Source organism: Camelus dromedarius, chromosome 9, assembly GCF_036321535.1.
Source record: "Camelus dromedarius isolate mCamDro1 chromosome 9, mCamDro1.pat, whole genome shotgun sequence".
NCBI classification, from domain to species: Eukaryota; Metazoa; Chordata; class Mammalia; order Artiodactyla; family Camelidae; genus Camelus; species Camelus dromedarius.
This window is the reverse complement of record NC_087444.1, coordinates 15,930,896-15,990,863: the sequence shown is the minus strand read 5'-3', so window position 1 is coordinate 15,990,863 and position 59,968 is coordinate 15,930,896. Positions and strand designations below refer to the sequence as shown.

The 59,968-nt window shown below is 40.3% G+C and overlaps 3 protein-coding genes across 4 annotated transcripts; all 3 read right to left on the bottom strand.

The window, feature by feature from the left end:
• Positions 1-6,968: 6,968 nt before the first annotated feature.
• On the bottom strand, positions 6,969-12,609 carry LOC105100470 (ciliary microtubule-associated protein 3). The gene is made up of 6 exons (XM_031457798.2): positions 12,506-12,609; positions 12,135-12,277; positions 11,415-11,513; positions 10,510-10,640; positions 9,003-9,120; positions 6,969-7,961 (listed from the first exon to the last, which is right to left on the bottom strand). Exons 1-6 carry the CDS (start codon positions 12,522-12,524, stop codon positions 7,893-7,895), a joined length of 579 nt encoding a protein of 192 aa, XP_031313658.1. The 5' UTR covers positions 12,525-12,609; the 3' UTR covers positions 6,969-7,892.
• Positions 12,610-27,353: 14,744 nt separating this feature from the next.
• Positions 27,354-32,386, bottom strand: LOC105100467 (ciliary microtubule-associated protein 3). 2 transcript variants are annotated; one of them, XM_010993479.3, is made up of 6 exons: positions 32,340-32,386; positions 31,953-32,095; positions 31,254-31,352; positions 30,407-30,537; positions 28,868-28,985; positions 27,354-27,814 (listed from the first exon to the last, which is right to left on the bottom strand). In XM_010993479.3, the coding sequence occupies exons 1-6, from the start codon at positions 32,356-32,358 to the stop codon at positions 27,746-27,748; spliced, it is 579 nt and encodes a 192-aa protein (XP_010991781.1). In that variant the 5' UTR covers positions 32,359-32,386; the 3' UTR covers positions 27,354-27,745. The 2 variants fall into 2 exon arrangements, with proteins under 2 accessions (XP_010991781.1, XP_064344880.1); XM_064488810.1 differs by having other exon boundaries at positions 31,254-31,349.
• Positions 32,387-40,103: 7,717 nt separating this feature from the next.
• CHIA (chitinase acidic) lies at positions 40,104-50,737 on the bottom strand. Its single transcript, XM_010993478.3, has 11 exons — positions 50,529-50,737; positions 49,320-49,349; positions 48,555-48,756; positions 47,311-47,367; positions 46,261-46,426; positions 43,813-43,937; positions 43,511-43,634; positions 43,041-43,226; positions 42,410-42,529; positions 42,183-42,324; positions 40,104-40,476 (listed from the first exon to the last, which is right to left on the bottom strand). Exons 1-11 carry the CDS (start codon positions 50,551-50,553, stop codon positions 40,205-40,207), a joined length of 1,449 nt encoding a protein of 482 aa, XP_010991780.2. The 5' UTR covers positions 50,554-50,737; the 3' UTR covers positions 40,104-40,204.
• Between the last annotated feature and the right edge of the window lie 9,231 nt (positions 50,738-59,968).

Genomic DNA, 59,968 nt, shown 5'->3' with positions numbered 1-59,968 from the left:
CCAGCCCTAACGAGCATGATGAGCTATGGAGGAGCAAAGGATTCCTTCTGAAGGCCTCTTGGAAAGGTAGTCAGATTATTTCTTGAAATCATGAACTGAACACCTGCTGGGGGCCATGATTTAAATGGATAGTGTGTGTGTGTGTAAGAGTAGGATATATACACAAAACCTAGTATATAAATACAAAACCCGAACATATGGTATAGTATATTTCCATGCTGGAAATCTTTGAGTGACTGCAGTAGTCAGAACTTGCTAAAGTCTGGGAGCATGTCCTAAAAGAGATTCTTGAGCAGAGTACTGAAGAGGTTTAAAAACTCCAGGTCAGATCATTGAAGGGATTGCTGGAATGGGACATGTGAAGCTCATTCCTTTTCTTACCCTATTCTCTGCAGAATCACCCTGAGGAACGGCAAGTTTATTTGCAATGGAGGAGCAGGGTGTACCAGAGAAATTCCTAAAGAACAGCCCAAAGGTTGATCCAGCTGCCAAGTATCATTTCAGTAATGATGCTGTTTCTTATGAGTCCTTCACCAGCTGCCTGGATGTGAGTGAAGAGGGAGGTGGTGTCTATGACCCTTGACTAACAACCATTCTTATATACTCATTTATGCATCTAATTAGCTCTGATTTTGGACTAGTTACAGAACCAAAGTCTCACCTTGTTATGGAAAGTATCTGAAATGTGTATGAGTTGGTGCCATCTAATAGTATAGTGATTCCTTTCCTTCCTCCTTTCCTCTCATCACTGGCTCATCCCTCCAAAGCCCTGTCTATACAGTCAACAGATTCATAGTGGGGATGTTCAAGTCAATCAAGAGATCCAAAGGAAGTCATAGTAGACAGCTGCAGGTGAAAGAGGGAAAACACATGCAAGTCCACCAGGCAAAATCTCCAGTGGCTCCAGTCACAACATCTCTCCCTTTTTTGGAAAAATGCATAGGTACCCAGTGCAAATATTTGAATGTCCTTGAGGCTACAATATCTACACAGGGCATCTTAACATACAGAGCTGGAAGCCACTGAAGGGATTTCTTGTTTCAATTCCCAAATTTTATAGATTGAGGAACTAGAGGCAGGTAAGTGACACGTTTGACCCAAATTCAGTATCTCTCAGTGAAGTTCTCTTCTTGCTTTCCATGCTGCCTCTCACTCTAGACTTCCTAGCTCCCTTTCTAGTATGTGATCACAAAGGAGAATGATGGTAGACATATCTAACACTGGACGTGAAGGGGAGACGAGCATGCATGAGTGTGTATGTGTCTGTGTGCATGTATGTATGTGTCTGAGTGAATGTACGTATATGTGTGGGTGAAATGGGAGTATGGATAGACACTGGGAAAAGAGAAAAAGTGACTCGTCTCCATCCTTGGGTGTTCTGGCATGGCATGGTAAATCCATGGAGGTATCACCTTATTGCAAAGTAGAAAACACATTTAGAAGAAGACATTGTCTTGCCAGACTAAGTCTCAAAAGTGGAGTAGTGAGAGCATCTGGCTCCAGATGGAAAGGAGAATTTGTGGGAGAAACCTCTTATTCTCCCAAGGAAATAATTTGGGCAAAATATGGCTTCCAGTGGGTCAACTTCTTCCCCATCCTTAGGACAAGGCTTGGCTGCTTAATGAGGGTGACAAAACTTTCTTTGCAGTCTTTCTACTTTGGGGAGATCAGCATTGGGGCACCACCCCAAAATTTCCTGGTCCTCTTTGACATGGGTTCCTCCAACCTGTGGGTACCCTCCACCTACTGCCAGACTGCTGTAAGTGTACCATCACCATCATCACCCCCTGGATGGGAGCAGAGGGAGGGCAGAGTCAGGATGAGCACAGGCTTACAGTGCCAAGTCCAGAGTTCTCGGTGCATAAACATGAGCTCATTCTCCCTAAGTTAGGAGCATCTGGAAATCTTGCTCTTGGTCTATGTTTCAGAAGTGCTGATAGTTCTGGGGAGAGGCAGCAGAAACAGACCGAGGCTTCCATTCCTTTCTGTATTGTTCCTTTCACTCAGCTTTCTCCTGTGAGCTGGAATTCCTGGCACTATTGAGAAGAGTCATCCCTCAGGGATGGAGGGTTGGATAGAATTTTTGTATCCAAGTGGACAGATTTTCTGAGGCTAACATAGTCTGTCTACATTACAAGGAATTTAAATTAAAGCCCTGTCCCAGCCTTGGTCTGATGATCTCAGGCCACTGAGGGTAAGTAGTCTCCAAGTACTTTAGAAAGTAATGAATGAAATTGATATTTCATTTTGTCTTTCTACAGCCAGTCACAATAGGTTCAACCTCAGCCAATCTTCAACCTTCAGAAACAACCAGCAAGACTATACACTGTCCTATGGGAGCGGCAGCCTGAGTGTGGTCCTGGGATATGACACTGACTGTGAGTGACGTTCTCATAGCATCTGAGGGTTTTAGTTTGCCTTCTGTTTTCTAAAGCCTTAAGCTGTCAGAAAAATCCATGATTACTAACTTGGTTCAACCTTTGCAGAGGCTAAGAATTGGAAAGGACATCAATGGCTGTTTAATTCAAACTTTCTCCTAAGATAGAAGTTGCTTCCACAGCAGTACTGACTTCAGAAAGCTCTTTAGGTAATGCTACGGTTTCTGTGTCTTCTGATTTTGCTCCCTGATCTTAACTCTGCCTCTTGGAACCATGTAGGGTAAATCTGCTCCCTCCTCCATACAATTTCACTTTGGATCTTTGATGACCTGACCTTTCACTAATCTTTTTTCAACATTTTTTTTTATTGAGTTATAGTCATTTTACAATGTTGTGTCAAATTCCAGTGTAGAGCACGATTTTTCAGTTATACACGAACATACATATATTCATTGTCACATTTTTTTTCACTGTAAGCTACCATAAAATCTTGTGTATATTTCCCTGTGCTATACAGTATAATCTTGTTTAATCTATTCTACATTTTGAAATCCTAGTCTGTCCCTTCCCACCCCCAACTTGGCAACCACAAGTTTGTATTCTATGTCTATGAGTCTGTTTCTATTTTGTATTTATGTGTTTTTTTTTGAATTCTGCTTATGAGCAATCTCATATGGCATTTTTCTTTCTCTGTCCGACTTACTTCACTTAGAATGACATTCTCCAGGAGCATCCATGTTGCTGCAAATGGCGTTATGTTGTCAGTTTTTATGGCTGAATAGTATTTCATTGTATAAATATACCACTTCTTCTTTATCCAGTCATCTATTGATGGACATTTAGGCTGCTTCCATGTCTTGGCTATTTTAAATAGTGCTGCTATGAACATTGGGGTGCAGGTGTCTTTTTGAAGTAGGGTTCCTTCTGGATATATGCACAGGAGTGGGATGACTGGTCATACGGTAAGTCTATTCCTAGTCTTTTGAGAAATCTCCATACTGTTTTCCACACTGGCTGCACCAAACTGCATTCCCACCAGCAGTGTAGGAGGGTTCCCTTTTCTCCACAGCCTCTCCAGCATTTGTCATTTGTGGACTTTTGAATGATGGCCATTCTGACTGGTGGGAGTTGATACCTCATTGTAGTTTTGATTTGCATTTGTCTGATAATTAGTGATATTGAGCATTTTTTCATATGCCTATTGATCATTTGTATGTCTTCATTGGAGAATTGCTTGTTTAGGTCTTCTGCCCATTTTTGGATGAGTTGTTTGTTTTTTTCTTATTAAGTCATATGAGCTGCTTATATATTCTGGAGATCAAGCCTTTGTTGGTTTCATTTGCAAAAATTTTCTCCCATTCCATAGGTTGTCGTTTTGTTTTACTTATGGTTTCCTTTGCTGTGTAGAAGCTTGTAAGTTTCATTAGGTCCCATTTGTTTATTCTTGCTTTTATTTCTATTGCTTGGGTAGACTGCCCTACTAATTTCTTATTTCTTTACCTCCAACTCCCACAGTTCTCTGTCGATCTTACACATGGATTGTTTAATGTAACACCAGTCACTGTTCTTTCCCTCCATAGAAGTGGAAACTGCAACTGCAGAAAAGAACTGCTTCTGCTTCCCCAGCACTGATCTCTTTTTTCGAAGGTACCCATGGCTGGGTGATGCTGTTGCCCTTTCTTCTTCTACTTTCGCTCCATGATTAAGCTCAGCATGAAAGAAGCCAACTTCCTCTCCTGGGAGAGGTACTAGATTCCAGGCTCTGGGCACCTAAGTCTGGGAAAGATTTGTTCACCTCAGTTGTTAAGCTCTTCTGTCTTCTCATCTCAGGTTCAGTACATCAGATCCCAAAGCTCATGAACCTGAATCTGTTACTTCTACACTCAATGCACTCAAAAATTTTCCATCACATGCAAATTAAAGACGAAATGCCTTTGGCCTGTACTCAAGACCATACAAAAGTGAGGCCTTATCTATCAAAGCAGCCTTTCCACTATTTTCTGATCTGAAGCGTAGACTCCATCAAGTGCTCACAACTTCTTATGACTTCCTTCCTCTTTTCTTTTGATGATACCACCTGAAGTGCCCCTCCTCTCCTTTGTGCTTATTTGAATTTTTGACAGACCTGGATTAATTTCTATCTCCTCCAAAAAGTTTTCCTGGGTGCCTAATCTACAGTGATTTCTCTTTTAATCCCCTAGTATTTACCTGTGCATCTATCCCAATTTTTATGTCCTGATCATTGCATAAGCACTGGAAAAACAGCCCAATGTGCAGGAGCAGAGAGAGAGGTAAGAGCTTGGCATGTCTGGGGACTGGCAGACAGTGGTCACATGGGACCGCAGCCCTTATTTGGGTTATGTTTATAAAACAGGTTCTAGACCTCTCTTTCCATTTAACTATTTCTCATGATGTCATCACTGGTCACATATCATTAATTTATTCATAAAAATTAATTAAAATCTCATGTTGTGTAAATAAAAGCTTCCCTTATTCCTGACGTCTTTTTTCCTTTCCTCTGTCTGCCCTCCCACTGCCCAAGAAGAGATAATTACAGCACTTTGTAGCTCTGATCGTGCTTACACAGTGCATTTTATTTTACCCATTTCGTACATGTGTGCCTCCCTAACTGGATTATGACCTCCTAGAGGGAAGAGACTACTATTTTTCTCTTTAAATCCCCAGATCTTAGATGTCTTGCAGATAACAAGTGCTTAGCAAATATCTGTTGCACTACCAAATTAATGTTAATACAAGGGAGATAAATGCCGTTACAGTGAAATCTGCCTGAGAGAGTCATTGCTGTTATGGACAAAGCTACTCATTTGTGATACTTATGGCACTGGAGATGTGAGTTTTTGAAACACATGCTATAGCAACCACATTTCCTTACCTTCTGCTCAGAGTTTGCCCTGATTCTCTCAAGGAAGGAGAGAAGACTTTCTTTCTAGCCCAGTGGGAGTCACAGAAGATAACACACTCCCTGGAGATACCCAGGAGGCCACATTAGTGGGGACATATGGATATTTACTTGACATCATGGGTCTCCACTGATATCATTTCTTGCTCTTAAATTGTAAGAAAATGGCTTTATTCCTTTGATAACTATGTAAGTTTAAAAAGCTAAAGCTCTTAATCTGTTCTTAGAAACAATAATTAGTATGTATATGTAAACTTAAAAAAAAAAAAAGAAAAAGAAAAAGAAAAAGCCTCCAGGATCTTGATGGCTCAAAATCTCTTGTTCCAGGCTCCTTGATTTCATCAGCGTGATGACCTATGACTTCCATGGTGGCTGGGACACATGTACAGGACACAGCAGTCCCCTGCACGCAAGATCCAAGGGTCAAGGTGACATGAGTTATCTCAGTTGTATAAGAAAGAAAAGACTCAAGTCATATGCAGAGGGGAGATGGGAAGGGATTGGGGAGAGCTTTGGTTGTTGGGAAAGGGGCTTTCTCTTTAGGGGACAAGTAGCTAGACTTTGTTAATCATACAGAACAGACGCTGGTGAGGAATAATGACTGTGTTGCCTTCTTCAGGAATACGCCATGAAGTACTGGAGAGACAATGGGGTCCCTTCGGGGAAGCTCATCATGGGGTTCCCCTCCTACGGGAGGACTTTCCGGCTCAGCACTTCTGACACTTGAGTCTGTGCCCCAGTCTCTGGGGCAGGGTCATCTGGTCTTTACACGAGTGAGGTTGGCTTCTGGGCTTACTATGAGGTAAGCAGTGTGGCCAGTTCAGGCTAAAATACACTGTGGAAACTCTTCCAGTCTCCAAGTCATCTTGCTACCCTTATACTCCTGAGATCCTATACCCTGGCTCTCACAGCTCTGACAGCTCTGAGCACAGCAGCCTGGGGAAAGGCAGGTTGATGGCTACGAAACATTTTTCACTTAAAAAAAGATCAATCTGAATTTCCTTTTTGGATTTTGAAGTGTATGGCATCAACTTTCCCACAGCCCAAAGCAATACTGAATTCTATTACTTTCATGTAAGTAGATGGAAAAAGATTTCAACAGACTAGCCTGAGGATGGCAAATAATTCGATCTCCTTTCTAACCTGAATTGATTGAATTTACTCAAATTCTAAGCTGAAAATACAAAGAATGATTAGCAGTATTTGCCAAAGACGTGTTTGTAGACAAATGATCTCAGCAAACATTGTCATGCTTACCATTTCTTAACTAACCTCTGGGTACAGAATTAGAATTTTACCTGTTTGTACCTGGGTTCGTAGAACTTTGTGTCTTCATTTTATGAAACAGAATCACTTTCAAGAGAAATACGTGAAAGTTATGTAGATATTCCACAATGTCCCCTTTTTCATCCCTCTCCCATTTCTTATATTTCTTCTATTAATTCCTTTCTCCTCTACTTCCTGACAATCTGTGACATGCTCAATGTTGCCTACTTCAGTCCCGCAATAGGTCTGCACATTCTTAAATGAAGACCAAAACGTCTCACATGCTTGTAAAAAAAAAACTGAGTGGGCTGGCTATGACAACATTAAGAGGTATGAATATGAGGTATAAACAGTGTAAAAAAAATTACAATTCTAGCTTTGAAGCCTAAGTTCATCAGGAGCCCATTTTACTAGATTTGTTGTTTCACGGTTTTACATATACAGAAAAGAGGGGTTTTACATATGCACAAAGGACCAGGCCAGTGTCTAGATAGGTACTTTGAGTGTGGCTGCTATGAATTCTGGCATGTACACACCTAGAGTAACTTGCCAGCCTTCAGAACATCATGCAAACTGTGTTGGGGGAGGAGATCCAATCCATAGCCTCCCTGGGGAGTCCTTCTCTACTTCAGTCCAGGCCCAAGGAGTCAGTAGATGAGTTTATTTTGACTCCTGCTGTATCCCCAGTGCTTCCCACTCTGCCTGACACATGATAGAAACTCAATATGTATGATGACTGACAGACTTAATAGATGATGTAATGGGAAAGAGGGGGTGTGATTCTGTAAGAGTTACATGAATCTGCGAAAGGCAATCAAATCAGGACCTTCCCACTCTGCACCAGGGAACTCAGACACTTGGAAGAGCTCCTAAAATATAAATGTTAACTCTGCCTTTAAGTATCCTCTGAACTTGCCTAGCAAGTTCATATACAAGCCCAAGCAAGCCATCCAAATCCTTGATACATATAGACCAAAAGTGTCCTATTACCAGGGCTATTGGTGGAATACATCAAACTGGTGTCTGGGAATCAGCGCAGGACGGCAAGGACCCACCAGTATGCCAGTAAAGTGGAGCTACCCCATTGAACACTCAGTAGGGACCCCCAGACCCATCTGCATGTGTATATGACAAAGCAGCACATGGAGAGAGAGCACTCTGAACCAGTCTTTATGCTGTCATATAGTGGTTATGAGCCCCTTGCACCTCCCTGGACCTCATGCTGGCAGACAAGGGGGTCAGAGCAATGAAGAAGGAGACGAGCAGCTCTGTCCTCAGTCCTGGAGACTCCATGGTCAAGAGGAACACGTGAAGGTGGTCACAGCTTTTCAGTTGTAATACAGGCTTAGGTAGGCCACACGGCTCCGATGCTTCCTAAAGTCTTTGTCTGTGGACAGCTGCAATGAAGGAATAAGGTCTAGGTCAGTGTTCTAATGAGAGCCCTTTGCCTCTGGTCTTCCTGGCTGTGCAAAATACAACTGCACCCTATAGCTGTTGGGGCCCAGCTGAGCCCCACCCCCACAGTAACCCAGCCTTAGTGACTCTCTCAATACTGGCGTGTGTATCTACTTCCTGTCATCTTACTCTGGTGCGTATCATGCTAGAAATTATTTTCTCCTTAGTAAATCTCCAAGTATGGCTGGTAAATTTCATGAAAACAAAGATTATATGTTTAATTCTTGACCGTTACCCATAGGCCCTAGCATAATAATATTAATACATCAGGCATTTAATAAATACTTGTAGAATTAATGCAGAGTTCTACCAGGGAAAAACAAGGCACTGCTGGAATTATGACAGCTGACATGGGTTGAACATTTGTGATGTTACGGGTACTGTGCTAAATGCTTTTCTACATTATCTCAATCTTTACAACCTTATGAAATTGAGTCTAATATTAACCCATTGTAAGACAAGCAACTTTTCTAAGATGGGCTTAGAAAAGTTAGAGGACTTGCACAAGATCACACAGCAAGCAAATATGGAGCTAGTGTTTAAACCCAGGCAGTCTGTCCCGCAATCCAGGTTCTTGCCAGAAGGAGCTACAGCCCCTTGACGATCTAATACTCAAGTGGTGTGATGGCTGAGGAGTCACAGGATCTGGATTCTAGCTGAGCAACATCCACAAGTCACTCAGTCCACCTCAGCCTCAGTTTCCTCCTCAGTCATAAGGGGATGATTATTTAGAATTACCACAGAAGATTATTTGAGGATTAACTAAGAAAATCTGACTTGTTCAGTCACACACACCTTTAAATATTGAGTGAAATTGTGTAACTCTCCAAAAAGATCCCCATATGCAGATATACACAAAATTGTGCATGTAATTTCAGGAGAACAAGGACTTCTTGAAGGTCATTCACAGATTGCTGGTTAAGAATCACTGATACACATGAAAGTATTAGGTAGAATGCCCTACACAAGTCCAATCTTACTACCTCAGCTTTCAGGGTTCTTTTCTGTAGACATGGAATCTGAGCCCAGTCTGGAGATCCAAATCTCATTGGCCAGGTGATTTTCTGGGGTTCCTTTGTTTCTGGGTTGTATGTGCCAGGGCTAGAAATAAAAATACAAAATATTATGTCAAAAGAGTTAGTGACCATATACGAACTTCATCAGTACCACATGTACACCTGAACTAGTCCTCACGCCTTTGGAAAAGGTAACAAACTGATTAGATTTTTAATGTCAGGCAAGCATAGGGTTCCTGTGCCTGTTAATGTACTTCTAAGCAGGTGTTAGAGTTCAAGATACCTAGCCTTGACATGCAGTGATGGTAAAAACTGACTCTAGTTTAAACTATTCCTGCAACCTCAGTATTCTTAGCTGAGAGACCAAAAGAGCCCAGAAATGGTGGTTGATAAAAGAGAGCTACCACAGTGATGCCTAAGTACTGCCATGATGTGAAATTTCTTGAAAATGTGATGATTTTATAATTGTCTTTGTTCATAACACCTTTTGTTATAGACTCTTTGCTGTGGTGGAAATAACATGTAGGGTGAACATTGGGATCAAGGTTCAACACTTCTACTTTCTTACTGAGACCGTGAGAATGTTACACTCACTCTCTGATCCTTGGATTTCTCACCAGTAAAAGAAAGACCTTGACCCCGTGCCCTGCAATTCCATACATTCTGATGGCTTTCTAAGGCACGTAGAATGTCTCCCATGGTCTATAAGTCCTACATACTCTAGCCCCGCCCCTCCTCCTCTGTTATCACTTCCTCTTTGCTCACTACATTCTCTAGCCATACTGAGAGATGGCTTCTTCTTCCTCACACCAAATTCCTTCCCAACATGCAGACTTTGCACATGCTGTTCCTCCTGCCTGGGTAGCTCTGGGCCCAGATCTTCACAAGCTCAGTCTTGTCATTGTGATTTCAGATCAAGTGTCATTTCCCCAGAAAGACCTATCTTGACAATCCTTGCTAAAGTAGATTTCAGTCCATCACTCCGTATCATATCATCATCCTGTTTGATTTTCTTCAGCCCATCACCAGGTCACCATACTTCCCGGTGTACCCATGACAGCCCCAGCTTATGTAAACCATCTTGGTATAATTATTAACAAGTCCCCTTTTCACTCTCAGAACTGACACAGTCTAACTAATAAGTACTCTCCTTATTACTATTGATATTTTCTTGTTTATTGGCTTCTCATCTCTCTGGACTCTCAGATGTAAGCTCCAAGAAATCAGGAGCCTTGTGTGATGGATTTAATGCAAAATTCCTGAAACCTACAAAACTGCCTGCTCATTTATAAATATTTATTGAATGACTCACTACAATTTACAATTTTATAATTCTAGAGACCTGGATGGCAAGAGTTTGAAACTTTAAAGATGAGTGATTTCTTATCTAGCAGGTATGGTTGGGATGTAACCCCTTCTTGCATCTCCCTTCCTATTGTTCTTCGCTGAAGTGCACCAGAAAAGGGACACGTACCCAGGATAACAAGGGTCCTTTGAGTATGTCCTAAATCGAGGTGACAAGGCATTAAATGGAGCAAAATTTCGTTTGTCTTTTTGTCCCCAAGGATTGACTGTCTGGTACATGCCTGGGTGAGGTGTTGTATCCTGTTTCCAAGAAAAAGGTCAATATGTTAGAGAATGACTTATATACATATAAAGCATTATAAGTAGAAAAAAAGAATCATCCTTTTCCTGTTCATGTATTAGCTATGTTTTAATCACCTCAAGCTATAGAAACAGGCAAACAGTAGGTAGCAAACCCAAAGAAGGATTCAGGTTCAGCTTTAGGTTCAGCTACCTAAAGATACCTAATGCTTAGGTTGTAGAAATAAACCAATGGTGGGTAGAGAGCCAAGGTGACTTGCTGCACCTACTACCCCCACCATCCCACCATCCCACCATCCCACCATCCCACTCAGAGATTCTTTTAAAGCCAGTATCCCTCTCCTTCAGCTTAAGTGTCAGGAAAATGTCCAACTAGAGATTAGGATCTTATACTGAGGACTTGAAATCCAATCTCACAAAAGGGTGAAGAAGTTGGAATTTGCTTTTTAACTGACAAGAGGATATGATGCGTATTAATAAAGCCTCCAGTACTTTAACATCAGCTGTCTCAGGACCGAAGCCCTTGCCTTGGTATCATTTCTTCTGAGAACTGTTTTTCACTCTTCCAGAACACTCTCTCTCACACACACACATATTTGCAATGCTGACACCTCAGCTTTTCAGATAGGGTTCTTAGTAGCTTTTTCTCAAATGCCTATTTTTCTTGAATTTCAGGGCATATTTTTTAGGTAACCTCCAGCTTTGCTCTCCAATGCAAACACAAGCAGCAACACAGATCACACTAAAATCTAAGCACATTCAGTCATTTCTAACCTTACTGATTGGCTTAAACCTCATGGCTGTTCTGGCTCCAAAAGCATATCCTTTTCTACTGGTTGGGATCTTAGAGAGGTTGTATGCCAAGCCATGCAGCTGCAGGGAGTACATAGAAAACAAAGAAAGCAAAAACGCACATAGAGAACATTATAGTTATTAAAACAGAGTGAACTTAAGAGTATTCCTGAACCTCTTCTGCAAAAATTGCTCTTTCTTTCTCAACTCCTCTGAACCAAGACCATACGATTACATAAGTAACACAGGTAACTCTATAAAGGAATGTGGCTGGATAGGTATAATAAATGCCATTTCTGTGCATTCCAGTGAATCCAGTCCTCTGAGCCCCACGGTGCTTAAGTCTGCTCTAATGCAACTGTCAGTCTGATTATATGATTTCATAAACTAACCTCCCAACACAGCCACAGTCCAAGTTTGGACTAAGGGGATACATTGATTTACAGGACTTTGGAGGTGGAAATGAGTGGGGGACTACACTGGAGAATTCATGAGGCCAAGGCTTGCATTTGGGGGGGGATGCAAAAGGGGAGGAATGGCCCCATATTTTCTGATATTGGCCCTGACAGCTGATTGCAGAAGACCAGGGCACTTTCTCATGTTGAGGCCCTGGAGGTCACAAATTTTTTTCTTCCAGGAAACTTGGGTATCCTTAGATAGTTGGGGGAACTGAGACCCACCTAAGGGAAAGTGAATACTCACATCTTCTGGTATGTAACATCCAGGCCCTCGGTGGGGCACTCCCCTAAGAGGGAGAAACTTGTTCCCCAGCAAGCTTGGGGGATGGAAGTGAGGAAAGAGCTTCCTCTGCTGACGTGTTCCAAAGGAGTAGTTAACCAGCGGCTCTGAGAATCAAGAAGAAGGAGACATTCCACATGAGGGAAAGCTCCTTGGTCTAAGTGAGCACTTGGGGGCAAGTGGTGAGTAGGGGGTCAGAGCAGAGAACTGGGCAAAGGAGTTCTTAACAAAAACCTGACCAACTTCAAACAGCGGTTGAACCCCTCTTCCATCCTGGCTCTTTCCCTGCCTCCCTCTCTTCCTCCTGCCTCTGCTCTTGAGTCAGCTCTCCTTACCTGCTTTGTTGAAGCACATCACGCCAGTGCCGCTTGGGCCAGCGTTTGTGTACCGTGTTGCCTAGGAAACAGAGTCTGGCCGGCAGCCTCAGCGCAGGTACTCATGGAGGGTAGTGGCTTCTGGTGCGCCTGCGCAGCTCGCAGCTCGTGAGGCTTTCTGGGAGCAACACTGGGCGGGAACCTGCACTTCCTGGGCCAGGAGAGTGTGAGCTCTGACAAAGAGAGACGGGGTGTAGAGGATTTCCTGGACCCGCGACTGTAAGGGCTGCGGGAGTAAGGGGTGAGCTAAAGGGCTTTGGAAGCTGGGCCAGTAGTAACGTACTGTCAAGGAATGAAGGACACAGGGCTGAAATCTGGGTTACTAGGTTCAGGGGTTTAGGAAAATACAGCCACTTAAGTGATGGCCTTTGGGGTTGGGCTCCCTGGGCAATACCCAGAGTAGGGGAGTTGGGGACTGAATGGAGCCAGTTCTGTATTAATCCCCTCTTAGGCCTATTTTTTTTTTTTTCTTTTTCCTCAAGCCATTCTCATGAGGTTACCTTCTACCCTTAACTAGGACTCCAGGCTTTAAAAGGGCTGGAAGCCTTGAGTGGAGCAGTTAGAGTGCAGCAGAATCACAGAAGATCTTAAGAGTTTGAAAATCTTTGAAAGTCACTTAAATGTTTAAGTCTCATTTCCTCATCTCCAAATTGGGAAAAAAGTAGTTCCTGCTTATAGGGTTGTTGAGAGGTTTAAGATAACAGGATTAAAACAATTCATTGCCTAGTACTTGGTAGGTGACAATACAAGAGATTATTATTACTGAAGATAATATCTCACCAGCTCAGGAGCACTCCCATCCTAACCCAAAAAGACATGCCAGGGTGTATGATGACTTCTTTACCTTTGCCTAGACAGTAACTTGTTTTCACTTGATTTTAGGATAGCTTTAGGAGTTGTCAGGTGTGGGAGGTAACAGAATGCAGAATGTGACTGGTTCAGCTCTACTCTTCAGCCTCTAAGAATGTACCTGGGATTCATACATACTGGACCTAGCACTGTCTACAGGGATGATTTTATATAGTTAATGTAAGGTTCCAAAAGAGGTGATACTGAGTCCTAGAGGATATTTTGGAAACTTGTGGAAGCATTTTGCTTGTTAAAAATTTGGAAGGAGACGCTCCTGGTCAATGGGCCAGGGAGGCTGGATACATGTAGCTCATTGCCCGGTTGCACAGTGAATCATCTCATGTCCTGCATGATATTCAAACGTCCTGCTGGAATCTACAAACATAATTGATTGTACCTGACTTATATATAGCAACATTGGAAACATTTTTTTCCACAAGAAATAATGCATAAAGCCTAGTAATATAGAAGTCTTATGAGAAAAAAATCTTAACTGGAATAAAGATATGTCTCAAGATAATTGTATAATGTACTCTAAACCTTCTGTCTACTCACAATGTAATTGCAGTAATACAATGGTAAATGAAATGTAAAGAAGTATGGTATGAATTTGATAATTTTCAGTTTCATTAATATTTTAGGTAGTATTACTATTTGTAGGTACCCACAGTGTTTTTTGAAATTACTGTTTAAATTATTAGTAACGTGAAATATATCTTACAAAGTACTTTAAAAATATGGCAACACATTCCCTCATTAGAAGACTGGTTTGCTTCAGGTTAATCCTCCAGCCGAGAAGACGTAGGAAATCTGGAATAAATAAAATATATGTTTGAAGATCTCAGAGATACACCAAGGAAGTAAGAACATGCAGGGTTAAGTTCCCAAAGAGTTCACCCTTAGTGGTTAGTCCAACAGCTGATGCTGCTCTTCCCCTTAAAATATGCTAATTAAGAAGCTGGCTCAGAAGCAGAGGTTTGAGCAGACAGTCTCTGAGAGCTGGGAAATAAAAATTAGGCTGGCCATGGAAGAGGGGGATACTGGCAAATACTGAAAAACTCCGTGTGCTTTTAGTTGGGACCCTAAAGAGATGAACCCTAGGAGTAAGGCTAAATAAGAAATAGACTAGCTCTCAGAAAATCCTGAAATCCAGCTTTGTATCAATTCAGTTTTCAATTGCGTTAAGGTGATCTGTTTCTACCTTATTGCATATCAGAAAATTTTGGAGGTGACTGCTTAGTATAGAAGAATAGTTAGACAAAGCTTTATTTGGGGCCACTTTTAATGAAGACCTTAAGTAAAGGATTCAGGAGTTTCCCTCCTGTACATTCCTAACCATGATTATAGCATCATGGATATGGAGACTGTCTGTTATCGATTTAGGAGACAGTTGTCTGCTTTTCTTATTTAACGATATATGGGGCCTTTGTAAGAATTATGATTCAGGAAACCACTTGCTCTATTGCAGTGGCCTAATCGAAAGGGAATAAACGAATTCAACATTTAGTATATGTTTTAAATACGTTTTTGTCTCATTTAAAAATATATTGGATTTAATAATAATATAGCAATTCAGCAAATGGTAAAAGCCAATAGTTATATTCAAGAAACTAAATGAAAAGATGGAGAATTTTAGAAGCAGTAAAAGAGAATCGAATACAAATTGTATAAATTAAAAGAGCCATCACTGAAAGTAATAACTCAATGCATGAGGAACAGAAAATAATAAAATCTAAAAATAAATGAATGAAATGGAGTATGAATCAGAATGTTCGCAGGCAGAGGCTTCAAGACGGCAGAGTAGAAGGATGTGAAGCTCACCGTCTTCCACAAATAACATCAAAAATACATCTACATGTGGAACAATCCTCACAGAATACCTACTGAACTCTAGTAGAAGATCTTATATAACTGGAACTACAAGAAAAATCTTCAAGTAACCAGGTAGGATGGAAAAACAAACAAACAAACAAACAGAATTGGATGGCACCTGTGCCCCAGGGAGGGAGTGGTGAAAGAGGAAAAATCCCCTCGCCCTGGGAAACCCCCTCACCAGTGGGAAGATCAGCTGGCACAGAAGGGGAGCTTCAGAAGCTTGGAAGAGAGTAGCAACCACTTTGTGGCAGACAGAACAGCGAGAAGCCAGCACAGAGGGTCTGTGCTGTCCCCAGCCTGAGACACAAGCCTGCGGGTGCATGCCTAGACTAGGTGCTAAAGCTGAAGCCTTTTCAGAGGACAGACTCAGGGAGAGGACTGAGGTTGGCTGTGCAGAGACAGCATGAAGGGGCTGGATTGTGATACAGGCTGAAACTGGGAGTGTGTGTAAAGGAGCCTGGGTCTACCACTCAAGCCCCGCTGTTAACGTGCTGTCACAAAGCGAAGAGCAGAACCCCACCATAGCAGCTTCCTTCTCTGCAGGCTCACAGGGTGTGGTCCTGCCATTAAAGACCCATTGTTAACATGCCCTCACGAAGGGAGGGGTGAGACCCTGCCATAGCATTCTCCTTCTTGGGTTGCTCTGGGCGGGCACAATTGCTGGTGGGTTGCCCCCAAGTGGAGGCTGAAATCTGGGCCCATATCCAGGGGCTGTGGGACTTCAGAAGCCACTCTTAGGGCTGAAATTTGAGCCATGTCCCAGGTCGCTTTGGCAGATTTACACTACCAGTACCTTTGTAAACTCAGTACCTGTGGGACTTCTGAGTAGAATACTGCTTTTATAGGAATAACTTCTTAATTTATTGACAATAGATTACTTGAATCCCCACTTTGAGTTAAGGTCTGGCAAGTATGAGCACGATGGCATTGTGTCTACAGTCAGTGTCCTGAGCTCTGGCACACAAGCTGTCAGCGGGAGCAAAGACTTCTGGTGGGTCCCTGCTCTCATTGCTCCTGTCCCTAGGCCTCCTCTGAGTGTCTTTAGTGTCACATCAGCCTCACTAAATAACACTTGGGGCTCATTATAAGAACCCAGTGACTAATTATGATGAGTCTATAAGATTTTTTTGGAGATTTTGCAATCTATTATAAAAGTAGACTATACCAGAAGTCTAGTAGGCAAAGACATAGGACATACCAGTCCAAAGGAAGTTCTTGTTTGAACACATGTTTTTTATGTACATAGTGTAGTTCAAAATTCAGTATCTGTGTCCTTTTGCTTCTTAGCATCAGGGTTTGGGACTTTGCTCAGCAGATGGTTCTGAATTCATACCAAAGTGAGTGCGTGTTCTTTCCTTTTCAGTCCTGGCCATGCCTGTTTTGTTTTTAAATGGTGCTAAGAATCCACCTGAAAGAGGCTTTCCTTGGCTAGAGTCAAAGGTGAGGTTGCCAGATGTCCAGTCACTATGACATAAATGGCAAAACTGTTTTCTTTGCACAGAAGTTCTGCTGATCCCATTTTATGCAGTGGGTCCCAAGAGGACGGGCTGGTTTCTGGGTGGGTGATTTACTCTGCGTTTCCTGGATGAGTGAACAAAGGAGTCAGAGTTGTGTTCAGGATTTGTTATTGTAACTTTCCCGCGACACGTGTCTGGAAAGGGCAGGAGGCTGATGGATAGACGTAAGTTATGAGGGTCAAGGATGAGGACAGGACTGCAGGGTTTGGGAAGCCAAATAGACACTCCTGGGATTTAGAGTGATTCCATCTGAGAAGCTTCTTCTCAGAGCTGGGCTTGAGTCTCATTCCAGACCCCTCTTCTCTCCCTCGCAGGCTGCAGTGCCTCTGGCTACCTTCCTACCTCACTGGCTTGGCATCCGCAGCAGAGTGAAGTCTTTGTCTTTGGTAAGGCAGCATGTCCAACCATGTGTTGACTTGGGGACGGGGAGGATGAGAGGGAGGGCGAACCCCACAGTGCACAAGGCTCTACTGCTCGGGCTCATTGGCACGCATGGGCACTGGATGAATTACACTCATGGAGGTGCGGAGGGGAGTTCGGATGATCCCAAAGTGGTTTTCCAAAGAGACCCACACCAAGACATAATTAAAGTGTCAAGCGTTAAAAAGAAATTCTTAAAAGAAACAAGAGAAAACCAATTACATACAAGGGAACCCTCATAAGACAGTGAGCTGATTTTTCAGCAGAAAGCTTATAGGCCAGAAGGGAGTGGCATGATGTATTAACAGAGCTGAAAGAAAAAAAAAAAAAGCATATAACCCAAAATACTCTACCTAGCAAGTTTAGTATTCATAAGTGGAGGATAGAAAAGAGTTTCCTAGACAAATGTAAAAGAGATTTATCACCACGAAACTGGCCCCACAAGGAATGTTAAAGGGACTTCTTTTAATGGAAAAGAAAAGGTTACAACTACAAGCAAAAGTTATGAAAGAAAAAAATCTCACTGGCAAATGCAAACATAAAGTAAAGGCAGTGAATCAACCACCTCCAGCAAGTGTGAAGGTTAAAAGACAAATGTAGTAAAATTATCTACGTGTGAAATAATTAGTTAAGGGCACACAAAATAAAAAGATGTAAAATATGACATCAAAATGATACTGACACAAAAACAGACACAGATCAAGAGACCAGAATGGAGAGCTGAAAAATAAATCTATGCTCATAGAGTCAATTAACCTATGGCAAAGGAAGCAAGAATATATAATGGGAAAAAGAGAACATCCTCAATAAATGGTGCTGGGAAAACTGGACCACTGTCTTACAGCTATATATGAAAGAATGAATTGGACTACTATTTTACAGCATATACAAAAATAAATTCAAAATGAATTAAAGAGTTAAATGTAAGAATGTAAGACCTGAAATCACAAAACTAGAAGAAAGCATAAGCAGTCAGATCTTTGACTTAGATCTTAGCAATATTCTTTGGATCTGACTCCTCAGGCAAGGACAGCAAAAGGGGAAAATAAAGAAAAATAAATGGAACTATAGCAAATTAAAGAGCTTTTGCACAGTGAAGGAAACCAGCAACAAAACAAAAAGGCAACCTACTGAATGGGAGAAGACATTTGCAAATCATGTATCCAGTAAGGTGCTAATATCTAGAATAATAAAGAACTCATATAACTTAATGTCAAAAAAACCAAGCAATTTGATTAAAAATGGGTGAAAGAACTGGATATGCATTTTTCCAGATAAAAATAAATTTATGACTAAATAAAGATGGCCATCAGACATGTGAAAAAAAGCTCAACATCACTAATCATCAGGGAAATGCAAACCAAAACCACAATGAGATATCACCTCTCACCTATCAGAATGGATATTAACTATTTCTGTCTGATTTTTTGCTTTTTCATTTCTCTAAAAATGTTTCTATGTAGTACCAATCCTTTTACCACTGTTTGCTTTAGTTTCAGTGCCCACATCATAGACAGGTCCATGTCATAAAAGAAACCAAAGCAGTCTTGAATAAATGGAGCCCTTCTGCCAGATGGTCTAATGCCAGTTTGTTTTCTGGCACTGCTTCATCCACGTCTTCTTCCTTCTCGTTTGGTATTGGTTTGGAAGCGCTCATCTCCGTCTAGTCATCTTCTGTTAATTCGTCTGTTTTCTCTTGAATGTCTCCAAGTCCATATGCTGAAATCCTTCACCTTTCTACCTTTTTTTTTTTTTTTTTTGGCCATATCCACAACCTCTTTCATGATTTCCTTGATTGACTCTTGTCATGAATCCTGTGAAGTCATGCATAACATCTGGACACAATTTTCTGCAATGATTTATTGTTTTGGGCTTGGTGGCTTTCATGGCTTTTTCTGTAACATTGATGACATCTTCAGTGGTGTAATCCATCAAGAATTTTATGATGTTCTATCAGGGTTCTCTTCCACAGCATCTACAATCCTTTCTATACAGTACTATGTGTAATGAGCCTTAAAGGTCCTTATGACCCCGATCTGAGGTTGAATTAGAGACATAGTGTTTGGGGGGAACTAGCTCACTTCGATGCTTTCAGTGTTGAACTTATAGGATTCTGGGTGTCCAGGGTAATTGTTCAATATCAAAGGAATTTTAAAAGGCAGTCCCTACTTGCAAAGTGCTTCCTGACTTCAGGAACAAAGCATCGATGGAACCAATCCAGAAAAAGTGTTCTCCTTGGACTGAGCTGGCATTTATCTTCTTCCTTTAAGGCTTGGAGGTTAGCAGCTTTATATATAAGGGCAGTCCTGATCATAAACCTGACTGCATTTGTGTAAAACAGTAGACTTAGCCTATCCCTTCCTGCCTCAAATGCCAACCCTTGCTTCTCTTCCTTACTCATAAATGTCCTTTGTGGCATTTTTTTTTTCCAGAATAAGGCACTTTCATCTGCAATAAAAACCTGTTTAGGCTGATTTCTTTTTCTCTGTTATTTGTTAATGGCATCTGGGAATGTGTCTGTTGCCTCTTGGTTGGCAAAAGCTGCTTCTCCTGTTACATTGACAATATTTAAATAAGCCAAGCCTTTTCCTAAAATTATCATCCTTTATTGGCATTAATTTCTCCAAATTTAGATCCTTCACTTTCCTTTTGCTTCAAGTTGTCATATAATGACTTCACTTTTTCTTGAATCATCTTAGGGTCTATAAGTGTGCCTTTCTTATAGCAATCCTGCACCCGTATAAAAGTTGCATTTTCAATATGAGATAAAAAGGTTATTTCACAAAAAGTGCATGGTTTTCATGCCTGCTGGTAACTTCATGAGTTTTCTTTCCTTCCTTCCTCCCTCCCTTCCTTCCTTCCTTCCTTCCTTCCTTCCTTCCTTCCTTCCTTCCTTCCTTCTTCTTTCTCTTCCTCCCTCTCTTTCCTTCCTTCCTTCTTTTTTCTTTCCAATGGTTCTTTCACTGGATTCATTTATCTTGAAATAGAGGGCAAATGCAGCTGCAGACGCCAACCTTCAGAATATAGCAAGCAATTCAACTTTTTTTTCTTGTAATGTCATGACTTTTCTCTGCTTCTTGGAAGAACCTCCAGCATCACTAGTGGCACTTTGTATCAATCCCATGGTGTTATTCAAGGTTTATGGTATTGCACTAAACACAATGAAAAATACAACAGAATTACTTTTTACTCAATACAAAATTTACTGCAGAGACAACTGCTCACATGGAGATTAGCGTTATATGGCGTTGTAAGCAGATACTCACAACCCTTGAGCTCCCCGCAATAGCAACAGGAGGTGGCTATGAGATTTATTACAGTAGTATAGTATGTTACTAAAGTTAATTTTATGAAGTTATGATTTAATACTGTATCTTTACATTTGTTTACATTTCTCTTGACTGTGAATGGCACCATGTATAGTCTGTAAGTGTTTGTATGCATAAGTTTTGATAAACTTTAACTTTTTGTGATAGATTTGTATATATTTTATAGGTGTAATGAATGATACATATGTCTTAAGCATTTATGACAGACCTAGCTTTTTCTTAATTTTTTCAATAGTTCTAGGCTAGGTGATTTGTCTGTGACATTTTTCAAATTGTCACAAATCTCCAAAATTTTTCCAATATATTTATTGAAAAAAAATCCTAAGCAGATCTATGCAGTTCAAACTGGCATTGTTCAAGGTCAAATGTAGTTATTTCTGACTGGGAGAAACCACAGTCAAAATCTCCTCTGGGTGTAGTTTTAATCCTGGAAATTCTGGCCTTTCATTTTTTGGTTGTTGTACTGTACCTGTATTTCCCCACCCGTTAACTTAAAGGTGACTACCTACAGGTTACTGAATCATAGCTTTAAGTGAAGAAGTTGACATACTGAATCTGATCTGTGGCCCAGATTTGGGTCCCATTGTCTGACCAAGTCTGTTTGGGGATATTCTTGACAAAAGTTTGAAACCACGATCTTATCTCCTGCTAAAACTACACTTTAGAGCCATCTCTTATAATGTTTCAGTTGTGAGTATAGATGCATTGGTTTTTAAAAACCCAGTGAGGTCCCAAATTAAAGGGTTCTCAGCTTAGATGGTATGTGAACAATTTTCTATTTTATCTCCCTCTCATGCTATCCAACTGCTGAAATTCCTCCACAGTGCCCTCTGGAATTCACAATCTGTTATCAGCAAAATGACTTACATCCTCAACCTATTCTTTCACCGATCCCTTCATCTTCCTGTTTTACGGAAACCTGGTTCCTTCCTGGCAATCCCATTTCCTCTTGAGTGATAGCCAGTTTTTCTTCAGCAACCCTGGGCCTGGAGGGGTATTTTTCTCTTTCCTTACTGCACTTTCGGGCCATTTTTGCCATGTATTTTCTAAAACCTTCCAGATTCGCACCTCACATCATCAGGTTGTGTCAATTACTACTATGGTTGTCTGGTGTCATACTGCTTTGGCAGTTTTAGCCCCTGGTTCACTGTCCCTCTCTCCAGTACTGCTCCAGTATTAATTCTTGCTCCTCTCATATTGATATTCTTTCAAAAAATCATTAAATGACTAATTATTGTTAAATCCTGTTCCACCAGGTTCTTGAATTTCTTTCCTCCAATTGGTTTGTCCTCTACCCTTCCTCAGCCTCTTACTTCCAAGATCATGCCCTGAATGGTGTCATTCTACTAATAGTAACTGATCCACAATTTCAGAGTCATGCAATCCACTCTCTAACTTCCACTCTCTATCTTTCTAGGTCATTCTCTCTAATACTTTAATCCCAATGATTCTTTGACTGCACCAAGATCCACTGATATAATTACCTTTTCACTGCCCCTTACCCACTAGATGCCTTCATTCCCTTCTTAACCAGCTGAAATTCTATGGTCAGTCATTGCAATCACTCCCTTGCTTCCTTGACTCGCTTGTACTTTCTTGCTTCACCTGCTCTTTTGGCAAAATCATAACCCTGACGAAATTCAACTCTGCCAACTCCACTCCTGTATTTATGCTGCTGAGTGTGCTGAAGAAAAGGACAGAATCTCACTGACGGGTCTCACTTTTAATTATGACCCTGGACCTCAAGAAGAACCCTATTGTTGCCAAGAAATCTTACCATATGCCAATGTACCATCATCCAATCATTCTATCATTCTTGATGACTACCTGACACCTCCTCTCCTCAAATTTCCTATACATGTGCCCCAGTCTTCACTCTTAGCTGCTGATTTTGGTTCCTTTTTCATTGAAAAACTCTGAGGCAGTCATTGAACAACTTCTACAGACTCTCACACCACACCCCCTGAACACTCTGCCTTCCTGCTGATCTCTAGAGGTGAACCATAGTAACAAGCAGAAGTACACGTTTGGGTAGTTCTTTTAGAACCATGATTATCTTTCACATGGCCCAACAATAAATAAATAAAATCAAAGATATAGTGGTGGTGGTTGTGATGGGGCAATGCAAATCTGCAATACAAACAGTGACAAATAAACTTAACTGTATTAAAAAAATACAACAACATAACCACATTGAAAGGATTAGGGAAGAAAAGAACTAACCATATTAACTTTGGAAAGTAGGGCATTTTGCATATATACCAAAAGGCTGAAGACAAAAGGAATTGTACACAAATACTTAGTCTAGTTAGCAAATTTGTTTTTACAGGAACATATGTTAGCAATTCTGAAACTACTTTATGTGTATTCCAGAATTAAACAAGTAAATATTCTGTGGATACTGAAAGTCAGACTTCTTACCAACAGAGAAATAAGTTAAAAATAAGGAAATGGGGAAGTCTGACCAAGATGGTGGAGTAGAAGGATGTGTAGCTCACCCTCTCCCATGAGTACACCAAAAACTGTATCTACATACGGAAAAATTCACACAGAATACCCACTGAAATTTGGCAGAATATCTCTTACATTGGAAATGTGATGTAAGGCAAATCCTCACAAAACCAGGTAGGAAGGAAAAAAAAAAAAAAGGAAATTGGTGTGGGATCTGTCTCCCAAGGAGGCAGCAGCAAAGGAGGAAAAGCATCCCCACCCTGGGAAGTCCCCTCTCCAGTGGGGACGTCAGCTGGGACAGAAAGGGAGCTTTAGAGGTTTGGAGGAGAAAGCATCAGCCTCTTGGCAGACAGAACTGAGAGAAACTGGCACAGAGGGTGCGTGCGATCCCTAGCCCAAGATGTGAGCCACTGCGGACAGGCCAGGACCTGGGGCTGATCTTGGGCTTCCACGGATGAACCTGGGGAGAGGACTGGGGATGACTGTGCAGAGGCAGTCTCAGGGGGCTGGAGTGTGGTGTGGGCTGAGGCTGAGAGGGTGTGCAGAACAGCCTGGTCCCCCATAGTGAGTACTACTTCTGGTGCATGTGTGGGGGAGGGGTGCAACACAGCCTGGCCATAGCAGCCTTCTCCACTAGCCAGAGGGCATGGCTTGCACACATTTTTGCAGAGCAGAAGGGCATAGTTCAGAAATAGCAGTCTTCTCGGCTTCCTCTGGAGGGACACAATTGCTGGTGTGTGGCTCCAGGGCAGAGGTGGGTTTGAAACCTGAATCCATTCCCAGAGGTCCCATGACTTCAAAGATGGGACTGAGATTTGATTTGAGACCCAGTTGTTGGTGGTGAATTTGCCCCACAGGTACCTGTGTAGGCCTGTACCTCTAAGACAACTGAGTGGAGTTCTGGCTTGCAGCAGGGGTGTGTCTGGCATTAACAGCAGACCTGAAAACTATATGCAGATATGGGGCTAGGGTTTGGGCTGACTTTGTGGATCATGGTGGAGCTAGATGCATGACTGTACACACCCTGTGGTGGGTCCTAGTACCTAACATTGGTGGATCTTCACTGGTGGCTCTGTGACACAGAACTTGGGGAACACCGGGGTCGGTTGCTGACATTCATGCAGCTGAGGTGGGGGAACAAGGGCAGTAACAACAAAGTGTACTTTGTAGGCTAGCAGAAGCTGTGAAAGATGAAACCACAGAGGGCGCTTTCCAGTGGACATCTTCCATGGAGGCATACTAAGCAGTTCCTCTTCCAGTGGAAGCACACCAGTTCCTCCTACCACACACCACAGCTCAGAACGGGGCTGAAAGCCTCTATTCCAACAACAGGGGAGAGACTTGGCTCCTGTCAGGGCTGTGACAACCACAGAGCAAAGAGGAGGTCCTGGTCAATAATCAGCGCAGGCTCTGGTCACCACAACACCAACCACAGTCAAGGCAATAACAACGATCACACATAGAGGAAAGACATGGCAACCATCCATACTAAAAACAGCCCTTATGACAAAATTATTAGATGTGCACAGCCTACACAGGGACACTCCCACTTCAGAAAAACACATTTCAAGATGACAGGAGATAACTGTTACTCTGAAATTCATAGAGCCAGAAAAATATACATAAAATGAAGAAGCAGAGGAACCACTCCCAACTAAAAGAACAAGAGAAGTCTGCTGAAGGGATGAACAATGTAATAGACCTCAAGAGTCTACTAGATCCTGAGTTCAAAAAGGAGGTGATAAAATCACTGAATGAAATGAGAGGTCATCAACAGAAATACAGTACACTGTAAAAAGGAAATAGAAACTACAAAAAGGAGCCAATTAAAAGCAGAAGACTCATTTGCTGAGATAAAAGCCAAGCTAAAGGCAGTCAATAGCAGACTAAATAATACAGAAGAACAAATAAGTGATTTAGAAGACATGATAATAGAAATCACCCAATCAGAACAGCAAACAGAAAGCAAATGAAAACAAATGAAAGCAACATAAGGGACCTATGGGATAATATAAAACATTCCAATCTACACAGGGATCCCAGAGGAGATGAAAGAGAAAAGAAGATAAAAAATAATATTTGAAGAAATTATAACTGAAAACTTCCTAAACCTAAAGAAGGAAGCAGATATCCAACTACAGGAAGGACAGAGGGTCCCAAGCAAGATGAACCTCAACATATCTAACCAAGATATATTGTAATTAAGATGGCCACAGTTAGAGAAAATATTCTAAAAGCAGCAGGAGAAAAGAGAGTTAGTTACAAGGGAACCCCCATAAGGCTATCAGCTGATTTCTCTACAGATACATTGCAAGCCAGAAGGGAGTGGCAAGATATATTCAAAGCCCTCAAAGAGAAAACCCTGCAACCTAGCATATTCTACCCAGCAAGACTATCCTTTAGAATAGGAGAAATAAAGAATTTCTCAGACAAGCAAAACCTAAAAATATAGCAATATTAAATCTATCCTAAAACAAATATTGAAAGGTCTTCTCTAAATAGAATACAAGCAAGCATCTATAGAAAGGAAAAAAAAACACAATTAGAAATGTGATAACTATAATGACGATCAAGAGAAAAAACATAAAGAGATTAAAAGAGGACATAAAAATCATAAAATGTGGGAGAGGGAAGCAAGCAAATAGAGTTTTTTTCATTCTTTTTAGGATGTGTTTGAGCCTATATGATTACCAATGTAAAGCAAATACATATAGTAATGAATTAAAATACTTGAAAAACAAGGTAACCACAAATCAAAAGTATACAATAGAGTCATGAAAACCAAAAAGACAATAAATTAAGCTAAAACAAAAGAAAATTATCAAACTACAAAAGAAAAAACAAAAAAAAAGGAACAAACAAAAAATACAAACAAAATCAACTAGAAAACAGAGTTTAAAATGGCAATAAACACTTTTATCAATAATTACAATAATGTCAATGGACTAAATTCTCCAATCAAAAGACACAGAGTGTCAGATTGGATAATAAAAGAAGAGCCTACAACATGTGGCCTATAAGAGATCCACTTTAGGGAGAAGAACACAAATAGATTGAAAATGAGAGGATGGAAAGATATTTCATGCAAATGGAAATGACAAGAAAGCAGGGGTAGCAATACTCATATCAGACAAAATAGACTTTAAAGCAAAGGCCATAAAGAAAGGTAAAGAAGGACACTATACAGTGATAAAAGAAGCAATACGAGGAGAGAATATTACATTTGTTAACGTATAGACACCCAGTATAGAAGCACCTAAATATACACAACAAATACTAACAGACATAAAGGAAGAAATTGATAGGAATACAATAACAGTAGGAAACTTTAACACCCCACTAACATCATTGAACAGATCTTCCAGACAGAAAATCAGTAAGGCAACAGAGATACTAAAAGACACAACAGGACAGTTAGTTGATATTTTCAGGACATCACATCCAAAAAACCCAGAAAATACATTCTTTTCAAGTGCACATGGAACATTCTCTAAGATAGAAGATGATTCTTGATTATTAGAAATTATTTGAAACACCTTTTCTGACCACATTGGCATGAAACTAGAAATCAACCACAGAAAGAAAAACGAGAAAAAAATGACTGCGTGGAGACTAAGCAACATGCTACTAGAAAACCAATGAGTCAATGATAAAATCAAAGAAGAAATCAGAAAATGCTTTGAGACAAATGACAATGAAAATACAACCACACAAAATCTGAGATGCAGCAAAAGCAGTCCTAAGAGGGAAGTTCATAGTGATATAGGCCTTCCTCAAAAAAACAAGAACAATCTCAAATAAATAACCTAACCTATCATTTAAAAGAATTAGAAAAAGAAGAGCAAACAAAACTTTAAGTCAGTAGAAGGAGAGAATAATAAAGATCAGGGATGAAATAAATACAATAGAGATTTTTTAAAAACCAAAAAATCAATCAAAATAGAGCCGTTTTTTTTTTTTTGTTTTTTTTTTTGAAAGAGTAACCAAAATCAACAAACCTCTGTCCAGGCTCACCAAGAAGAAAAAGAGAGGACACAAATAATCAAAATAAAAATGAAAATGGAGAAATCACAACCAACACCACAGAATTACAAAAATATATATATATAAATAAAAGAATACTATGAATAACTATATGGAAACAAATTGGACAACCTAGAAGAGATGGACAAGTTTCTAGAAACATATAGTCCATTAAAACTGAATCAAGAAGAAATAGATAACTTTAACAGACCAATCACTAGAAGTGAAATAGAATCAGCAATAGAAAGCCTCCCTGCAAACAAAAGTCCAGGACCAGATGGCTTCACTGGGGAATTCTACCAAACATACAGGGAACACATACTGGTCCTTCTCAAACTTTTCCAAAAGATTGAGAAGGAGGGAACACTCCTAAATTCATTTTATGAAGCCACCATCACCGATGCCCAAACCAGACAAAGACACTAACAAAAAAGAAAATTACAGGCCAATATAATTTCTGAACATATATGAAAAAATCCTCAACAAAATATTAGCAAACAATTCCAACAATACATAAAAAAGATCACCTACTGTGATCAAGTTGGATTTATCCCAGGGACACAAGTTTCAACATATGCAAATCAATCAATGTGATACACCGCATCAACGAAAGAAAGGACAAAAATCACATGATCATTTCAATAGATGCAGAAAAAGCATTTGATGAAATTCAAATTCTGCCCTCAATCTTGGAGACTCCATGGTCAAGAGGAACACGTGAAGGTGGTCACAGCTTTTCAGTTGTAATACAGGCTTAGGTAGGCCACACGGCTCCGATGCTTCCTAAAGTCTTTGTCTGTGGACAGCTGCAATGAAGGAATAAGGTCTAGGTCAGTGTTCTAATGAGAGCCCTTTGCCTCTGGTCTTCCTGGCTGTGCAAAATACAACTGCACCCTATAGCTGTTGGGGCCCAGCTGAGCCCCACCCCCACAGTAACCCAGCCTTAGTGACTCTCTCAATACTGGCGTGTGTATCTACTTCCTGTCATCTTACTCTGGTGCGTATCATGCTAGAAATTATTTTCTCCTTAGTAAATCTCCAAGTATGGCTGGTAAATTTCATGAAAACAAAGATTATATGTTTAATTCTTGACCGTTACCCATAGGCCCTAGCATAATAATATTAATACATCAGGCATTTAATAAATACTTGTAGAATTAATGCAGAGTTCTACCAGGGAAAAACAAGGCACTGCTGGAATTATGACAGCTGACATGGGTTGAACATTTGTGATGTTACGGGTACTGTGCTAAATGCTTTTCTACATTATCTCAATCTTTACAACCTTATGAAATTGAGTCTAATATTAACCCATTGTAAGACAAGCAACTTTTCTAAGATGGGCTTAGAAAAGTTAGAGGACTTGCACAAGATCACACAGCAAGCAAATATGGAGCTAGTGTTTAAACCCAGGCAGTCTGTCCCGCAATCCAGGTTCTTGCCAGAAGGAGCTACAGCCCCTTGACGATCTAAAACTCAAGTGGTGTGATGGAAAGAGCACTGGCTTAGGAGTCACAGGATCTGGATTCTAGCTGAGCAACATCCATAAGTCACTCAATCCACCTGAGCCTCAGTTTCCTCCTCAATCATAGGGGGATGATTATCTCGGATTACCACAGAAGATTATTTGAGGATTAACTAAGAAAATCTGACTTGTTCAGACATACACCTTTAAAAAATCAAATGAAATTGCGTAACTCTCCAAAAAGATCCCCATATGCATATACATAAAAATTGTACATGTAATTTCAGGGGAACAAGGACTTCTTGAAACTTATTCACAGGTTGCTGGTTAAGAATCACTGATAAACATGAAAGAATTAGGTAGAATGCCCTACACAAGTCCAATCTGGTACTACCTCAGCTTTCAGGGTTCTTTTCTGTAGACATGGAATCTGAGCCCAGTCTGGAGATCCAAATCTCATTGGCCAGGTGACTTTCCGAGGTGGCTTTATCTCTGGGTTGTATGTGGTAGGTCTAGAAATAAAAACACAAAACATCATGTGGAATGAGTTAGTGACCATTATTATACTACCCTCAATCTAGTCCTAAGTCTTTGGAAAAAGGCAACCAACTGGTTAGCATAGGGTTCCTTTGCTTGTTAATGTATTTCTAATTAGGTTTTAATGTTCAAGCTATTTAGTCTCAACATGCAGTGAGGGTAAAAACTGGCTTTAGTTTAAAATAGTTCTGCAACTTTGTTATCCTTACTGAGAGATCAAAAAAAAAAAATCCCAGAAATGGTGGTTATAAAAGAGATGTACCACAGTAATTCATAAGTACTGATCATGATGTACAATTAAGGCTAAAAGTGCAATGATAATTTAATGTATCAGCAATCTAGGGATAGCAAAGCAGAACCAGGTAAATTTCTTGACAACTGGGATTATTTTATAATTTTCTTTTTTCCACAACACTTTGTCTTTTGGTGCAGACTTTGCTGTGGTGGAAATAACATTTATACTGGATGCAGGAATCAAAATTCAACACTTCTACTTCCTCACTGCAACAGTGAGAAAGTTACACTCACTCTCTGATCCTTGGATTTCTCACCAGTAAAAGAAAGACCCCATGTTCTACAATTCCATACATTCTGAATGGCTTTCTAAAACACTTAGAATGTCTCCCTTGGTCTACAAGACCTACATACTCTAGCCCCGCCCCTCCTCCTCTGTTATCATTTCCTCTTTGCTCACCACACTCTAGCCATATTGAACTTCTTTCTTCCTCACACAAAATTCCTCCCCAAGGTACAGCATTTTTATATGCTGTTCCTCCTGTCTGGGCAGCTCTGGGCCCAGATCTTCACAAGCTCAGTCTTGTCATTGTGATTTCAGATCAAGTGTCATTTCCCCAGAAAGACCTATCTTGACAATCCTTGCTAAAGTAGATTTCAGTCCATCACTCCGTATCATATCATCATCCTGTTTGATTTTCTTCAGCCCATCACCAGGTCACCATACTTCCCAGTGTACCCATGATAGCCCCAGCTTATGTAAACCATCTTGGTATAATTATTAACAAGTCCCCTTTTCACTCTCAGAACTGACACAGTCTAACTAATAAGTACTCTCCTTATTACTATTGATATTTTCTTGTTTACTGGCTTCTCATCTCTCTGGACTCTCAGATGTAAGCTCCAAGAAATTAGGAGCCTTGTGTGATGGATTTAATGCAAAATTCCTGAAACCTACAAAACTGCCTGCTCATTTATAAATATTTATTGAATGACTCACTACAATTTACAATTTTATAATTCTAGAGACCTGGATGGCAAGAGTTTGAAACTTTAAAGATGAGTGATTTCTTATCTAGCAGGTATGGTTGGGATGTAACCCCTTCTTGTATCTCCCTTCCTATTGTTCTTCGCTGAAGTGCACCAGAAAAGGGACACGTACCCAGGATAACAAGGGTCCTTTGAGTATGTCCTAAATCGAGGTGACAAGGCATTAAATGGAGCAAAATTTCGTTTGTCTTTTTGTCCCCAAGGATTGACTGTCTGGTACATGCCTGGGTAAGGTGTTGTATCCTGTTTCCAAGAAAAAGATCAATATGTTAGAGAAGAAAAAAACAGAATCATCTTTTCCCTGTGCATGTATTAGCTGTGGTTTAACCAGCTCAAGCTATAGAAATAGGCCTAGAGTAGGTAGCAAACCAATATAAGGATATGGTCCAGCTACCTAAAGATACCTGATGCTTAGGTTGTAGAAATAAACCAATGGTGGGTAGAGAGCCAAGGTGACTTGCTGCACCTACTACCCCCACCATCCCACCATCCCACTCGGAGATTCTTTTAAAGCCAGTATCCCTCTCCTTCATCTTAAGTGTCAGGAAAACATCCAACTAGAGATTAATATTCTATACTGAAGACTTGAAATCCAATCTCACAAAAGGGTGAAGAAGTTGGAATTTGCTTTTTAACTGACAAGAGGATATGATGCATATAAATAAAGCCTCCAGTATTTTAACATCAGCTGTCTCAGGACTGAAATTCTGCCTTGGTATCATTTCTTCTGAGAACTATGTTTTTACTCTCTTAGAACACTCTCTCACACACACACATTTGCAGTGCTAACACCCAAGCTTTTCAGATAGGGTTCTTGGTAGCTTTTGTCCAAATGACTTCTTTTTTTCCTTGAATTTCAGGGCATATTTTTAAGGTAACCTCCAGCTTTGCTCTCCAATGCAAAAACACACAACAACACAGATCATACTAAAATCTAAGCACATTCAGTTATTTCTAACCTTACTGATTGGCTTAAACCTCATGGCTGTTCTGGCTCCAAAAGCATATTCTTTTCGACTGGTCGGGATTTTAGACAGGTTGTATGCCAAACCGTACTTCTTCAGGTAGTATATAGAAAACAAAGAAAGCAAAACCAAACATAGAGAACATTATAGTTACTAAAACAGAATGAACTTAAGAGTATTCCTGAATCTTCTCTGCAAAGATCTTGCCTCCTCTGAATCAAGACCATACAAACAATTACATAAGTAACACAGGTAACTCTACAAAGGAATGTGGCTGGATAAGTAGAATAAATGACATTTCCATGTATTCCAATGAATCTAGTCCTCTGAGCCCCACAGTGCTAAGTCTGCTCTAATGCAACTGTCAGTCTGATTTTACTGTTTCATAAACTGACTTCCCAACACAGCCACAGTGAAGGTTTGAATCATAGGCCTTTAGAGGTAGAAATGAGTGGGGACTATACTGGGAATTGCATGAAGCCAAGGCTTGCATGTGGGGGGGTGGTGCAAAAGGGCAGCTATGGTCCTTTAACTTCTGACATTGGCCCTGACAGCTTGTTGCAGAAGACCAAGGTACTTTCTCATATTGGGACCCTGAGGTCACAAATCCCATAGGATTTTTCTTGCAGAAAACTTGGGTATCCTTTGGTAGCTGGGGAACTGAGACCCACCTAAGGGACAATGAATACTCACATCTTCTGGTATGTAATATCCAGGCCCTCGGTGGGACACTCCGCTGAGAGGGAGAAACTTGTTCCCCAGCAAGCTTGGGGGATGGAAGTGAGGAAAGAGCTTCCTCTGCTGACGTGTTCCAAAGGAGTAGTTAACCAGTGGCTCTGAGAATCAAGAAGAAGGAGAAATTCTACTTGAGGGAAGGTCTCTTTGTCTAAGTGAGTGCTTGGGGGCAGGTTGTGAATAGGGAGGCAGAGCAGAGAAGTGGGCAAATAGAGTTCAACAAAAACCTGACCAACTCCAAAGCAGGGGGGGGGGGTGAACTGCTCTTTTCTCCTCTCCCAGCTGGTCTTTCCTGGCCTCCCCACTATTCCACGGGCCCCTTACCCTCGAGTCAGCTCTCCTTACCTGCTTTGTTGAAGCACATCGCAGGAGCGCCTCTAGGGCCAGCGTTTGTGTACCGTGTTGCCTAGGAAGCAGAGTCCCGCCAGGCAGCCCCAGGCTGAGCTCCCAGACGCGTGTGGCTCTGAGCGCCGCCTACTCAGCAAGTGGGGTTGCCTAGGGGGACACCTTGGGACAGGAACTCTTACCTCCCCTTCCTGGGCCGGAGGTAGGGGGTTATCTGTGTACAAGACGCTAAGGGCTGAGAGTATGAGGGGGTGGGCAGAGGGTTTTGGAAGCTGGGCCATGGGAAATGCACTGCTGAGGAAGGAGGGACACCTGGGTTTAGAATGCCCTGAAGCTCAGGCTGCTAGAATCAGGGATGTAGGAAAACACAGCCTCTGCAGTGATGGCCAAAGCGGGTGGGTTTCCTGGGCGATGCCCAGAGCTGGAGAGTTGGGGACCTAATGGAGTATAGATAGTTCCGTATGAAGCCCCTCTGAGACCCATTTTTCCTTTTCCTCAAGCCACACCCTTCTACCTTTAAGTGGGGCTGGAGTCTTTTTCATTGATAGTTGTAAATAGTTGTAATTTTGGTGTGCCTGTGAAAAAAGGTGAGCTCAGGATCTTTCTACTCCGCTGTCTTGACCGAACTCTCTCCATTTCTTGAACTGGGTACTGCTTAAACCAGAGTTCACCTTGCATGTTTCATTAATCTGTTCAGTTATGATTTAGGCCTTTTTCAGTATGGGTAAATAAATAAAATAGTTTATTTTTAAAAACCTGGCAACCCTATAGGAAGCACATTAACATTATTTACTCACTTCTTTTCAAGAGTAGCATAATCACACCTACTTCCCTTTTTTAAAGATTTCAGTGGTTTGTAATTTATCGAGTATTATCATTATTTTAACTAAAGATATTACCTTTTCTCCCTTATCAGAAAGCAGTAAGTCTAGAGTGTTATTAATTCTCTTAACATTAGTTTTTGTTCTGGTGTCCATGTATAATGCTGCTCTTTTATTTTCCTAAACTGCTTATATGAAACAACATTTAACCTTCTCTCTTAATTCTAGGCTTACTCATTAGCCATTATATGGTGCAAAAAACTGACTACCTTATTCTTCTAAAGTAGTTGTATCTGAGCATTTATATACTATAATACATATTTATTAGGAATTATTTTTCTCCTTTACAATTATAGCATTAAATTGTTCGTGAAATTGTGTGTGGTAGGTTATGTTATCCATGAAGTTAATCTTAGGATAATGAAAAGCGTGTTGCGAAGTAATTCGTTACTGAAAGCAGGACTTGGGTCTAAACAGAATTGAGAACCCCTAATCAAGATAATAGAGATTCAGCTGGAGGATGGATGTCTTGAGAAGGAAGATAGGAGCGAATAATATACTTTTTAAATCCCACTTTTGTGGGACTTCCTTAAATACTATTCTCTTTCATCTGATGGTAGAGGAATGAAACAGGCTCTGAAGCTCCCCAGAACTGGTTTCTAATAGGTACTGGTCTGTTGTTTACTAGCTATATGACCTTGAGAAATTTACTTAAACTACCTAAACCTTGATTCATCTATAAAATAGCACTAATCATTTCTTGCCTGTTAGGGTTGCCATGAGAATCTAGGAGATAACATAGGACAGATCTTGCACAGCTAGTGACTAACCTGTAATTCCATTTAACAAACGTTAATACACTCTCAATCTACGACCTCCATGCCCAGGGCTATAGCTAACTCCAAGGGTACCTTTGTGCAATTTTTAAAATGGTGCCCTTTCATCTGAATGGGTACCACTCAAGGCTCATGACTTGGTGAGTGGAACACTGCTCCCATCTCTGCTGGGAGAAATGTGCTTATCCCACCTCTTTCCAATTAGACTCCAATACTGAAGGAATGAGTTTTCGTACATGACCTAGGGTCTAAGTATATGATTACCATCATGAAAGTCCCAAAGGAATGGCTGAGTGATTGATGGCATAGTTTTGTTTCCGTTCATGTTCCTGAGTGGACAAGATGGCATGGACTTTGAAGATCTCGGAGAAACTCTGGACCAGAGCTCCTCATCAGAGGGACTTTTAAAAACCCTGACTCTCTCAAGTGTTGTCTCCATGAGTCACCACTCTTATAAGCAGACTTTTTAAGAAACTGAAGGGTGTAACTCAGACTGGCTGCTGAGCAACAGCCCCACCCTTGAAGTCCCTCTTTAAATCACTGACTTTGCTTTCTACAAGGCACCATTATGGTGTAGAGGGAGACATAAAGGCCCAAGTTTGAAAATGAGCTCTGCTAATTATTAACTTTACATGATCTTGGGCAAGTTTTCCTCACAAGATCTGTTTCTTCACCGGTAACACAGGGGTAATATTCACCATGCAAGAGATAACCTATATAAAGTGCCTCATCTAATGTTTGGCTTATTCAACTTGTTTGCCACCTCCTTTCTTGCCCTCATTGATTTATTCATTCAATGGGTACTTTTTAAACTCTTGCAATTTGCCAGATACTGCTCTGGGCAATAGGAGTGTAGCAGTGAACAGAAATTCTTGCCTCACAAAAGTTAATTCTACTGGAGGAGGCAGACAATAAAAAATGATAAATACATAAAATGTATAGTATGTCAAGTATTAATAAGTGCCAAGGAAAGACAAAGGAATCACAGACAAGGAAGGGAAAAGGGAATTTCATGGCTAGGAATGGCCTCACTGAGATGGTGGCTTCACAGAAAGACTTAAAGAAAGTTAAGTAGAAAGTCAAATGAAAATCTGGGGAAAGGGGATTCTAGCCTGTGCAAAAACCTTGAGGCAGTAACATGACTGGACTATTGAAGAAACAGCAGAGGCCAACATAATTAAAGTAGAGGGAGTCATAAGAGTCAAAGGACGTGAGGTTAGAGTGATCTTGGGTGCTAGATTGTGCCTCTCCTTTTCTTGCACATAGTAAGTATGCAGTAAACATTCATTTGAATGACTAAGTAATATGTAAATATGGCAGGAAAACGGGGGGGGGGGGGACACCAAGTTTTTAGGCTGCAGTAATCTCTGCATTCTAGAAATGGTGACAGAATTGATCTTTGTGTGAAAATAGTGGCTGGAAAAAGCATTAGTCTAGGAAAACACTTTGATCTAGCCACTGGTCACTACGTTGTTCAAAAATTATTTTCCTCAAAGTCAACAGTCTCTTTCATGTACTTCACCAAGCCCAGTGCCCCACATCTTCATGCCTCCTCCTCAATATTACTAGTGACCTAAAATAGGAAACTTCTTCCAAAAGGCTCTCCAAAATTCCTATGCTCTGTTTTACTCAAGACTTTATCACTCTTTGACTAGAAATGTAATTACATTAATAACGATACCCAGTTTTACTGGCTCTTTCCTTTACCTGCTCATTGATGACACTAGTCCCCAATATCTATGTCTTCAATCTCCAAGGCATGTCATACAAGTGCTCAGAAGTCAATACATTAGCTACTGTCACTGCAAGTGCTATTTTCCCATGTTATATATCCCTCTGCCAGCCCCATCTCATCAGTGTTGAATTTAGATCATGATATAACCTTCAAACAGCTTCACAGCTCACTTACAATAAAAGCCAAACTTCTAACCATGATTCAAAACCTTGCATGATCTGACCCTTTGCTTATTTCTTCCCTATGCCCACTAACTTATGGCAACACTGCTCTCCTTTTTTCTTTTCTTTTTTCTTTAATTGAAGTAACGGTTTATAACATTATATAAGTTTCATGTATATGATGTTCTAGTTTGACATTTGTATGCACTCCAGCATACCCACCACCAAAAGTCTGATTTCCATCCATCACCATACAGTTGACCCTCTTTACCCATTTTCCCCTCCCTTCATCCCCTTCTTCACCTCTGGTAACTACCAATTTGTTCTCTGTATCTATGCCTTTGTTTTTTGTTCATTTATTTTTATTTTTTATTCCACAGTGAGTGAAATAATACAGTATTTGTCTTTCTCCATCTGACTTATTTCACTTAATGTAATACCTTCAAAATCCATCATGTTGTCACAAATGGCAAGATTTTATCTTTTTCATGGCTGAGTAGAATTCCATTGCCTATATACACCACACCTTTTTTATCTGTTCATCTGTCAGTGGGCATTTAGGTTGTTTCCACATGTTTGCTATTGTAAATAATGCTGCTGCAATAAACATAGAGGTGAACGTATCTTTTCAAATTAGTGTTTTCATACTCTTCAGATAACTACACAGAAGAGGAATAGTTGAGATGAGTCTCCTGGAAGTAGCACATAGTTGGATCTTGTTTTTTAATCCATCCAGCCACTCTGTGTCTTTTAATTGATGAATTTAATTCATTTAAATTTAGGGTGATTATTGCTAAATTAGGACTTAGTACTGCCATTTTACCTTTTGTTTTCTGGTTGCTCTATGTCTCCATTATTTCTTTTTCCTTGTGTTTCTCTGTGCCATTTTAGTTTGGTGGTTTTCTATAACATTTCTCTCAGTTTCTTCTTTTTTATGTTTTTTCCCTCAGCTCCAGATTTATGTTTTGCGGTTATCATGATATTTGTATAAAACATGTGATAGATAAAATGGTCCTTTTTCTGCTGATAGCAACTTATCTTCATTTGTCTATATGGATTTTGTCCGTTTCCTCTTCTCCTCTTGTGTTCTTGTTGTCTCAAATTAACCTTTTTAAGTTGTGAGTTTGTTACCGAATTACAAGAAGCTACAGTTATTTTACTGCTTTTCTCCATTTTAATCTTTATGCTATAAGTAAATGTTTAATAACCTATTCTGCTATGGAGTTGAATTTTTCTGATTCTGTCTGTTTATCACCTTACTTAAAGTTTTGTGTAATTTTACCTTTTTGTTTGAGGTAGGAGAGTTGCTTTTGACATGTCTTGTAAGGCAGGTTGGGTGGTGCTGAACCTCTGAGGTTATGTTCGTCTAGGAAAGCCTTTATTTCTCCTTCATATCTGAAGTCCAAATTTGCTGGATAGAGTATTCTTGACTGACATTTTTTAATCTTTCAATATTATGAGTATATCATCTCACTTTCTACTTGGCTGTAGAGTTTCTGCTGAGAAATCTACTACTAGGCTAATGGGATTCCTTTGTGGGTAACTATCTTTATTCCCCTTGGCTGCCTTTAAATTCTTTATTTGTCATTGACTTTTGACAGCTTTAATATAATGTGTCCTGGAGTAAGTCTTTCTGCATTGAGATAATTAGGTGTTCTCTTAGCTTTGTGAACTTGTGTATCCAGTTCCTTCCCAGGTTTGGGAAGTTACCAGCTATTATTTTTAAAAATAAACTCTTTGCTCCCTTCTCCCTCTCTTCTCCTTTTGAGATACCCATTAGCCTTATGTTGCCTTTCTGAATGGAGTTGGATAATCCTCATAGAATTTCTTCATTTAAAAAAATATTACTTTTCTTCTCTCTTTTACCTGAATCACGTCTAGATTCCTGTCTTTGAGCTTGCCAGTCCTCTCTTCCATATAGTTTGCTTCATTTCCAGTGCTTCCTAATGCCTTCTTCATCTCATTTATTGAGTTCTTCAGCTCCATAATTTCTGTTTGGTTTTTCTTTAGAGTTTCAATTTCTTTGGTAAAGTATTCCTTCTGTTCATTAATTTTATTCCTGAGCTCATTGAACTGCCTTTCTGAGTATTCTTGAAGCTCACTGAGTTTCTTCATGACATTATTTTAAATTTTAAATTCTCTATCAGACCACAATCTTTCATGACCTTAAGTTTGGTTTCTTGAGAATTGCCATCTTTTTGTGATACCATATTGCCATAGTTTTGTCATGATGTTTAATGAGTTGTTCCTCTGCTGGCACTTTTGACGTAGCAAACACCTTTTTTATTTAGGCAAAGCTTTTTTCACTTTGATTCTAACAATTCAATAGATTGTTTATTAGAGGTCTTTTTTTTTTTTCACTAGGAAGTGAGGCACAAGTTTTGGCTTTTCTTACCTGAGTTGCCTCTGACTATATTTGAAAACTGACTTTCCAGCCTCTACCACCTCTGCCAGAGGTGTCACTGGTGCCCTCATCATCACTGCTTGTGCCTTCAGGATCTCTAGTGTCTTGCTGCAGCCAGTGTTGCTGCTGTCACTGGTGTTACTGCCAGGGGCATCAGGATGGTGTGCATCTCCGCTGTGTCTGGGGTCGCCTGGATGGCAGGCACCACCACCACAGCAGAGGCAGAGCGAGGGTAGGGTGGGAACAGGGGTCATGGGTGCCTTCGCCACATCTGAGGTTGTCAGGTGTAGGAGTGCCAGAGTCCAGGTGCCACCATAGCTGGAGGGACCAAGGTCATGGGCCTTGCTACTGCTGAAGCCTGGTTCCCTGTGTCTGTGGATGCTGCTGCAGTCGGGAGGCCAGGTTTGTGTGTGCTGCTTCCTCTGTTACCGCTGGGTCCTCTGGGACTGCTGGCTCAGCCGCTGTGGCCAGGGAGCCAGGATTGCAGGTACTGCCTTTCCTGTTCCCCTGATTCCACTTTCTCTATTTGTTCCAATTAACTTATCTTCAGGTTATAGATGTGTGATCTTTCCATCATCCTTGCACAGAGGAAACTTCATTGAGTTATGAATGTTTTCTAGTTGTAGATTGAAGAGGAGAGACAAAGATAATAACTCATGCTAGCATGATATTGACGTCACCACAATCTTCTTTTCTTTAACATGTCTTGTTCATTTCTACTTCAAGGACTCTTGTCTGAAATGCACTTTTACCAGATCTCAAAATGACTGGTTTTTCTCTAATATCAAGGCCCATCTCATATGGAATCTCTCCAGAGAGGCCTTCCTGAACTGACCAAACTAAAGTAGGCCCCTCCCTTGGTCACTTTCTATCACTGTTTCACTTTCATGATTTCTTTCTCTTTTCTTTTCCTCCCTTCCTTCCTTCCTTCCTTCCTTCCTTCCTTCCTTCCTTCCTTCCTTCCTTCCTTCCTTCCTTCCTTTCTTCCTTCCTATGTTTTCTATTTATTGTCAAACACTCCCATCAGCAAAATAAAATCCCCAGAAGGATGAGGTCTTTATCCTATTTACTACTATGTCTTTGGTACTTAGAACACTATCTGGTGCATAATAAATAATCAAGAAGTGTTTGGGGCTCCTGAATGAACAGATATTACCCAGAAAGCTGCATGCGCCTCACCATTACCACCAGTGCTGCCATCTGCCATGAGAACACTGAGGTCTGTGCTCAAGGAGGCAGTAAATCATAGTAGTTAGGGATGTGAGCTCTTTTGGATCTGGCTTTGCAACTTATTAGCTGTGTGATGTTGGACAGGTTATTCAGTTTCTTGGAATTAACGTTATTGTCCTCATAAAGTTGCTGGGAGAATGAAATAATAAAATATACATAAAACACTTAGAACAGAGTTTGACCTACAGTAAGCATTACAGAAAAAAAATAGGAGCCATTATATTCTTATTATATTAGGTAGGATTTCTTTTAGTTGCAAATAAAAGAAACAAACTTATACCAGCTTATGTAGCAAACAGGAATTTATTATATAGTCATAAGGGTGTCTCACAGAACCCAAAGGCAGAAATGTATCTGGGCCTCAGGAAAGAGCTAGAATCAAGAGTTGGAAAGCCATTGATATGTGTTTTCTCTCCCATCTCTCCTCATGGCTTTTCTCTGTATCTCCCCTTTAGTCTTTTTGTTGTTCTGCATCCAGGGCAACTTTCCCCTCTGCCATTCCACTCCCATACATAGCCTGTATTTTCACATCTAGAAAGGTTTCCACCCGAATCACTTAAAACCAAGGATACTCATGTTTTGACTGATGGATTTTATTGCAGAACTCTGGGTAGGGGCAAGGTGTGCTAAGCAAAGGAGACTATTCAGAACCCTAGGGAATGGAGACAGGGGTCAGGTTTATGCCCAGTTGCAGCACTCACAGCTGGTATCAAAGACAAGCCCCGCCTGGCAATTCTTCTTATATGTGATTCCATTTGCACAGTGCCAGAAGGCATTTCTGTTATTCGCCACAGGGTAGAGGCCATCGGCTTTGCCAGCACAGAATCCACTGCTGCCAGAGCTATCTCCAGAACTGCTGCTCCCAGTCCCGCTTTCACTACCACTTCCGCTCTCACTTCCACTTCCGCTTCCGCCGTTGGGCTTACTGGGCTGAGCTGAGGCTGTGCAACCTGAAACAGTGCAAAGAGTAGGCTAGTGGACCTGGCAGAGGCTCCCACATTCACTTAGAGATGAAGAACTAGCAGACCTGGGGTGATGTCTGGAGGTGGAGTGCAATTAGCTCTGGGTCCCTACAGCTGAGGAGCTTACAAGAAACTCCATACTTAAGGAATTAGGAAAAGCTGTAATTTCAAGCCAGCCTACTTTTGTTTTTTTACTTTTTAACATTTTTAATTGATTTATAATCATTTTACAATGTTGTGTCAAATTCCTGTGTAGAGCACAATTCAGTTATACATGAACATATATATATTCATTGTCACATTTTTTTCTCTGTGAGCTACCATAAGATCTTGTATATATTTCCCTGTGCTATACAGTATAATCTTGTTTATCTATTTTACTATTTTGAAATCCCATCTATCCCTTCCCACCCTCTACCCCCTTGGCAACCACAAGTTTGTATTCTATGTCTATGAGTCTGTTTCTGTTTTGTATTTATGCTTTGTTTGTTTGTTTGTTTGTTTTTTTAGATTCCACATATGAGCAATCTCATATGGTATTTTTCTTTCTCTTTCTGGCTTACTTCACTTAGAATGACATTCTCCAGGAACATCCATGTTGCTGCAAATGGTGTTATGTTGTCAGTTTTTATAGCTGAATAGTATTCCATTGTATAAATATACCAGTCATCTGTTGATGGACATTTAGGCTGTCTCCATGACTTGGCTATTGTAAATAGTGCTGCTATGAACATTGGGGTGCAAGTGTCATCCCAGAAGCGGGATTCCTGGGTCATACGGTAAGTCTATTTCTAGTCTTTTGAGGAATCTCCATACTGTTTTCCACAGTGGCTGCACCAAACTGCATTCCCACCAGCAGTGTAGGAGGGTTCCCCTTTCTCCACAGCCTCTCCAGCATTTGTCATTTGTGGATTTTTGAATGATGAAGCCAGCCTAGTTTTAAATTTAAAAATGTTCTCTCTTCTTTTATGATGTTAAAGAGTCATTTAAAAAAATTTACTAAGCACTCAATATACACAAAATCCTTTTCTAGGATCTGGGTGTAAGTGGTGAGCAAATAAGCTCTAAGAGAAAATCTGGACAAAATTTAGGGAGTCGGTACTTTCCCTGAACTACAGATTAGAAATATGTGCACATTCCAGAGGGTTTCTTGTTTAATGTCCCCAGGTGGGCTTAAAGAGACTTTTAATATGGGGTTTGTGGGGTGGGGGAGGGTATACCTCAATGATAGAGAACATGCTTAGCACGCACGAGGTCCTAGGTTCAATCCCCAGTGCCTCCATTAAATAAATAAATGAATAAACCTAATTACTTCCCCCCCACCAAAAAAAAAAAAAGTTAAAAAAAAACTGGAAGGAATAAGGGGTTTGTAGAAAAGTAAATGCTTATATAGAAAGCCAACCAAATTTCTTGAGGCCTCTTCACACCTCAGAGACTTAGCAGACCTGGAAAACCCACTGAGTAGGCCTGGTTTCTAGTAAGAGTATAAACTTCCTAATGTAGACATTCAAGGGTAGGGATAGAATGTAGCACCTCTCTCTCAGCCAGGCAGGAACAGTGAGGTGAAATAGGAAGAGACTAGGGGATGAGGGCCAGGATGGGGGCAGGCGATAGTGATGGGAAGATGTTAGATTGTCTTTTGAGTTGAAGAAGGAACATTTTTATACCCTGTTCATCCTCCTGCTGTCACTTACTTGTACTGTTCAGGCCAAGAGCATTCTTCAAGGTATTGATCAGAGGGAACTTGCCCTGGTTGCAGAAAGTGCCTGTGAAATCATCCAGGTCAATGGCCCAGACCATGGCACCTCCGAAATTGTTCAGCTTAAGCCACTGAGCCTGTTTAAGGACAGAAGACACCAGGAGTCATTTAATTGCTTTACTCAGGGCTGAACCTACAGCACATTGAAGGGTTTGACCTTACCTTGATTTTGAAGCTCTCTTCATTGTCATAGCCAACCCATTCATTGCCCTTATAGGCATAGGGCACATCCTGAGGGGCATCCCATGCCTGAGTGGCTCCGTTTTGCAGGAAGGTACAGATCTTTAAAAAGTCAAGAGGTTCAAATCCTTTAAATATAACTCCCATGAAAGAGAAAATGTATACTTTCTTCTCTGATTTTTTTTTCCTGTCGTGTCTCTAATTGGGTTTTTCCCAAATTTCTAATTATGGGTTTTTATTTAACAGTAAATAAGATCAAGTTACTTTTGAAATACTCAGATGTTATCTTTATTCTTAGTGCTTGATTTTGGGAACCCATGCTAATATGGTGCATAGTTATTTTATTCCCTTATGTGCTAATATAAATGACCTTAAGTATGTAGTCTGTTGTTTGAGGGGGGTGCTGCACAGTATAAATGCTCTTCATTCTGGAGTAGGTAAATGAATAGGTTACTTAAATACCTGACGCATTTGAAGTCATATCTGTGTTGAAGTAGGTAAGTAGTGAACAGAATGAATATTCAAGCTTTCTGTAGATTCTAGCCCTAAGGCTACTGCTTGGCACAGGACATAAAATCCACAGAATTTCAATTGTACAGCACAGCCTACCTACCTCATAGTAGGCCCAGAACCCAGCCTGCCTGGTATAGGGTCCAGCAGAACCAGCACCAGAAGTAGGGGCACCAATGCCAGTGCTGGAAGGATTGCTTAGGATGAAGGTATGTCCATAAGCAGGGAATCCAACGATGAGCTTCTCAGCTGGGGCCCCATTGTCCTTCCAGTAGTTCATGGCATAATCCTGCAATGGCAGTTGGTTAGCTAGAAGCCCCACCAGTTGATGACCCAATGCTTAGTTATGCTAGTCCTGTGACCTAACAGGTAAAATTGAATGATGCTAATAACAGATTAGTTAGTATTTCTTCAAAGCATTTTGGTGAAATTATAGTTAAGGAGATATGATCAGTCACTTAAAAGGAGAGTTATCCAAGTGATATATTTGCAGAATTTATGTTTGTTTTGTCTCTGAATCTCCATGTGACTTACAACATCTCTGGTCTGCATCTGCATCTGGTGGGGACTCACCACATTGAGGTAGGCATTGCTGCCAGTGTCAGTTGGGTACTTGTGGAGGGGGCTGTTCTCCCCAGTGTAACCCTCCCAGGAGCCATGGAGGTCATAGGTCATGACATGGATGTAGTCCAGGTACCTGAGGTGGGGTAAAGGATTTAAAAACATTTCCGACAGTTATTTCCCACACTTGTGCAGGCAAAAGATACCACTTCCAAAGCTTCCTAAACAAAGTCCCTGAAGAGCAAGACAGACTAAGGACAAGTCTACCTTACAAAAGTGATATCTATAGTTTGAGGACAAGATGAGTCACTCACTGGGACAGCTGAGGGATCTCATAACCAGACTGGATGTTAGAGATGCCAGCAGCTACTGCAGCAGTGACCAGCAGCCTGGGCTTGTTGGTTTGCTCAGCCTCCTGCTCAAAAGCTTCACGCATTTCCTGTAGAATAATCAAGTATAGTAGGGCATCTATGAAACTGATTTCAGCTTCTTAAATAATAATAAATATATGTTTGTATACTGCTTCTTTTAAAATATGCTTTCACATATTTTATCTTACTTTAGTCTCTCAATATCCCCGTGGGTAAGATTGATGGTATTAATCAAATGTGTAGCTAATGTGCATAGAAGTGAACGATTTCACGGAAGTCTCATCATAGTAAGTTAGCAGCCAGGTCATGACAAAAACCCAGGACCCAGATGACCAGTCAGAGCTCCACTTATATTACTATATTCTGAAATTATAGTTGCTGCAGTAACCTATATCCAGTTTTTAGCAATATAAAAATTCACTTCCCTTTGTCCAGTAGATGAGCTACTTTATAGGACTGACATCCCATCAAATGAAATGCTGAATTGGCCAGTGAGGAAGTTGGTAATAGTCAGGTGATAGATTCCCATTCAATGCTAGAGGTTAATCCACATTTATTTTGTGTGACTCCAATCTTACCAGAAGTATTGGACCCAGTTTTTATAACTGCATTATTAAGGTGTGCCAGAGGATGTTCCAGTGAAGAGTGGGTCTGAAAATTGCCATATGGATACTTGTTAAAGGAAGTAGGTTATTTAAGTGGAAGAAGAAAAATTATAGGCAGGATATGGCTATCTTCAAATATTGAATCAATAGATTGCAAAAGATGCAGTTTTATTCTTTGTTACTTCAGTGGACAGAACTAGAACCAATGACTGGAAGTTACAAATTATAACTAGAGGCATGTATTGATTAAGAATATAGATGTTCTTTCTGAATGCTAGGGCTTTCAACAAGTAAGTAGATTGACTTTTCAAGTAGTGTGTTACTTAATACTGAAAACTATTTGGAGAATGGCTGGCAATCTGGTATATGGGATGTTACAGAAAATAAACTCTTTCTTGGGGGAGAGTAAATCTAGAAGCTATCCTTGGCTTTTCTCACTCCATTCACTTTTCCTTAGTGATCTCTTAATCGTTTACCTTTGCTGATGAACTCAATACAGTATATCAAGTTATGTCCTTTGTCCTGAACTCCAGATTGGAATTCATCCAGTGTCTATTGGGCATTCCTGTATGATGTCCTACAGATTCTTCTCATTCATCATGTTCACAAGCAATTTATTGAGTCCTTCTTTTTGTTCCAAATATATCCTCCTTCCTGTATGTACCATCTTAATTCATAGGACCACAATCAAACCAGTTCTCAAGGTCAGAAAACTGGCAGCTTTCTCTCTTTTCCACTTCCACGTGGTCTCCAAATCCTATTGATCTTACCCTCCTAATATCTCTTGTAAAATTCCTTTTTCTGTCCTCACTGTTAGAGTCTTCATTTGGGCTCTCAGCATCTCTTGCTTGATGTATGGCAATAGCCTCCTTACTCTATCACTGCCTCCCTGCTTCCTTCTAGTTCGTCCTCCATGGTTAAAGCCAGAGTGAGCCTTCTAAAACACAAGTTTGTCATATCTCTCCATTACCTGAAAATCCTTCAAAGTTGCCTTGAGAGTAAAGTCCAAACCCCTTAACATAATATATGAGCCCTACATGGTCTGATTCTTGTCACCTATGCAGCCTCATAATCCATCATTCACATACCTATGTCTTCATTTGTGTGGTTCCCATCTTCACTTAATTGGTTAACATCAGTTCCTTTCAAGACTGAGCTCTTCTTGATCCTGCCCCAGAGCAGAATTAAGTATCCTCTCTCTGTGCTGCTTTTGCACTTGAATACCTCTATCATGGCATTTATTGAAGTGTACTGTAATTGTTGATTATTTTTCAGGCTTCTACCTTAGATTGTGTGTTCATTAAAGCCAAAGATTGTGTCTTGTTCTTATCTTTAGCCTGATAATAAGCCAGCATCTGGGACAGAGTCAGTGCTAGGTAATAACAGGCAGTCTAGTATAAAAGTTAGAAGCAATGGGCTCTGTAGCCAGACTATATGGTGTGACATTAGGTAGGTTACTTAAACCTGCTATATCTTAGTTTCCTCATCTGTAAAATAAAGATTATGACACTTATGGTACCTATGTCATAGAGTAGATGTGAAGATGAAATGAGATATGATTTTTAAAACAGTTTGTAGAATTGTGCCTGGCACATGGTACACATAATATTGTTATTATTCTTATTAGATGCTGTTGAATGTAGGCATGATATCTAAGGATTTTTGCGATGTAAAGATGCCATAATTCTAAATTCTAGCTTAGTTTCAATCTGGAGCTACCAGATTCTCCTTGGAAAGAAGAGTCTTTGAATTTCCTTGGGCTAAAGACTGCCACCTCCCTTCTCACCTGCACCAGGACAGTGAAGAGATGCTTGTCCTGAAGAGGGCTTCCACGAGAGCCAGGGTACTCCCAATCAAAGTCCAGCCCATCAAATCCATACTGACGCAGGAATTTGATGACTGAGGCAATGAAAGTCTGGCGTTTCTCCTGAGTGGAAACCATGGCAGTGAAACTGAAGGGGATCCAAAGAAAGTAGGGTGAGGCCTTGGTTGTCCCAACACCTTGTAGTGAAATCAAACTCCTATATTACTTCCTCAGAGCTCTTCGCCAGGACCACAGCCCAGAAAAAAGTATGTTCTTGGTTTTCTCCTGTCCTTACTTTGTAATCACTGCTGTGCCCAACCATGGTACCTCAGTGTTCTCTTTATTTTGTTATCCACCTGACTCTAATGTTTTTCCTAAATTGCACTTGTTGCTTTAAACACCTGGCTCCGCTGGCTCACTGTGTTCTCTCTCCAAATAGTTGCCCAAGTTTGTACACCCTCGAGGATGTCTTCTTCTTTATTTGCATGACTTCTTTTTCTTTTTTCCCAGAAGGTAAATAGAGAGATGTCCTTTAACACTCTCCTCAGGAGTTTCGCTTTTGAAATACTTTAAGAAGAGATTGTTATAGATAGACGCGATTATACTGTATAGCACAGGGAAATATACACAAAATCTTATGGTAGCTCACAGAGAAAAAAATGTGACAATGAGTGTGTATATGTCTATGTATGACTGAAAAATTGTGCTGAACACTGAAATTTGACACAACATTGTAAAATTATTATAAATCAATAAAAATGTTATTAAAAAAAAAGAAGAGTTTGTTTTAAAACCTCAGTAACTAAACCTCTGTGAGTGGGGTTCCAGAATATCCATCTAAATGTAAACACACAATAAACTGTGTTCTATTTAATATTCAGATTCTAGTGTAGCCATTTATTTAAGTAGCATATCTGTTTAGTGTACATTCTTAATATCCTGACTTAGATTGTGAAATCTGAAGCGACATAGGTCACATTGGGCTAATTTGTTTTCAGTATCTAACACCAGGCTCTCTCACAGAAGACTTACCGGGCAGTTCCAAAGTTCCAGCCTCCAATGGCCAGGAGAGTTTTCAGCTGGTTGTTCCTGTAAAGTGAAAGATGAAAAAGAGAACTTCAAAATCCATGAGTCCCTGTATTTAAAATAACATTGCTTTGGTATTAGGCCTGGTCATAAACTTGGAGGTTGCTTTGATAGGATACTCTGTAGAACAATCTTCATTCACTACTGAAAACTTTCTTTGTAAAAAATATTGGTGTTAATATTATGAATGCACTCACAGTTTTTAGGGAAATCTAAATTATGGGACTGGGTTTTTAAAAAAAAAATAGGATTGTATTGGCAATTCTCACATTCTATTCCACCAGATGAAATGGTAAATATTGCTTGAGCACAGTTACTTTCTCAGATTCTGTGCTAATGAATATATCAATTGGCTTAGAATCATGCACATTTTCTGGAATAGTGGTTCTCAAACATCAGTTTATATAAGGATGAAGTACAAGAATCAGAATTGAAGGACAACATCAGAATTCCAGATTTATGACCCCTTTCTCAGAGATTGTGATTCAGTTGAGTTAGGGACTGAGATTTTTATCAAGGGCCCTATGAGAGTTTGATGCATAGTCAATGGATCTCACTTTAAGAATACCACTCTGAAGGGGTTTATTTCCTCTTAAATGTCATCACTCAGAGTCTAGTGGCTGCATTCAGGATAGTGCCACTACCGATGGCAGCAATGGCCTCTAGCCTTACTTCTCCTAGAAACAGCGAACTAAACACATTAGAAATTAAAAGATACCAGGGTCTTTGTCTGTTGCTTTGTTTCATTTTTACACAAAATGGAGCTCTACTAAAGTAATACAGCAAACTCTTCTGCTTTCTTGGGCTTTGTTATGTCTTATCTTCAGTATCCTCTGCCTCCTGTTCTCTGATGTGAGTAGCTAAGAAGGTTTGCAATTTCCTGGATCATAGAAAAAAAAAAAAAGAGAGAGATTGCCAGAGAAAGGAAGAAGTGTAACTATTTTGGAATACTAGCTAGAGCAGGCAATGTGCTACGTTATCTACATCCTTGATACTTAAAGTATAGCTCCTGGACCAGAAGCAGCAGCACCATCTGGAAGCTTGTTAGAAATATGGAGTCTTGGTTCCCACCTCGACTCACTGAATCTGAGCTGCATTTTAAAAGGATCTCAGATGATCTGTTTGCACAGTAATGTTTGAGAAGTACTGACTTAGGAGATACCAAATTAAGTATCTCCCCCTTCTCTTACTTGTTTTTCAGGCCGTTGAAAGATTGGTAGAGAGTCACATCATTCCATTCCATGGTGGTGATCTTGTTGTCACGCATCCCAGCAAAGGCATAGATCAGATGAGTACACAGGCAGGTGTCAATGTTGTCAGGCTTGAAGCTTCCCAGGTCCGGCCGGTATTGGGCCCAGTTGGTGAAATAGCATGTCAGCTGGTAGGCAGAGCCTGAGGGTAGAAAGAAGTTAAGAACAATGGCCTGACTGAGGTGCTACTGAAATGTGCTGTGAGTTTTAGCCCTGACTCTGTTTCCCTCCCTTTGCCTCAGAGGCCTGAGCTCTGTGTAGTGGTTAGTATGAAACACTCTTGCAAGTGAGTTCAAAGATTCTCATTTGAGAACTAGTCATTGATTTGAGGTTGGTTATTTTTAACTTTGACAGATTCACTTTGGGATCCTGGCTAAGCCTAGAAACCACTTAAGAAAAAATGCCCGGGGAATACCCACTTATAACTCTCAGGTTGTCATGCTTAAGAGGATGGCAGTAGAAGCCAATACAAAATGATAGATTTTCCCAAATTCAAATCCATTTGTCTGTGAAGAAGACAGTATTTTTCTTTCCCTAGTATGGCTTATCTCTTGATATGAATTTTTTAAAGTAATATTTGGAATATGAAAAAAGTCACATTTAATACGTTAAACAGATGATTACATTATGAATAATTTATAGAGATTCAAGGCTTATGGTAGGAAAAAATTACGTCAAGGATAAAATGCAGAGACCATGACTTACGTAGCTGAGCATTCAGCAGAAGGGTTAGACCTAGAGAGAAAGAAGAAACATGTATTCTGGACCAATTGACTGTATCCTGTAGAATATAATTCTGACGCCTTGGCCATCATCCTGTAAGTCACAGGGTTTTACAGCTCAAGTGGCACTTAGGGGCTATGCCAAAGAGTAGGATTTTCAGTGAAGAGATAGATCTACACTTCCCTCCTCCTAGTGAAAATGTGTGTGGCTCTCTCTTCTTTCCCATTCCATGTCAGAAATAATTGTCATTGAATACAGAGCTTGAAGTCTACTATCTATGGAAGACCTACTTACTGAAATTACCCAAAATTTACTCTACTCAGTGACTATACACACATGCTTCACCTTCCTGAACTGGAGTGAGTACAGCCTTCACACACATGGCATCCTCTAAACCCATGAATTCGCTATCTCTGGGAGCCTTGGAATTTTTTAAAACCACCTTTAAGAAACCTCACAGTAGAAGAGAAATACTAGGAACTGTCAGGTAAGACTCCATATACTGCTCCCTGGCTTCTACCAGAGCACTTTTGATCTGATTGTTTAATAAACTGAGCTAGAGGTTTCATCTGGAAAAGGTTCTGAAGCTATAAAAAATTTGTAAATCACAGCTTTAGAGCAACTAATAAGTTTTGGCTACAACTTGGCTCTAAACAATGTACTGAATCATCTCCTTTAAGTGATTGAATTTCTACCTGTCTTATGATATATCAGCAGCCCAATAGGACAGTAGGGGAGAAAAAGAGAAATAATTCTGCAAATGGTAGAACAAAGATAACTTGGTATAACTCTATCTCATTTCCTACTGATTTTCAACCCTGAAGAAGATAGACCAAGGACACAGGCATGAGAATAAAAATAATACCTTAAAATGGAAGATGAATGGAGAAAAGGGAACAACCCAACAAGAGATGAAAAAGTTTAAGACAAGCATTGGAAGAAAACTAACTTTTGTCTTAGGATCATGCTTGTAGCATCAAAGAAGGTAGAAATGTTACCAGAGTCCATTGAGATTAAGAGAATGAAAGATAGACTCATTTGAGCGTGTCAGGATTCTCTTGGAAACTTGAAATGATGAGAGAAGAATAGAAAAGCATAGAGGTATCTGTGAAGACTACTTTATGGCTGTCAGATCCAAAGAAAGAAAGAAATTGTCTAAGAATAAGGCTCTATCTCCAATCACAGACTCACCTGTGAGGAGAATAAGCTTTGTCATGGTTGCTGTCGGGACTGGTCTAGCAGAGCCTGGATTTGCTTTTTATACCATCTGAGTACCAGGTTATCACAAAGGTTATCTTCCAAGTGGAGAGCATTGAACCTAGATATGTATATAGCTAATCAGTAAATCAACAGATCTCATCCCCTACAAACACCACTTTGTGGACCTTCAACCTGCACTTTCCGCTCCTACTTTCTTTGCTCAATAAGGACAAAATAATGTTGTGTCTTCTAACGGGGTGATAGAGACCATCACCACATAAAGCATCAGCTTAATAGCTCTTTTTTTTTCTTTTTTTTTTTTTTCCAGTTCTCAGAGCTGTTAAGCAACTATTTAAACACTGTGGTTAGGTTTTTATGCTGTGGACACTTTGTGCCTGGCATCAAAGCATATCTTTATTGAAAAGTAAACAATAAAGAACCTTGGAAGTCATTAGCTGTTCTTAAACCTTTTTTCCTGATGAAATTATTTTTATATAACTTGTGCAATCAGTGCCTAAGGAGCTTTCATCTTCAAGTGCTACTTTATGAACATCCTACCCACACTTGTTCTTTGGAATGACTTCAGTCATGATTATATGATAATTTTAAAGGAAAATGAAAACCCCTGTGTCACCATCCAGTTTCAATAAGATAATATTATCCTATATTTTCTTCCCCAGTTAGATGCTTCTCACTCCCCTGGAGTAAGCAACTATCCTGAATTTTGTGCCAATCATTTCCTTGCTTTCTTTATAATTTTATCACATATGCCTATGTACTCTTAAATAATACATTAACTAGCTTTATGATAATATATTACAATTAGTTTATCTTTTGGATTTAATAAATTCATTAGCCTTGACTTTGTATAAGTGAAATAATACCATGTGTATTATTCTATTTCTTTTTTCTTTAAGTATAGTTGATATACAGTGTTGTGTTAGTTTCTGGTGTACAGCATATTGATTCATATATATCTATTCGTTATCATTTCTTTTTCCTTATAGATTATTACAAGCTATTGAACATTGTTCCCTGTGCTCTACAGAAGGACCTTGTTGTTTATCTATTCTGTATATAGTAGTTTGTATCTGCTAATCGCAAACTCCCAATGTGTCCAATTTATCCCGTCCCACCTCCTTTCCCCCTGGTAACCATAAGTTTGTTTTCTATGTCTAATTCTGTTTTGTAAATAAGTTCATTTGTGTCATTATTTTAGATACCACATATAGGTGATATTATGATACTTGTCTTTGTCTGACTTCCTTCACTTAATATGATAATCTCTAGGTCCATCCATGTTACTACAAATGGCATTATTTCAGTTTTTTTATGGCCAAGCAGTATTCCATTGTATAGATACACCACAGCTTCTTTATCTAATCATTTTTCGATGGACATTTAGGTTGCTTCCATGTCTTGGCTATTGTAAATAGTGCTGCTATGAACATTGGGATGCATGTCTCTTTTTGATATCCTATTTCTTGCATTTTTAGCTCAGCATTAAGTTTTTGAGAATCATCCAAGTTGTTACAAGTAGCAGCTTACTTTTACAACTGTATGGTATTTCACTATATGAATATGCTGTAATTTACTTTTCTTTCCTGTACAGGACAACATGTGGTTTGTTTCCAGTTTTCCCCCTACATGCTGCTATAAGCATCTCCTATACATGTCTTTTGGTATGTGTTTGCAAATTTCTCCAGTGTTTACACCTAGAAATGGGATTGCTGGGTAAAATAGAATATCCTTCTTAAAATTTACTATTAATCTAGATATTTCTTTTCCAAAGTAATTGTATCAATTTGCACTACCAGCTACAATTAGGGAGGCAAGTTAGGCTTTATTGTTCTTTATTGTTCCTATGAAAAGATGAGGAAACTGAGAATGAGAATTTGCTGAAGTTACACAGTGAAATGTGTAGCCAAAACTTGAGCTCAGAGCCTCTGACTCCTAGTCCAGTGTTTGTTATTTGTTTGTTTGTTTATCTTTTTGCTGAATTCTATGTTTCCACTAATGCAGCCCAAGACTGTATTATCTCTTGCAGCAACTGTATCACATTGTTGCTTCATATGGAGCCTCTCACATGAAATGGACTCAAGTCAACTCTTACTCATGTGTACTTGGAAACTGACTTTTTACGTATACTTTTATTATACATGACATTGTGTTTTGTGTCATTTGTTTACAGTATATGTCTCCTACTAATAGGTAGCTCCTTGGAGTCAGGTACTATTTTTCTTATTCATTTCTATATCTCTAATGACTAGCACAGCTTTTGACCTTTCAATGAATTAATCAACAAATGTGCATTGTGTACAATTTCAATTTAATTTAAATGAAATACAGGAGCTGATGACTATTTCATGTTGTCTCATCTCTTGGATCATTGTTTTATCTTATTATCTTCTAGAATTATTATTGCCATACATCATATTAAATGAACTCTTCTGAGTTTTATCACCCAAAGATGAGACTACAAGTAGAGTGGAGGAGTGCTATGACTTCTACCCAAAGAAAGATGGCTTCCTTGAGTTGAGGAAAAATAATGGCCACAGAGTCCTGGAAGGCTAAGAATGATTAGGTATATCTCCTGTAGGGTGCAGGTCTCATTTGCCTGGGGCCAACATAGGAGGATATTCATCCACAAGGAAGAACCCCTGATGGGAACGTTATACAGAAGAGAAACTGCCATGTATAGCCAGAGTCAACCAGTCAGTGGCTGTTTTACTTACTGACGGGAATAAGCATCATACAGAGTCAAATGAGGCTACCATTGGGACATGCAATCCAAAGATCAAGAAATAAATGACTAATGACTACAACATTCGTCCCAAGTCAGCTCCAATGATCAGGGAGCCAGTACTATCCCAGTGGAAAGAGAATTTCTCCTGTGTGGCCTTCTAGGCCTAGAGACCCAGCATCCCTCACTGGCAGTTACACTGGCAGATTCTGGGTGATGTGACTTAGTAGAATATTGTAGAGTGATAATGACACCAGAATGGCCACTGGCTCTCCCTGACTGCATCCTATTTTAGATGGTAGATTCAGTATCATGAAAATTAGCAGAGGGGTCCACTCCCTGTGAGAGTTGCATCTAAGAACTTGGGGCACCCTGAGTGATAATTCTCCTGGGATGATCTAGTGAAAGACTATGAGAATGCATCAGCACCCACCTGCCATGGTTTCAGATGTTTCCTTCCTACCTAGCAAGGGATTATATCTTCTTGCGTAAATATTTATGGCATTTTTGCCCATAACTAGGGCCACCATCTAGTTGGGAATCCTACATCAACACTTTCCCATTCCCAAGGGTCGTGCAATAGTTGAAGCACTTCATTTGTACCAGCACCACAGTAGGAATGGCTGCTCAGTGCCACACAGCAAAGTTTTAGGCCCAAAGCAGGTTAAAGGTACAATTTGGGCACAGCCGTAGTTTGAGTAGACCATCAATATCCAGGTAGAGATGGCAATGACCTAAGTTAGTCTCCACCCATCATTTAGCACCGAGTACAGTCCTGATTTTACAGTTGCCTAGAGTCAGTGTTGGGGAAATAAAAAGAGAAAGGTATGAGAAGGGAGGCCTGGACTGGGTCCTTAAGTCACAGTTGTTCAGCACCAGGAAGCTTCCTGTTCTCAGATTCCTTATTTCTAACAGATGGCTTAGAACAGATGGACTGTTGCTAGAAATGGCTCTATTCTGGATATTTATAGCATTAGGCCAGCAATCCAGTTAGCCTACCATTCAGAAGTAAACAGTAGGCTTAAGAAATTTGTCATCAAGTTGACTTCTCCACATTCCCTTGCCCCATCCTCTGTGGGTAATAAGAGACATGAAACAGCCATCAGATTAGGTTTGGACATTGTCTTAGTCTGATTGGGTTGCCATAACAAAATGCCATAGACAGGGCGACTTGAACAGCAGAAATTTATTTTCTCACAGTTCTGGAAGCTGGAAAGTCCAAGATCAAGGTTTCAACAAGGTTCAGTTTCTGGTGAGAGCTCTCTTCCTGGCTTGCAGACAGCCACCTTCTGGTTATTTCCTCACAAAGTAGAGAGACAGGGAGATCTCTGATGTCTCTTCCTCTTTTAAAAGGGTACCAGTTCTGTTGGATTAGGGTTTTACCCTGTGACCTCATTTAACCTTAATTACCTTCTTAAAGGCCCTATCTATAATATAGTCACATGAGCGTCAGAGCTTCAAGATATGAATTTTGAGGGACAAAATTCTGCCCATAGCAGACATTGCAATAATAAATATAATTACCCCTTTAATGCTTAAAATATGTGGAGGTTATCTCCAGTTAGAAAACAAATACTTCCAACTCATCAGGTCAGGAGGTGCCAGGGAATTGTTGACTATGACAATACCCCATTGCTACCCCATTTTATCATTTACTTCCAATCTTATGGAAGTGGGGTATTATTTTGAATTCCTTACAATCATGTCCAGTAAACCCCCTTATCCACAGCGGACACATTCCAAGACCCCCAGTGGATGCCTAAAACCGCGATAGTACCAAATCCTAATTTTTCCCTATACATTCATACCTATGATAAAGTTAATTTATAAATTAGGCACAGCAAGAAATTAACAACATTAACTAATAATAAAATAGAGCAATTATAACAATATGCTATAATAAAAGTTATGCAAATATGGTCTCTCCCAAAATAACTTATGGTATTGTGTTCACACTTCTTGTGATTATGTGAGATGACAACATGTCTACTTGATGAGATAAAGTGAGGTGAATGACATAGCATTAGACCACTATTGACCTTCTGAATATATTTCACAAGGTGGGTCATCTGCTTTGGGTGATCCTGGATCCCAAGCCATGACAATGTCCATGGTTGGATGTGAGGAGCAGACAATGTCAGTGGTTGGGGATCTTAACAGAACAAAGAGGGATGGCTCAAGATTTCATCACACTATTCAGAATGGCACACAACTTAAAATTTATGAATTGTTTATTTCTGGAATTTTCCATTTAATATTTTCAGACCATGCTTGACAACAGTTAACTGAAAACATGAAAGAGAAACTGGAGATAAGGGATTGCTACTGCATTCTGGGTATGCTATTCCCTAATATTCTCTCTGTTTTGCTCACTAAGTGATCAGTCCAGTTGTATCCATCCCTCTGGCAACAAGTTAGTAGAAGTCCATGGAGATGCCCCAAGTCTGACATCCAGCTCCCTGCACCACTTTCAAGCAATTAAGCATGATTAATCAAGAAGCATGCAAACTAGGCTTTCTGGAATTGTTTTTTACTAGTGGGAAACCCAGGAATTAAAGCAGTTAAGATGCCTTAATCCTCCTTCCAAAGATGATCCTATTCTCAGGCAGCACACGACAACCTATCAGAATGCAAATCGAGGTCTAAAAGAGAGATCCTGGGCCTTTGAGTTTTTAAGCTTCTTAATTTATAAAGACCAAACTCTTTCTACTGAGATTAGGGTATAATTTCTAACAGCAGTACAGTGTTACACAACATTGGCTTTCAGCTCTACCCACTATTTCAGCAGTCATAGTCTGGGAGAACAATTGGCCTTCCTGGTGATCTGACCCTTGTGATTACAGCACAACTTCTTGGTGGAAACTTGGCAGAGGTCCTGATCCACCATGTCAGCTCTCTGACAAGGTAGATTGAATTAAACCCTAGGCAGCGCTAGTTGGTTTCCAGAGGCAACAGGTCAAATTTCTCTCCAGGAAGCCAGCTTGCAGGGCATCAGTTAACTTAACCCTTATCTCTCAACTGTCTTCCAAGGAGAAATTGATAAAGAACCATCATAACCATCATATCCTAGTTAGATTATTAAACTTCAAGAATAAGAAAGTAATTCTTCAGGCACCAGAAGGAAAAAAGTATCAAATGATTTAAAGGATGGGTTGATAAAGGGGTAGTGAGTACCCACTGACCTCGAACATCCCCGTAGCAATATTCAATGCCAGAACCCAATGGAGCAAGGCCTACTACCTAAGGTTAAGTTTACCTGGAAGCAGCTCATGTGAGAGTAACTTATTTGGAAGTGGAATTCAGAGATTAAGAGTAAACTATGGAGGGTGAAACAGGGAAGAAGGCAGGGTCAATACAAAAATATATTCTCAAGTTGGCCCCTGCTGGGGCAGCTAAATGCTCAATCCCTTGAAACTGTCTAGAAGTCCAAAATGTATTCTTAGACCATCCAGGGAAGAAAGGTGGAAACAGCATGGTCCCCTCTCCTCCAAGGATGACGTTAACTCCTCTGCATGCCTAGGTTGTCCATGCTACCAAGACGTAGGCAAAGTGTCCATCTAGCAGAGGTAAAAGGGCCAGGGGAAGGGGAAGTAGAGAAGGGATACATGAAAGCTACCTGAAAAGGAAAGCCTAGAGTTCTATCAGAAAATTTCTCAGTTCACTTAGGATTTTGATTCTTTGTCATTTTTGTTTTTTTTTTTTTTTTAAGTATGGGGAGAAGCTCTTAAATCAAAGAATAGCCTGGCAATAGGTTAGAAGTATCTATAAATTGATATACTCTCATTGATGACATTTCTTTTTTCCTACTGTCTCTGAATCCAGCCTAAATGGGCCCTTAGTGGGTGTCCAACCAAAGTAGTCAACATGAGTGCTCATCTAGCCTCCCTTCCAAATAGCCATGAGCATCCACCTTGAGCCTCACCTGTTAGATAAATGAACCAAAAAGTGTTGAATATTGTTTATATTGTTAAATCTATGGACCAATAAAAAGACATCTTTCCTTCTGGCTCTAAAATTTCTAGGAGCTTACCACATAGTAGGCCCAGAACCCAGACTGCCTAGTACAGGGCCCAGGAAGGCCAAGGCCAGTGGTAGGAGCATGAATTTCATGTTTGGAGGGTTGCTCAGGATGCTGGTATGTCCAGAGGCTGGGAATCCAACCATGAGCTTCTCAGCTGGGGCCTCATTGTCCTTCCAGTAGCTCTTGGTGTAATCCTGCAAGGGTAGCAGGTTAGCAAGAGGCCCCGTCCAGCTGATGGCCTAGTAATTAGGTATTAACTAACCTTTTTTGGTGTGATTGTACCTACTGTACAAAGTATTTGCATCATATTTTATAGCATCATTGATCTATCTCTGTTGAAGTGGTGTGTCTCTAGCTTAACAAATTTCTCTTAACAACATACCAATATGTAGGCTTTATATATGCCCTTCCCACCAAAAATGTATGAGAGAAGGACTGAGAGGTTTTTTGTATGATTTTTCTCGTATGATTCATTGGTGAATGGCTGAAATTCTGTATGGCATACATGTGCAAAAGATTAGAATGGTAGAAAATAGACAAGGCAGAAGGGGAACAAAAAGAGAAGAAAAGTGGGAGAAATAGCCTGTAATTTATTGAAAAAAATAAGTAATGGTACTCTATTTTCTTTTATTAAAAGAAAACACTGGTTGTTAATCTTGTTTCTTATCTGATAAAATTGTCAGTAGAGTATTAATATGTTGGTGAATTTTTAGTAAATGGAAACTAGTTAATTAATTGTAATAGCCTAATTTCTCATTTGAGAAAATTGCTAACTTTGTGATATCTTTTCTCCTTAAATCTCCATGTGATTTATGACATCATCTCTGGTCGGCATTTTGGTCTGTGCAGGAACTCACAATGTTAAGGTTGGCGTTGCCTCCTGTGTCAGTTGGGTGTTTGTAGAGATGCCTGTTCTCTCCAGTGTAGCTTTCCCAGGAACCTGGAGGTCCTGGGTCATGACATGGATATGGTCCAGGTACCTAAGGTGGTGTAAAGGATCTAAAAACATTTCTGCTTGTCATTTTCCACTCCTATGCAGGCAAAAGATAAGACTTCCAAAACCACCTAAACAAGGTCCCTGAAGAGCAAGCAGACTGAGGGTGAATGTCTCTTTCATAAGTGATGCACAGAGGGGTAACAGGACATGTTATCACTCACTGGGACAGGTAGGGGAATCTCATAGCCAGATGGAACACTGGGGATGCCAGCAGCTACTGTGGCTGTGACCGTCGGCTTGGGTTTTTTGATCTACTTGGTCTCCTGTTCAGAAGCTTCCTGCATTTCTTATACCCATGTAGGAGAAAGTCTATGAATATTAACTCTAAGTTGACTTCCATGACTACTCTTTGAATTAAATCAATCCCTCCCATCCTTCATTCTTCAGCATCCTCACTGGAATGGAGTGTCCAGATCCTTCATCTCTAACTGAGATTGCAGGGAGGTAGGTTTTCTATATGGCCTCAGCGACCTTTCACAGGAGACTGGTTGTGTGCTTCCCAGTCAAAATAGCATGGAACACAGTTCACCTGCATCAGGATAGTGAAGAGATGCTTATACTAAGGAGTGGTCCTTCAGGAGCCAAAATCTAGTCCATCAAACTCCTGGTGACCCATCAAACTTTGGTGGCCAGGGTAACAGAAGTCTGGTAATCCTCAGGAGTGGAAACCCTGGCAGTGATACAAACTAAGGGAGACCCAAAGAAGGCAGGGTGAGGCCTTAGTGGTCCCAATACCTTGTTGTAAAATCAATAGAGAAAATCATCTTGAAAAATTTATGAAGCAGTTCCAAAGTCCCAGTTGTCAATATCTGGGAGAGTTTTTATCCAACTGTTTCTGAGGGAAAAGAAGCAGAGTTGTGTCAGAACAAATGGAAAGAAAGATTAAGTCATTTCAACATTAGCTGTTAGAGTGACTGAGAAGCCAGGAGAAGTCTCATGCAGGCTCTCATGCTGGTTTTCTTCATTCTCATCCTTATTTCCTAAATTGTGAGAGTGGCTGGGGTAGATGACCTAAGATTCCTCTGTTTCACTGTCTCTAGAGTTCTAATTATGTCCCTTCAGGTGAAACCCCCGATTAAGGACACCAGTGCTTCGTCAGTGCCAACTTTGGGTCCCTTCCAAGTAGAAGATTGTTTTCATCTGAGTCCATAAGAACTTGGACTTCACTAAATTCCCCTTGGTAATGGAGCTATATTTCAATTGGCAACTGCCTCCTGGGAGCCAGCAATTTCCCTTATGTTAGAGTCATCATCATACTGGAAGTAATAAGAAAGCTAGGAAGTTACCTGTGTGCTACTTCCTGGCCTGTTTGGAATTTCAGCCTGGAGGCTGCCGTGGAAGACTTTGTTCAGACTGCTCTCGAAAGTGAAAAGAATTTGAATCTCAGCGCTTTTGTCACTTACTTGTTTTCCAGGCCAGTGAAAACTTGATAGTGTCCCATCCTTTCCTTCGATGATGTGAACTTCGTGTCCCATATCCCAGCAAAGGCATAGGTCAGGGGTCAATGTTGTCAGTCTTGAAATGCCCCGGACCGGGCTAGCGCTGGGCCCAGCTGATGAAGTAGTATGTCAGTTGGTAGGCAGAACCTATTACCCAGAGGAAGAGGGTGAGGAACTCTTACAGAGAAAGCTCCCTGTGGAATCATAGATTGCTTAAGAAACCACAGATTT

Coding starts and splice junctions, on each gene's coding strand:
- LOC105100470 (XM_031457798.2), bottom strand. Junction 11,514..12,134: donor GATGTTACATACCAGAAGAT/GTGAGTATTCAC, acceptor TACTCCCTGCAG/CTGCATGGCTTGGCATACAA. Junction 7,962..9,002: donor AAAGAACCCTGAAAGCTGAG/GTAGTAAGATTG, acceptor CCTTCATTGCAG/CTGTCCACAGACAAAGACTT.
- LOC105100467 (XM_010993479.3), bottom strand. Junction 30,538..31,253: donor GGTTTAAGCCAATCAGTAAG/GTTAGAAATAAC, acceptor TCTTGGAAACAG/GATACAACACCTTACCCAGG. Junction 27,815..28,867: donor AAAGAACCCTGAAAGCTGAG/GTAGTACCAGAT, acceptor CCTTCATTGCAG/CTGTCCACAGACAAAGACTT.
- CHIA (XM_010993478.3), bottom strand. CDS start 50,553: ATGACAAAGCTTATTCTCCTCACAG. Junction 49,350..50,528: donor AAAGCTTATTCTCCTCACAG/GTGAGTCTGTGA, acceptor CTTTCTCTCTAG/GTCTAACCCTTCTGCTGAAT. Junction 43,227..43,510: donor GCAATGCCTACCTCAATGTG/GTGAGTCCCCAC, acceptor CTGCCATTGCAG/GATTATGCCATGAACTACTG.